Genomic DNA, 71,773 nt, shown 5'->3' on the forward strand with positions numbered 1-71,773 from the left:
AGTAGGCCAGAGTAAGAGTTAAGACCTTAACCTGTAGGCCAGGGTAAGAGTTAAGACCTTAACCATTAGGCCAGAGTACGAGTCTAAGACCATAGCTATTAGGCCAGAGTAAGAGTTAAGACCTTAACCAGTAGGCCAGAGTACGAGCCTAAGACCTTAGCTATTAGGCCAGAGTGAGAGTTAAGACCTTAGCTATTAGGCAAGAGTAAGAGTTAAGTTAAGACCTTAACCAGTAGGCCAGAGTAAGAGTTAAGACCTTAACCATTAGGCCAGAGTACGCGTCTAAGACCTCAGCTATTAGGCCAGAGTAAGAGTTAAGACCTTAACCATTAGGCCAGAGTACGAGTCTAAGACCTTAGCTATTAGGCCAGAGTAAGAGTTAAGACCTTAGCTATTAGGCCAGAGTAGGAGTTAAGACCTTAACCATTAGGCCAGAGTACGAGTCTAAGACCTTAGCTATTAGGCCAGAGTAAGAGTTAAGACCTTAACCAGTAGGCCAGAGTAAGAGTTAAGATCTTAACCTGTAGGCCATAGTACCTGTCTAAGACCTTAGCTATTAGGCCAGAGTAAGAGTTAAGACCTTAGCTATTAGGCCAGAGTAAGAGTTAAGACCTTAACCAGTAGGCCAGAGTACGAGTCTAAGACCTTAGCTATTAGGCCAGAGTAAGAGTTAAGACCTTAACCAGTAGGCCAGAGTAAGAGTTAAGACCTTAACCATTAGGCCAGAGTAAGAGTTAAGACCTTAACCATTAGGCCAGAGTAAGAGTTAAGACCTTAACCTGTAGGCCATAGTATGAGTCTAAGACCTTAGCTATTAGGCCAGAGTTAGAGTTAAGACCTTAACCATTAGGCCAGAGTACAAGTCTAAGACCTTAGCTATTAGGCCAGAGTAAGAGTTAAGACCTTAGCTATTAGGCCAGAGTAAGAGTTAAGACCTTAACCATTAGGCCAGAGTACGAGTCTAAGACCTTAGCTATTAGGCCAGAGTAAGAGTTAAGACCTTAACCAGTAGGCCAGAGTAAGAGTTAAGACCTTAACCAGTAGGCCTGAGTAAGAGTTAAGACCATAAACTGTAGGCCATAGTATGAGTCTAAGACCTTAGCTATTAGGCCAGAGTAAGAGTTAAGACCTTAACCAGTAGGCCAGAGTAAGAGTTAAGACCATAACCTGTAGGCCATAGTTCGAGTCTAAGACATTAGCTATTAGGCCAGAGTAAGAGTTAAGACCTTAACTATTAGGCCAGAGTAAGAGTTAAGACCTTAACCAGTAGGCCAGAGTAAGAGTTAAGACATTGACCAGTAGGCCAGAGTAAGAGTTAAGACCTTAACCTGTAGGCCAGGGTAAGAGTTAAGACCTTAACCATTAGGCCAGAGTACGAGTCTAAGACCATAGCTATTAGGCCAGAGTAAGAGTTAAGACCTTAACCAGTAGGCCAGAGTACGGGCCTAAGACCTTAGCTATTAGGCCAGAGTGAGAGTTAAGACCTTAGCTATTAGGCAAGAGTAAGAGTTAAGTTAAGACCTTAACCAGTAGGCCAGAGTAAGAGTTAAGACCTTAACCATTAGGCCAGAGTACGAGTCTAAGACCTCAGCTATTAGGCCAGAGTAAGAGTTAAGACCTTAACCATTAGGCCAGAGTACGAGTCTAAGACCTTAGCTATTGGGCCAGAGTAAGAGTTAAGACCTTAGCTATTAGGCCAGAGTAGGAGTTAAGACCTTAACCATTAGGCCAGAGTACGAGTCTAAGACCTTAGCTATTAGGCCAGAGTAAGAGTTAAGACCTTAACCAGTAGGCCAGAGTAAGAGTTAAGATCTTAACCTGTAGGCCATAGTACCTGTCTAAGACCTTAGCTATTAGGCCAGAGTAAGAGTTAAGACCTTAGCTATTAGGCCAGAGTAAGAGTTAAGACCTTAACCAGTAGGCCAGAGTACGAGTCTAAGACCTTAGCTATTAGGCCAGAGTAAGAGTTAAGACCTTAACCAGTAGGCCAGAGTAAGAGTTAAGACCTTAACCATTAGGCCAGAGTAAGAGTTAAGACCTTAACCATTAGGCCAGAGTAAGAGTTAAGACCTTAACCTGTAGGCCATAGTATGAGTCTAAGACCTTAGCTATTAGGCCAGAGTTAGAGTTAAGACCTTAACCATTAGGCCAGAGTACAAGTCTAAGACCTTAGCTATTAGGCCAGAGTAAGAGTTAAGACCTTAGCTATTAGGCCAGAGTAAGAGTTAAGACCTTAACCATTAGGCCAGAGTACGAGTCTAAGACCTTAGCTATTAGGCCAGAGTAAGAGTTAAGACCTTAACCAGTAGGCCAGAGTAAGAGTTAAGACCTTAACCAGTAGGCCTGAGTAAGAGTTAAGACCATAAACTGTAGGCCATAGTATGAGTCTAAGACCTTAGCTATTAGGCCAGAGTAAGAGTTAAGACCTTAACCAGTAGGCCAGAGTAAGAGTTAAGACCATAACCTGTAGGCCATAGTTCGAGTCTAAGACATTAGCTATTAGGCCAGAGTAAGAGTTAAGACCTTAACTATTAGGCCAGAGTAAGAGTTAAGACCTTAACCAGTAGGCCAGAGTAAGAGTTAAGACATTGACCAGTAGGCCAGAGTAAGAGTTAAGACCTTAACCTGTAGGCCAGGGTAAGAGTTAAGACCTTAACCATTAAGCCAGAGTACGAGTCTAAGACCATAGCTATTAGGCCAGAGTAAGAGTTAAGACCTTAACCAGTAGGCCAGAGTACGAGCCTAAGACCTTAGCTATTAGGCCAGAGTGAGAGTTAAGACCTTAGCTATTAGGCAAGAGTAAGAGTTAAGTTAAGATCTTAACCTGTAGGCCATAGTACCTGTCTAAGACCTTAGCTATTAGGCCAGAGTAAGAGTTAAGACCTTAACCAGTAGGCCAGAGTAAGAGTTAAGACCTTAACCATTAGGCCAGAGTAAGAGTTAAGACCTTAACCATTAGGCCAGAGTAAGAGTTAAGACCTTAACCTGTAGGCCATAGTATGAGTCTAAGACCTTAGCTATTAGGCCAGAGTTAGAGTTAAGACCTTAACCATTAGGCCAGAGTACAAGTCTAAGACCTTAGCTATTAGGCCAGAGTAAGAGTTAAGACCTTAGCTATTAGGCCAGAGTAAGAGTTAAGACCTTAACCATTAGGCCAGAGTACGAGTCTAAGACCTTAGCTATTAGGCCAGAGTAAGAGTTAAGACCTTAACCAGTAGGCCAGAGTAAGAGTTAAGACCTTAACCAGTAGGCCTGAGTAAGAGTTAAGACCATAAACTGTAGGCCATAGTATGAGTCTAAGACCTTAGCTATTAGGCCAGAGTAAGAGTTAAGACCTTAACCAGTAGGCCAGAGTAAGAGTTAAGACCATAACCTGTAGGCCATAGTTCGAGTCTAAGACATTAGCTATTAGGCCAGAGTAAGAGTTAAGACCTTAACTATTAGGCCAGAGTAAGAGTTAAGACCTTAACCAGTAGGCCAGAGTAAGAGTTAAGACATTGACCAGTAGGCCAAAATAAGAGTTAAGACCTTAACCTGTAGGCCAGGGTAAGAGTTAAGACCTTAACCATTAGGCCAGAGTACGAGTCTAAGACCATAGCTATTAGGCCAGAGTAAGAGTTAAGACCTTAACCAGTAGGCCAGAGTACGGGCCTAAGACCTTAGCTATTAGGCCAGAGTGAGTGTTAAGACCTTAGCTATTAGGCAAGAGTAAGAGTTAAGTTAAGACCTTAACCAGTAGGCCAGAGTAAGAGTTAAGACCTTAACCATTAGGCCAGAGTACGAGTCTAAGACCTCAGCTATTAGGCCAGAGTAAGAGTTAAGACCTTAACCATTAGGCCAGAGTACGAGTCTAAGACCTTAGCTATTGGGCCAGAGTAAGAGTTAAGACCTTAGCTATTAGGCCAGAGTAGGAGTTAAGACCTTAACCATTAGGCCAGAGTACGAGTCTAAGACCTTAGCTATTAGGCCAGAGTAAGAGTTAAGACCTTAACCAGTAGGCCAGAGTAAGAGTTAAGATCTTAACCTGTAGGCCATAGTACCTGTCTAAGACCTTAGCTATTAGGCCAGAGTAAGAGTTAAGACCTTAGCTATTAGGCCAGAGTAAGAGTTAAGACCTTAACCAGTAGGCCAGAGTACGAGTCTAAGACCTTAGCTATTAGGCCAGAGTAAGAGTTAAGACCTTAACCAGTAGGCCAGAGTAAGAGTTAAGACCTTAACCATTAGGCCAGAGTAAGAGTTAAGACCTTAACCATTAGGCCAGAGTAAGAGTTAAGACCTTAACCTGTAGGCCATAGTATGAGTCTAAGACCTTAGCTATTAGGCCAGAGTTAGAGTTAAGACCTTAACCATTAGGCCAGAGTACAAGTCTAAGACCTTAGCTATTAGGCCAGAGTAAGAGTTAAGACCTTAGCTATTAGGCCAGAGTAAGAGTTAAGACCTTAACCATTAGGCCAGAGTACGAGTCTAAGACCTTAGCTATTAGGCCAGAGTAAGAGTTAAGACCTTAACCAGTAGGCCAGAGTAAGAGTTAAGACCTTAACCAGTAGGCCTGAGTAAGAGTTAAGACCATAAACTGTAGGCCATAGTATGAGTCTAAGACCTTAGCTATTAGGCCAGAGTAAGAGTTAAGACCTTAACCAGTAGGCCAGAGTAAGAGTTAAGACCATAACCTGTAGGCCATAGTTCGAGTCTAAGACATTAGCTATTAGGCCAGAGTAAGAGTTAAGACCTTAACTATTAGGCCAGAGTAAGAGTTAAGACCTTAACCAGTAGGCCAGAGTAAGAGTTAAGACATTGACCAGTAGGCCAGAGTAAGAGTTAAGACCTTAACCTGTAGGCCAGGGTAAGAGTTAAGACCTTAACCATTAGGCCAGAGTACGAGTCTAAGACCATAGCTATTAGGCCAGAGTAAGAGTTAAGACCTTAACCAGTAGGCCAGAGTACGAGCCTAAGACCTTAGCTATTAGGCCAGAGTGAGAGTTAAGACCTTAGCTATTAGGCAAGAGTAAGAGTTAAGTTAAGACCTTAACCAGTAGGCCAGAGTAAGAGTTAAGACCTTAACCATTAGGCCAGAGTACGAGTCTAAGACCTCAGCTATTAGGCCAGAGTAAGAGTTAAGACCTTAACCATTAGGCCAGAGTACGAGTCTAAGACCTTAGCTATTAGGCCAGAGTAAGAGTTAAGACCTTAGCTATTAGGCCAGAGTGTGAGTCTAAGACCTTAGCTATTAGGCCAGAGTACGTGTCTAAGACCTTAGCTATTATGCCAAAGTACGAGTCTAAGACCTTAGCTATTAGGCCAGAGTAGGAGATAAGACCTTAACCATTAGGCCAGAGTACGAGTCTAAGACCTTAGCTATTAGGCCAGAGTACGAGTCTAAGACCTTAGCTATTAGGCCAGAGTAAGAGTTAAGACCTTAGCTATTAGGCCAGAGTAAGATATTAAGATTTTAACCAGTAGGCCAGAGTAAGAGTTAAGACCTTAACCACTAGGCCAGAGTAAGAGTTAACACCTTAACCTGTAGGCCAGAGTAAGAGTTAAGACCTTAACCATTAGGCCAGAGTACGAGTCTAAGACATTATCTATTAGGCCAGAGTAAGAGTTAAGACCTTAGCTATTAGGCCAGAGTAAGAGTTAATACCTTAACCAGTAGGCCAGAGTAAGAGTTAAGACCTTAACCAGTAGGCCAGAGTAAGAGTTAACACCTTAACCTGTAGGCCAGAGTAAGAGTTAAGATCTTAACCAGTAGGCCAGAGTAAGAGTTAAGACCTTAACCAGTAGGCCATAGTACAAGTCTAAGACCTTAGCTATTAGGCCAGAGTAAGAGTTAAGACCTTAACCAGTAGGCCAGAGTACGAGACTAAGACCTTAGCTATTAGGCCAGAGCAAGTGTTAGGACCTTAGCTATTAGGCCAGAGTAAGAGTTAAGACCTTAACCAGTAGGCCAGAGTAAGAGTTAAGACATTGACCAGTAGGCCAGAGTAAGAGTTAAGACCTTAACCTGTAGGCCAGGGTAAGAGTTAAGACCTTAACCATTAAGCCAGAGTACGAGTCTAAGACCATAGCTATTAGGCCAGAGTAAGAGTTAAGACCTTAACCAGTAGGCCAGAGTACGAGCCTAAGACCTTAGCTATTAGGCCAGAGTGAGAGTTAAGACCTTAGCTATTAGGCAAGAGTAAGAGTTAAGTTAAGATCTTAACCTGTAGGCCATAGTACCTGTCTAAGACCTTAGCTATTAGGCCAGAGTAAGAGTTAAGACCTTAACCAGTAGGCCAGAGTAAGAGTTAAGACCTTAACCATTAGGCCAGAGTAAGAGTTAAGACCTTAACCATTAGGCCAGAGTAAGAGTTAAGACCTTAACCTGTAGGCCATAGTATGAGTCTAAGACCTTAGCTATTAGGCCAGAGTTAGAGTTAAGACCTTAACCATTAGGCCAGAGTACAAGTCTAAGACCTTAGCTATTAGGCCAGAGTAAGAGTTAAGACCTTAGCTATTAGGCCAGAGTAAGAGTTAAGACCTTAACCATTAGGCCAGAGTACGAGTCTAAGACCTTAGCTATTAGGCCAGAGTAAGAGTTAAGACCTTAACCAGTAGGCCAGAGTAAGAGTTAAGACCTTAACCAGTAGGCCTGAGTAAGAGTTAAGACCATAAACTGTAGGCCATAGTATGAGTCTAAGACCTTAGCTATTAGGCCAGAGTAAGAGTTAAGACCTTAACCAGTAGGCCAGAGTAAGAGTTAAGACCATAACCTGTAGGCCATAGTTCGAGTCTAAGACATTAGCTATTAGGCCAGAGTAAGAGTTAAGACCTTAACTATTAGGCCAGAGTAAGAGTTAAGACCTTAACCAGTAGGCCAGAGTAAGAGTTAAGACATTGACCAGTAGGCCAAAATAAGAGTTAAGACCTTAACCTGTAGGCCAGGGTAAGAGTTAAGACCTTAACCATTAGGCCAGAGTACGAGTCTAAGACCATAGCTATTAGGCCAGAGTAAGAGTTAAGACCTTAACCAGTAGGCCAGAGTACGGGCCTAAGACCTTAGCTATTAGGCCAGAGTGAGTGTTAAGACCTTAGCTATTAGGCAAGAGTAAGAGTTAAGTTAAGACCTTAACCAGTAGGCCAGAGTAAGAGTTAAGACCTTAACCATTAGGCCAGAGTACGAGTCTAAGACCTCAGCTATTAGGCCAGAGTAAGAGTTAAGACCTTAACCATTAGGCCAGAGTACGAGTCTAAGACCTTAGCTATTGGGCCAGAGTAAGAGTTAAGACCTTAGCTATTAGGCCAGAGTAGGAGTTAAGACCTTAACCATTAGGCCAGAGTACGAGTCTAAGACCTTAGCTATTAGGCCAGAGTAAGAGTTAAGACCTTAACCAGTAGGCCAGAGTAAGAGTTAAGATCTTAACCTGTAGGCCATAGTACCTGTCTAAGACCTTAGCTATTAGGCCAGAGTAAGAGTTAAGACCTTAGCTATTAGGCCAGAGTAAGAGTTAAGACCTTAACCAGTAGGCCAGAGTACGAGTCTAAGACCTTAGCTATTAGGCCAGAGTAAGAGTTAAGACCTTAACCAGTAGGCCAGAGTAAGAGTTAAGACCTTAACCATTAGGCCAGAGTAAGAGTTAAGACCTTAACCATTAGGCCAGAGTAAGAGTTAAGACCTTAACCTGTAGGCCATAGTATGAGTCTAAGACCTTAGCTATTAGGCCAGAGTTAGAGTTAAGACCTTAACCATTAGGCCAGAGTACAAGTCTAAGACCTTAGCTATTAGGCCAGAGTAAGAGTTAAGACCTTAGCTATTAGGCCAGAGTAAGAGTTAAGACCTTAACCATTAGGCCAGAGTACGAGTCTAAGACCTTAGCTATTAGGCCAGAGTAAGAGTTAAGACCTTAACCAGTAGGCCAGAGTAAGAGTTAAGACCTTAACCAGTAGGCCTGAGTAAGAGTTAAGACCATAAACTGTAGGCCATAGTATGAGTCTAAGACCTTAGCTATTAGGCCAGAGTAAGAGTTAAGACCTTAACCAGTAGGCCAGAGTAAGAGTTAAGACCATAACCTGTAGGCCATAGTTCGAGTCTAAGACATTAGCTATTAGGCCAGAGTAAGAGTTAAGACCTTAACTATTAGGCCAGAGTAAGAGTTAAGACCTTAACCAGTAGGCCAGAGTAAGAGTTAAGACATTGACCAGTAGGCCAGAGTAAGAGTTAAGACCTTAACCTGTAGGCCAGGGTAAGAGTTAAGACCTTAACCATTAGGCCAGAGTACGAGTCTAAGACCATAGCTATTAGGCCAGAGTAAGAGTTAAGACCTTAACCAGTAGGCCAGAGTACGAGCCTAAGACCTTAGCTATTAGGCCAGAGTGAGAGTTAAGACCTTAGCTATTAGGCAAGAGTAAGAGTTAAGTTAAGACCTTAACCAGTAGGCCAGAGTAAGAGTTAAGACCTTAACCATTAGGCCAGAGTACGAGTCTAAGACCTCAGCTATTAGGCCAGAGTAAGAGTTAAGACCTTAACCATTAGGCCAGAGTACGAGTCTAAGACCTTAGCTATTAGGCCAGAGTAAGAGTTAAGACCTTAGCTATTAGGCCAGAGTGTGAGTCTAAGACCTTAGCTATTAGGCCAGAGTACGTGTCTAAGACCTTAGCTATTATGCCAAAGTACGAGTCTAAGACCTTAGCTATTAGGCCAGAGTAGGAGATAAGACCTTAACCATTAGGCCAGAGTACGAGTCTAAGACCTTAGCTATTAGGCCAGAGTACGAGTCTAAGACCTTAGCTATTAGGCCAGAGTAAGAGTTAAGACCTTAGCTATTAGGCCAGAGTAAGATATTAAGATTTTAACCAGTAGGCCAGAGTAAGAGTTAAGACCTTAACCACTAGGCCAGAGTAAGAGTTAACACCTTAACCTGTAGGCCAGAGTAAGAGTTAAGACCTTAACCATTAGGCCAGAGTACGAGTCTAAGACATTATCTATTAGGCCAGAGTAAGAGTTAAGACCTTAGCTATTAGGCCAGAGTAAGAGTTAAGACCTTAACCATTAGGCCAGAGTACGAGTCTAAGACCTTAGCTATTAGGCCAGAGTAAGAGTTAAGACCTTAGCTATTAGGCCAGAGTAAGATATTAAGATTTTAACCAGTAGGCCAGAGTAAGAGTTAAGACCTTAACCACTAGGCCAGAGTAAGAGTTAACACCTTAACCTGTAGGCCAGAGTAAGAGTTAAGACCTTAACCATTAGGCCAGAGTACAAGTCTAAGACCTTAGCTATTAGGCCAGAGTAAGAGTTAAGACCTTAGCTATTAGGCCAGAGTAAGAGTTAAGACCTTAACCATTAGGCCAGAGTACGAGTCTAAGACCTTAGCTATTAGGCCAGAGTAAGAGTTAAGACCTTAACCAGTAGGCCAGAGTAAGAGTTAAGACCTTAACCAGTAGGCCTGAGTAAGAGTTAAGACCATAAACTGTAGGCCATAGTATGAGTCTAAGACCTTAGCTATTAGGCCAGAGTAAGAGTTAAGACCTTAACCAGTAGGCCAGAGTAAGAGTTAAGACCATAACCTGTAGGCCATAGTTCGAGTCTAAGACATTAGCTATTAGGCCAGAGTAAGAGTTAAGACCTTAACTATTAGGCCAGAGTAAGAGTTAAGACCTTAACCAGTAGGCCAGAGTAAGAGTTAAGACATTGACCAGTAGGCCAAAATAAGAGTTAAGACCTTAACCTGTAGGCCAGGGTAAGAGTTAAGACCTTAACCATTAGGCCAGAGTACGAGTCTAAGACCATAGCTATTAGGCCAGAGTAAGAGTTAAGACCTTAACCAGTAGGCCAGAGTACGGGCCTAAGACCTTAGCTATTAGGCCAGAGTGAGTGTTAAGACCTTAGCTATTAGGCAAGAGTAAGAGTTAAGTTAAGACCTTAACCAGTAGGCCAGAGTAAGAGTTAAGACCTTAACCATTAGGCCAGAGTACGAGTCTAAGACCTCAGCTATTAGGCCAGAGTAAGAGTTAAGACCTTAACCATTAGGCCAGAGTACGAGTCTAAGACCTTAGCTATTGGGCCAGAGTAAGAGTTAAGACCTTAGCTATTAGGCCAGAGTAGGAGTTAAGACCTTAACCATTAGGCCAGAGTACGAGTCTAAGACCTTAGCTATTAGGCCAGAGTAAGAGTTAAGACCTTAACCAGTAGGCCAGAGTAAGAGTTAAGATCTTAACCTGTAGGCCATAGTACCTGTCTAAGACCTTAGCTATTAGGCCAGAGTAAGAGTTAAGACCTTAGCTATTAGGCCAGAGTAAGAGTTAAGACCTTAACCAGTAGGCCAGAGTACGAGTCTAAGACCTTAGCTATTAGGCCAGAGTAAGAGTTAAGACCTTAACCAGTAGGCCAGAGTAAGAGTTAAGACCTTAACCATTAGGCCAGAGTAAGAGTTAAGACCTTAACCATTAGGCCAGAGTAAGAGTTAAGACCTTAACCTGTAGGCCATAGTATGAGTCTAAGACCTTAGCTATTAGGCCAGAGTTAGAGTTAAGACCTTAACCATTAGGCCAGAGTACAAGTCTAAGACCTTAGCTATTAGGCCAGAGTAAGAGTTAAGACCTTAGCTATTAGGCCAGAGTAAGAGTTAAGACCTTAACCATTAGGCCAGAGTACGAGTCTAAGACCTTAGCTATTAGGCCAGAGTAAGAGTTAAGACCTTAACCAGTAGGCCAGAGTAAGAGTTAAGACCTTAACCAGTAGGCCTGAGTAAGAGTTAAGACCATAAACTGTAGGCCATAGTATGAGTCTAAGACCTTAGCTATTAGGCCAGAGTAAGAGTTAAGACCTTAACCAGTAGGCCAGAGTAAGAGTTAAGACCATAACCTGTAGGCCATAGTTCGAGTCTAAGACATTAGCTATTAGGCCAGAGTAAGAGTTAAGACCTTAACTATTAGGCCAGAGTAAGAGTTAAGACCTTAACCAGTAGGCCAGAGTAAGAGTTAAGACATTGACCAGTAGGCCAGAGTAAGAGTTAAGACCTTAACCTGTAGGCCAGGGTAAGAGTTAAGACCTTAACCATTAGGCCAGAGTACGAGTCTAAGACCATAGCTATTAGGCCAGAGTAAGAGTTAAGACCTTAACCAGTAGGCCAGAGTACGAGCCTAAGACCTTAGCTATTAGGCCAGAGTGAGAGTTAAGACCTTAGCTATTAGGCAAGAGTAAGAGTTAAGTTAAGACCTTAACCAGTAGGCCAGAGTAAGAGTTAAGACCTTAACCATTAGGCCAGAGTACGAGTCTAAGACCTCAGCTATTAGGCCAGAGTAAGAGTTAAGACCTTAACCATTAGGCCAGAGTACGAGTCTAAGACCTTAGCTATTAGGCCAGAGTAAGAGTTAAGACCTTAGCTATTAGGCCAGAGTGTGAGTCTAAGACCTTAGCTATTAGGCCAGAGTACGTGTCTAAGACCTTAGCTATTATGCCAAAGTACGAGTCTAAGACCTTAGCTATTAGGCCAGAGTAGGAGATAAGACCTTAACCATTAGGCCAGAGTACGAGTCTAAGACCTTAGCTATTAGGCCAGAGTACGAGTCTAAGACCTTAGCTATTAGGCCAGAGTAAGAGTTAAGACCTTAGCTATTAGGCCAGAGTAAGATATTAAGATTTTAACCAGTAGGCCAGAGTAAGAGTTAAGACCTTAACCACTAGGCCAGAGTAAGAGTTAACACCTTAACCTGTAGGCCAGAGTAAGAGTTAAGACCTTAACCATTAGGCCAGAGTACGAGTCTAAGACATTATCTATTAGGCCAGAGTAAGAGTTAAGACCTTAGCTATTAGGCCAGAGTAAGAGTTAATACCTTAACCAGTAGGCCAGAGTAAGAGTTAAGACCTTAACCAGTAGGCCAGAGTAAGAGTTAACACCTTAACCTGTAGGCCAGAGTAAGAGTTAAGATCTTAACCAGTAGGCCAGAGTAAGAGTTAAGACCTTAACCAGTAGGCCATAGTACAAGTCTAAGACCTTAGCTATTAGGCCAGAGTAAGAGTTAAGACCTTAACCAGTAGGCCAGAGTACGAGACTAAGACCTTAGCTATTAGGCCAGAGCAAGTGTTAGGACCTTAGCTATTAGGCCAGAGTAAGGGTTACGACTTTAACCAGTAGGCCAGAGTAAGAGCTAAGACCTTAACCAGTAGGCCAGAGTAAGAGTTAAGACCTTAACCATTAGGCTAGAGTACGAGTCTAAGACCTTAGCTATTAAGCCAGAGTACAAGTCTAAGACCTTAGCTATTAGGCCAGAGTAAGAGTTAAGACCTTAGCTTTTAGGCCAGAGTAAGAGTTAAGACCTTAAAGAGTAGGCCAGAGTAAGAGTTAAGACCTTAACCAGTAGGTCAGAGTAAGAGTTAAGACCTTAGCTATTAGGCCAGAGTACGAGTCTTAGACCTTAGCTATTAGGCCAGAGTAAGAGTTGAGACCTTAGCTATTAGGCCAGAGTAAGATTTAAGACTTTAACCAGTAGGCCAGAGTAAGAGGTAAGACCTTATCCATTAGGCCAGAGTACGTGTCTAAGACCTTAGCTATTAGGCCAGAGTAAGAGTTAAGACCCTAGCTATTAGGCCAGAGGAAGAGTTAAGACCTTAACCAGTAGGCCAGAGTACGAGTCTAATACCTTAGCTATTAGGCCAGAGTAAGAGTTAAGACCTTAACCAGTAGGCCAGAGTAAGAGTTAAGACCTTAATCATTAGGCCAGAGTAAGAGTTAATACCTTAGCTATTAGGCCAGAGTAAGAGTTGAGACCTTAGCTATTAGGCCAGAGTAAGATTTAAGACTTTAACCAGTAGGCCAGAGTCAGAGTTAAGACCTTAACCATTAGGCCAGAGTATGAGTCTAAGACCTTAGCTATTAGGCCAGAGTAAGAGTTAAGACCTTAGCTATTAGGCCAGAGTAAGGGTTAAGACTTTAACCAGTAGGCCAGAGTAAGAGCTAAGACCTTAACCAGTAGGTCAGAGTAAGAGTTAAGACCTTAGCTATAAGGCCAGAGTACGAGTCTTAGACCTTAGCTATTAGGCCAGAGTAAGAGTTAAGACCTTAACCATTAGGCCAGAGTACGAGTCTAAGACCTTAGCTATTAGGCCAGAGTAAGAGTTAAGACCTTAAAGAGTAGGCCAGAGTAAGAGTTAAGACCTTAACCAGTAGGTCAGAGTAAGAATTAAGACCTTAGCTATAAGGCCAGAGTAAGAGTTAAGACCTTAACCATTAGGCCAGAGTAAGAGTTAAGACCTTAGCTATTAGGCCAGAGTAGGAGTTAAGACCTTAACCATTAGGCCAGAGTACGAGTCTATGACCTTAGCTATTAGGCCAGAGTAAGAGTTAAGACCTTAACCAGTAGGCCAGAGTAAGAGTTAAGATCTTAACCTGTAGGCCATAGTACCAGTCTAAGACCTTAGCTATTAGGCCAGAGTAAGAGTTAAGACCTTAGCTATTAGGCCAGAGTAAGAGTTAAGACCTTAACCAGTAGGCCAGAGTACGAGTCTAAGACCTTAGCTATTAGGCCAGAGTAAGAGTTAAGACCTTAACCAGTAGGCCAGAGTAAGAGTTAAGACCTTAACCATTAGGCCAGAGTAAGAGTTAAGACCTTAACCTGTAGGCCATAGTATGAGTCTAAGACCTTAGCTATTAGGCCAGAGTTAGAGTTAAGACCTTAACCATTTGGCCAGAGTACAAGTCTAAGACCTTAGCTATTAGGCCAGAGTAAGAGTTAAGACCTTAGCCATTAGGCCAGAGTAAGAGTTAAGACCTTAACCATTAGGCCAGAGTACGAGTCTAAGACCTTAGCTATTAGGCCAGAGTAAGAGTTAAGACCTTAACCAGTAGGCCAGAGTAAGAGTTAAGACCTTAACCAGTAGGCCTGAGTAAGAGTTAAGACCATAACCTGTGTTGTATTATAATTATTTTACCATAGGACCACACTTACCAATAGTCCATTCCCAATTACCAATTATCAATGATCAGTCAGTTGGCAGTGAAGAAGGGTCAATCATTTATTATACAAAGGAACTCTGGCCAGAGGAGCCTCTCACATCCTCACCCCTCGAGGTGCGCGGAGAAGACTGACGACTTACAGTCAAAACCAGACAGATATACTTTCAGTGAACACATGAAGTCAGCACATGGAAATCTACAAGTTGGCTCGGAGGAGAGGAAGACCCATATTTGGCGCACATAATTAGCTCAGCTCAGGCACAGGAATGTGCTTATCTCACAACTCGGCCGTGGGGCCTCAGACCGTTTACTTTCAGCTGCTCTTAGTAAATCACACTCCAAGAGGGAGGGGGATTGTGCCATGCACGGAGCTACAGAACAAATGTCTGCATCAGAGGTCTTTTCTGCCATTAACAAGCTTCTATTTCTTATAACAGAAACATACAGAAACATCCATATTATAGACTTAGCTGGAGGAAAGCAATGTAGCATAACAAGTCTCTTACTGAGAAGGCAAGAATAAGATAGAAGCTTCCATATTACAGAAACAATTCTATACACCTGAAGCTTGCACATTACAAAAGATAGCTCAGTGGGTTGCAGCACATGAATAACAAACTGCGACTTCATATTGATTAGACATATTAGATACACTGGGCTTAACTATATATTTAACTCGAAGGGAAGCATTAATGTTTTCAGTAAATGCTTAATCACATTCTGCTTTAATTTACAACAGACGACCCTTTCAGCATTTACTGAAGACATCCGGTTTCCAAGAATAATCATCGTATATGTCAATTATAAATTCAAATTGAGGCCTAAAGCCTAGGTCAACCTATATTCTTGGACGACATATATGGAATGATATGTTCTGCATTACTATATACAGGTACTCAGATACATTTTCTAATAAAGACATTTTCACATTATATACATCTAACTGAGTCAACTGAATGGGAAACATTCTGCTCAAGGGAAAGAACCAGCATACTCAGTGAGGTTGAGCCATTGGAATCCTACACTTCATTGTCATATCTGTTAAGGAAAATTCATGCTTCCCTCATTACGTTTGAACAGGCATTTAGATGCATAGCACCTTGTTACTGTTTTCTCAAGATCTATTCTCTGATGCAATACACTGTACCTCAGGACATCTTCACAACCCAATTTACTTCACTTTGGAGTGCGATAAATATTTGTATTACCATGATTAGGCCCATCTACCTATACACCTATAACAGAATTAGGGACAAAACCAGATCATTCTTTACTAGACAGAGTGTGAAGCAATCCGTGGGCCCTACAACTAATAGATACTATCATTACTCCCTCTGTGGCAGTCTTTGTGTGGGATCAAACAAGTCATAGACATACTCCAGTGAGACAGTGACATTCCTCAATACTACTTTCAGGTGAAAGAGGGGTACGTTTCATCCTAAGATGAGTTTAACGCTACTTCCACTAATCAGAGCACTATTCTAAAACAGTGCCAGCCAAGACAGTAAGAATCAGTCTCATAACACCCAATTGTTCCTGCAAATACAACTATGCCCAGAGTCCGTTCGAAGCCTCTCTGGCAGGCTTCTATTGTTCATCAAGTCTGCTCCCATCATCATATTGGGCCTCTTGATCAGGCCTTCCAAGAAAATAGTTCTTCACAGTATCCGTTGGAGTGCCCTCCTGGCAAACACTCACAGCTCACTCGAAAAAAGTCTCAATGTCTCTATCTCTAGGCAGTGCACCAACATCTTTCCTCTGTGGCAGGCACTATCATGGATACAGATCATTTTGTGCAGAAAGTTTCAAGTTCAGCTACACCCTCAGGCTCCAACACTCATCATTCAGTGTCAGAGGACATTTGGGCTGCTGCTTCATGGGTACCACAATATAGTGCCTTCTGCCACTCGTAGATTCTATGGGGCACTGCCTTTCCGTTGATACAAAGGAAAAGGGAGGTGGCCAAACTCAGGCCAAGGGGATCAGGGGACCACGCGCTGTCAGAGGTTACTAGCACATGACAGGTAGAAAGCTGAAGAAACTGAACAATGGTCCTGCCATCAACAATAGGGATCCCTCTCCCTCGCACTTTTGCACTGAAGTTCTGTGGCCAACGGGCCTCCTCCTTCTCTGATGTCCGACGTCATCCAATGAAGCAAGCACGATGCTGTAGTTGATGAAGCATTGGCAATCACGGTTCAATTTCACTACTTTCTGGGTGCTGAGACTGTAGGGCCAGGACATGTAGCCCTCATCTGTAGCTGGCACTGATGGGAAATTAAGACTCATCTTTATCACCGTTCTGCAGGGTATCATTCTCCCTTTTACTCTGGAAGATCCCGCAGAACCTAGTGATGTAGGAAATGTAACATAGTTGTTAATTTTCTTCCAAGTACAGAAAAACAGTTCCTAGTATTTAACAAGGTGACTGAAAGCAGGCAGCCTGCAATCTTTGAGGGAGTGGCCATACGCCATGAGACTACTCTTGAGCTCATACCAAATTTAGTTGCAGCTGTACTCAAAGGAGTTGCTATCTTTACAGAGAAGGTCAACAAGGTGACTCCCTTCTCGTCCCAGGCCTAGAGGAATTCACTCGATACTCCCCTTAGCAGATGTGACCTTGGGCCTTAGCCGTAAATACAATCCAACCTGTCTCTTGGCTGGTACGAGCTAAATCATGCTGATGGTGGGCAAAAGGGACCACGTGGCCTGTGGCGCGACTGGTCATGATCCAAGATGGCTTCAGTACAGTTCTTCAGCCCTTTCTATCATGTAAGGGACATAGAGAGGAATGGGCCATCCTACAAAGCATATTTCCGTGTATATAAAGTATGGATACAAATCAAGATACATCATGCTAACTTCTCATGCTGACATGATATGGGGGTCCATGGTACATGGCCTAGGAATGCGTGTTTGAACAACGTACCAAGGGCTGCACGAAGACAAAACTGCTTTTTTTCCTAATCCAAATTACTAAACATCAGCTCCTAGTAAGGATTGTGAGTGTATTCACACAGACTAGATAATGAAGAACTAGTCATTTCGCCTAAGCTTAGTAGAACAAAAACTACCCACAACTAATTCCCCTTAAAGAGAGCAACATACATATTACCTCGGCTTAATTTCTAAGGGGGCTAGCAGGGAGCTAACCTCCTAAGGGGCCAGCAGGAAGCCAACCCCCTCCTGTCTTCCCCCTGTGGAAATGTGGATTTTCCTGATCAGTTATGTCCCCTATCTTGGACCCCAACGGTTCTATATGCATGTTACAAGTACATGTATGTTCCCTCCAGTTCCAGTTTCTAAAGACGCAAACATATGTGTGTCTACCGTCGACATGTTCTCTGTCAGATCCGCCATCAATGGGCTGGATATTCGATTCCTAAGTATGAAAAGCCACCGACTTTATATGGCTAAGTTACTCCATTTTTACAGTTCAGGCAAGTAGGCCCGATTCTGTCCTCAAAGCCTTTCCCTGCTCTCTGTCTTTGACAGCTTCAGCTTGAGCTCGCATCTGTATCCATGAACTTTGTCCTACTCCCTGTGCAGCTAACGGTGACTGCCTCGGCCAGTTTTCGCCTGTCTGCCAAGAAGTTGTATTTCACCTTCGAATTATCTATTTTACTCTTCAGCCGATGCATTCCTGTCCAGTGATTTAGGTAAACATTTCCTTTAGCTCACAAGCAAAGGACTCAGCTTTCCGTCCTCCTGCAAATGATTCATAGCCCTGTTGCCATGGAAAGTTTTCTATCCCTCGCATCTCATATAGACACTTAGACGCTTGTACACGCACACAGTCAGTATAGAATAGATTCTGTCCGAGAGTTCTTCCTTGTGGATAACATAGTTCTTTAAACATAGGATGTTAGATATGATTTGGGATTAGGTTGACTTGACCCCAGACTTCTCGTCTCCACATGTAGAGCTAAATGTCAAGTCCCCTTCACCCCCTAGTTGCACGTCAATTACACGTCATGCTGCCGCGCGCGCATCTATGCCAAGTATTATCTTATAGATCCACCTATGTCTGATAATTCTAACCAATCATGTTTCTTTTATTCCTTATTACGCCTAGTTTCGATTATGTCACTGTTTTGTCACTTTTCTTATCAAATGTTACGCCTTCTACATTCGTTTCATTATAATGCACTTATTATAAAAATACATGTCTGTTAATGAATTATTGTACTTCACTTCCTGAACCCTCGTGGTGACGGAACCTGAGGACCGCGACTCGAGTCGGCCATTTTGAATGGAATAAAGCCCATTAGAAAACCTCTTATACCACGGATTCTGCCTCTTGTTATTTTGAGCTATTTACTTTAATTTAAGATTCCGCATGAAATTCAGTCCGGTAATATTTATTTTATTTACCACATAATGGCGCCCGAATAGGGACACTTTCTCATCTCACGCGCCGGCGGTGCGTTGCAGGCCCGGTCTCCTGCCACAGCTGGACGGACCATAAACGCGTACCAGCAGGATTTCCTGTAAGCTCCCTCCGGTCAAGCGGGGGCGACTGAGGCTGCGATCAACCCAGACGAGGCGGTGAGAAGTGCGAAGTATCCCGACCAGAGCCTAGCTGAGAGAGCAAGATCCGAGGTATACAGAGGCCCACCAGGTTTTCCGAAATCCCGACGTCCAGAGGGTCCGATGTCCGCAGTTATCGAGTCCTGTCCATTCTCTGAGGCCTTCCGTTTCAAGGAGCTACTCGGTGAGTACCATCGCCGGGGAGGCGTGTTGACGCGCACATAGGTTGTGCCGGTCAAGACGGATTTGGGTACACAAATCCGGTCTGCACTGTTTAGCAGTGTATATGTACTGTTTAGCAGTATATCAAGTATTCCGAAGTATTCAGTTATTGTCAAGAATTCAGCGTGGTGATTAGTTAGGCAGACTGTCATCATTGTCGACCATTGTTATAATGTTTAATGTTTAAAGTTTAAAGTATTCAGAAATGTCTTGCATATTGTGGTATGAATGACTGTTCATTGTTCACTGTTCATTATTGTGTTTCTCGTATTAAGCAAGTTCAAGAGTAAGTATCAGATCAGTTGTGAATATGCCGCTCTTCTCGAAGTTAAGACAGATTACTACCAGAAAAGGGGTGCTTGAAGAAGCAGTTCCTATTCCTCCTAGGGATACTCCAGGGCATTTCATGTACCATAAACATGGCTTAGATGCCATATTGTTTCTTGATCTATGGGTAGATTATACCAAAGGATTACCGGAAAGTCAAAGGTGGCCCATAGCGGGAACCTGGGATGCAGAGTGCATCATGAAAGTGGAGGAAGAGTTATGGAAAAGAAAGGTCAGACAGTCACAGAAAGACGCTGTTGAGTTATGGCGTAAAGAATCTCATAGACGAACAGAAAAAGCACGTAGACAAGAAGAGAGGAGTAAAGAAAGTTCAAATAAAGTTCAAGAAAATCTATTAATTGAGGAAGGTATCCGAGTGAAATCAGAACAAGTGAATAGACAAAGAAATGCTCTTATGAATGGTATGTATCCCCTTCTAGCCGAAGGACTACCTAAGGCTGCCCCAGAGATACCAAAAGACTTGCCACCCCCATTATTTCCAATTAAGGTACATCCAAAGGGGCATCCCAGAACCGCAGAAGATGTTTTTCTTTCCTCATATCTAGACGATGCAGCTCCCGAGTATGCTAACGCCACACCACATAGACCGTCTGGCGGAGGGGTCCAACGTCAGGATCAGGTATCTGTCCCCGTGCAACGGCAAGTCCCGATACAAGCTTCGGCAAGCACATCTGTTTCCGCATCTGTCTCCGCAGTCGACTCTACAGAGGTATCGACACCCATAGTTGCTGTGTCACGTTCAACGAACCCATTCACACCCGACGCCCCAGATAGGGCCACGGGAGGTGCTAGCAGTACTTTTACACCACCTAGAATAAATAAACTTGTCTTTCAAGAGTCAGCGCATTCACGTACACCTAAATTCGTAAGTGAACGTACGCTTAAAGAACTCCTTGTAAATTGTAGATATGACCCAGTGGTTGGTAAAGAGGACGAAATGGTCCTGGCATCATTACGTATCAGGCGAGCCGCAGAATATTTAGCAAGGTTACCAGGGATGACTACGCATCTAGATAACATATATCATTTTGTTCAAACAGGACGAGATCCAGGATGTATTAACAGAGCTATGGAATTCCAGAAAGTAGAGATACAGGGGGAACTGTTACGTTTCCTCATAAACTGTGTAATCAGAAATCAAGATCGTCCGGGGGTAGACCCGAATGCAATGCTTATTCTTACAAGATGGAGTCAGAATATATCAGAAGGGAGACACGATAAGCAAAATTGTATAATAGCCATGTGCCGAAAAATACGTAAAGAAATAGAGCGTATTCATGAAGAGAGATTGGGAACAGACGAGTTTGAGCAAGATGAAGTGTCCGAATCAGGGAATTCCGCAAGACAGTCAGAGACCATAGCTTATGTAGGCAGAGGAAGATCTTGTGAAAATACTAGATGTTTTTCTGATCCCATACACTCCGTATGTCCAAATAATAGCAGAACGTATCCGACGCCTGTAATAAATCTGAAGTCTCCTGAATATTTGTTTCAAGCCGCAGATAAGATACTACGAGAACGAAGAGGTTACTACCTCCTCGATTCTATGGATGAGCAAGAATTAGCCAGATCAGCCGTTCACTGGATTGACAGTCCTGAAAAATACGGTGATGAGACCGTAGCACACACGTTTCTCAACCTCAGTACAGATGACCAACGCTTAGCTGGAATCTATATGATTCAGCAACTTCTCATATTATATAAGAGCCAACATGCTGACCCTGGTCCTTTACCTGATATATTAACGGAACTACTCACAAACAGATGGAGAGGTTCTAGTAATAAGCTAATTAAAGAGATATTAGTGTCACGTAAGCAGTACGTCCTTTTTGTAAGTCCGGATTCTCTCTCGCTGCCCCACAGAGAAAGAACGCCGTACTATATGGATAGACAAAATCCTTTACGAGAAGTGCACCCAATAAAAGGCGAAGACAATGAGTTTCACCGTGTATTTGTTTACACACCCATATCAAAAATGGAATTATTAGAAATGAAGAAAGTAGTACCTAGTCATGACAAAGACCCAGCGGGTTTCCACCGAGAAATTAAAGACATGTTACTGATGGGAGAGTACACCTTTCCTGATATTATGACGATATTAAAGGTGCTTTTGCCTGCTGGCATATATGAAAAACTGAAAGAAAAAGAGTGGGAAGTGGGAGACCAAAAGATAGACTGGACAGCATTAGCAGAGGAAGAAAGGAGCCGAGCTGCAGGTTCAGGGCTCGGGGATAAAGTTAAACTGTTACCAGGTTTACTAGTACAGGTACTGCCACGTTTATTAACTACAAAAAAGGAAGATTGGGGTGCAATCACAGCCTGCAAACAAAAGCAAGATGAAGACACAAGCGATTATTATGCTCGATTTGAAAAATGTTTTGGTATAAATAGTGGTATAAAAGCAAGTAGTGACTCATATCCACATTTATTTGTGACAAAATTGGTGGAAAATGCATTGCCTCCAGTGAAGAATAGAATATTGAAATTCGAGAGTACCTGGCAAAGTAACACTCCGTCGCAAATGCTACAAATGTTACAGTATCATCACAATAGAATTAGGGATGAACAAGAACACGAGCATAGACGCATGAAGGATACAAAAATGAAAATGCTAGTTTCTCAGACAGTACCAGCAGATGGTCACAAAAAGGGTGTGACACATTCTGGTGATTCTGCAGTTCCTGTAAAAGGAACCTGCAATTACTGTAAACAACTAGGCCATTATGTACATGATTGTCAAGTCCTGAAACGTAATATAGCTACAGGTATTGCAAAAGAGAGACCACGATTAATTAGACAAGATCAGAATGAACAAGGAGCTATGCAGCATGGACAGTCCATGCCAGTTCAGCAACAGTCTATGCCAGCCTCACAGCAACCCATACAGTTTGTGCCAGCTGCACCACCGTTGCCTGCTACTACCACACAAACAACGACACGACAAATGTATCAGACTGCACAGTATGAATACCCTGAGTATCAGCGCTACGCATGAACCAGCCTAGAGAGGGAAGTCGACTTACCGCTTATCGAGATTCCTGTAGATCAAGAAGGACCTTATGTACATAGTGAATTATTAGGTCAAGATAGAAAATTCTTACTCGATACAGGGGCAAGTCGAACAACCATAAAACGTAGTGAAGTTCCAGGGGCACCCCTCTCAGGCTCTCAAAATGTTTCCCTTGGTTTTTCAGGAAAACCTATTGTTAATGAAGTATCACAGCCTCTACCACTTACGTTAGGACCTTTGACACGAACTACAGATTTATTGCTTACTAAATCATGCCCAGAAAATCTGTTAGGAATTAAGACTCTGAAAGCACTAGGAGCCATAATATGTTGTTCTCCGGAAGGAGTAAGGTTGTTTTTACGTGATTTTAAAGGTCACTATGTGTCTAGAGACATGGATCCCCGACTACAGACTTTACCAGTACATCTATGGGCACAAGGCCCTACGGATGTTGGCTGCATGAACATTACACCCTATCGAGTTACATTGAAAGCAGGAGTGGTACTACCACGAATGCGACAATACAAGTTACCGCATGATGCTGTAGTGGCTTTGTTGAAAATCATTGATGAGCTAATTGCCCAGGGAGTAGTTGTAGAAACAGACTCCAATGTATGTAATTCACCGATAATTCCGATTCTTAAACGAACTGATCCTACTGCTCCGCCAGTATACCGATTGGTTATTGATTTGCGTGAACTAAACAAGTGTATTGTACCACAATTCCCTGTGGTCCCTGATATATCATCATTGTTGACAGCAATTGATTCCGAAGCAACATTCTTTACTGTAATCGATCTCAAGAATGCCTTTTTCAGCGTCCCAATAGATCCGGAAAGCCAATACTTGTTCGGATTCAGTTTAAATGGGCGCAGTTTTAAATTCTCACGCGCTCCCCAAGGATTTACAGAAAGCCCCAGCATCTACAGCCAAGCACTGAAAAGAGAACTTGACAGTATCCACATGCCAGTCAATACTGCACTGCTTCAATATGTCGATGATCTGCTGATCACCGCAAGAAGCGAGTCAGAATGTGAAAAAGCTTCTCTGACAGTTTTACATTTCCTGGCCGACAAGGGGCACAAGGTGTCCCCTTCTAAGCTGCAATTCTGTGTTCAGCGAGTTATTTATCTTGGTCACTCGCTGTCCAAGGAGGGAAGGCAGCTTACACCAGATCGCATTCAGTTAATTGCTAACATGTCAATACCCCAGACACAAAAGGAGGTGCGAGCTTTCATAGGCCTCACTTCATATTGTAGGCAGTGGATCCCTCAGTACGCATTTCTAGCAAAACCACTTATTCAGTTAACCACACAGGAGGCAGCCACATCGACTGTTCTCCCTTGGACTCAGGAACATACACAAGCTTTTGAAAGCCTAAAGGAAGCTTTATGTCAAGCACCTGTTTTAGCAACGCCATGTTATAGCAAACATTTTACACTCTTTGTTACAGAACGCGAAGGTACTGCCTTGTCAGTACTCACTCAGGATCAAGCAGGATCATGCAAGCCATGTGCTTATTTTTCCAGTACATTAGATCCCGTAGCTCAGGCTTTGCCTGCATGCCTGAAATCAGTGGCAGCGACAGCTTTAGCAATCAGACAAAGCGATGCCATAGTATTAGGACACCCATTGACAGTTCAAGTACCACATGCAGTAGAGGTTCTTGTGAACCGAACACAAACACAACACTTGACCATAGCAAGACTTACCGGTTATGAACTGACATTGTTTCAACCACACGTAGAGATCCGACGGTGTAATACATTGAATCCTGCTACACTATTACCTGTAATTGGAACAGACCCACTAGCTCATGATTGTGTTGAAATCATTGAAATAAAGACGAAACCTAGACAAGACTTGACAGACGTTCCATTGTTAGATCCAGACCTGACGTTGTATGTAGACGGATCATGCATGAGAGCAAGTACAGGAGATTTAGTGGCCGCGTATGCAGTCACAACAGACACTGAAGTTATTGAAACAAATTGTATAGATACTTTGTCAGCCCAAGCAGCAGAACTCATTGCTCTAACGCAAGCCTGTATTCAAGCCACAAATAAGAAAGTTAATGTATACACTGACTCACGTTATGCATTCGGAGTTGTACACGACTTCGGCGTGCTGTGGCGAGAGAGAGGTTATTTAACGTCCCATGGTGCCCACATTCAGCACGGACCCCTCATTCATGCTTTGTTAGACGCAATACATCTACCCACTGCTATATCGATTATGAAATGTAAAGCACACACGAAGGTTACTGATACCATTTCTCAAGGAAATGATTTAGCTGACAGAACAGCTAAACAGACTGCTCAGAATCGCACATTAGACATGACAAAGCCAATAGTTCAGACACCAACACAGTGTATGACAATTAAGGATCCCGCACTTGATGTAATTGACATACAGACACATGCCACAGCAGAAGAAATAAAGAAGTGGACTGAACTAGGAGGGATCCAGACAGATCAAGGGTGGATGACAAAGGAGAAATCTGTATGGTTTCTCCCTGATTCCATGGTTCAAGCCATTATAGCTACAGTTCACAGCCCAGCACATTTAGGAGAGAAGGCTATGCTAGACAGCATTCAGCACATTTGGTTCAACAAACATTTACGAGCAGCAGCTAAACAAAAAGTTCGTACCTGTATGATATGTTGTCAGTTTAATCCAGGAAAGAGTGTTCCCGTAGAGCAGGGTGGATTTCAGCCTCCTGACCATCCTTTTGAAGTCCTCCAGATGGATTATATTCAGATGGAACGTTGTCGAGGATTCAAATATGTCCTCGTAGTTGTCTGCGCTCTCTCCCGTTGGACAGAGGCGTATCCCGTATCAGATTACACTGCCCCGACTACTGCCAAGCAGCTAGTTCGAGAATTCTTCCCACGGTACGGTTTACCACGTGTTGTATATTCAGATAACGGTCAGCCTTTCTCATCCGAATTAATGAAACATGTCTCACTCTTGTTGGGATATCAGTGGAAATTCCACTGTGTCCGACACCCCGAGGCAGCAGGTCTCGTAGAAAGACATAACCAGACACTGAAAATCAGACTGTCCAAAATATGTAGAGAGAAAGGTGTCGACTGGATAGTAGCATTACCAGTTGCACTCTTTTATATGAGAATGGTAGCACACTCTAGAACAGGGCTATCCCCGTATGAGGTGATCTTTGGTAGACCATCGAATATGTGGGGGACGCCTATACCACGCAAAATAACTGACATTGACTGTAACATGCTGACAGATTACTTGGCTTCCTTGATGTCTGCACTACAATCTTCTCGTTCACAGGTAGCTGCAGCCTTTCCCGACAACACTGAGGCGAAACCCCATGACATTGTTCCGGGTAATCTTGTCTTTGTGAGAAATTTCGACAGGAAAAGTCAATTGGAGCCCAGGTGGAAAGCACCGAAGTTGGTCCTGTTGACCACAAGAACAGCCGTGAAGATCGAGGGACGTAAAGGGTGGATTCATTCAAGTCACGTCAAAAAATTCCATGGACTACCTTCAGATATAGACACTGTGCCCTGCACTCCCTCACAGACTGATTCAAAACTTCCTTTTGTTGAAAAGAATGACTCTCAGTGCTATAAATTAAAGCTTAGGCCCAAACAGTCGAGCAATTTGATTGTTTAAGTCCTCTCCAAGGTGAAGCGGTTGAATTGTCTCCGACATGTATCCCTTGGACCTGAGTAGAGAAAATACCCAAGAAATGTTGAAACGACAGGCGTATTGTAAATCACTGCGTAGCCACTGTATTGTGACTTTATTAATTTTGTTTTTCTTGAGTTTTTTAATAGTTACTGCAAGTATATTGTTGCATATGTATTATCCTGATTCTAAACGTGTTTTCAATATAACTGATGAACACTCTTTTAGTGACCTACCGCCACATGAGTTGTCCTATAGACTTGCGCTGCGTAATAACACATTCATTAGTATGTTACATCATTCCCATCAGACTAGTAATGCCACCAATTGTTGGGTGTGTGGCCGACTCCCTCCCTATCAGAATAACAAAGGAGTTCTGCCTTTCTTTCCACATCCATTCACACACAATGGCTCCTGTGGAGCATGGTTTAGTTTATTAAATTCCATAGACCCAGACACAGCAGTTTATCAACAACACTGGATATGGGGAAATCTGAATCTAGTTTTATTCAAAGTCTGTCACCCTAATAAGGAGGGTTACCCCAGTAGAACAGGAACTGATTTAGAAAATGAAGTGTATCAATTAGGTAATTTTACGCCTAATCTTATGATTTTGAATGTCAAATCCGAAGTTGAACTAATTCTGCCCACTATGTCAGTATTTCCAGTTAAGGGTGAATTATGTGTACGAAAAGTTGGTTCCATACACATGGGCCATAGCCAATGCGTTACTACAGTAGAATATAGTGATCAAGGTAAATCTTCATTTAGAGCTTCTCGCCATTCTTACTTTATATGTGGTCAGACGGCATATATGCGTCTGCCTCTAGATTGGGATGGTACTTGTTACATAGCATTCCTTTTGCCACCTGTTTTCCTAGCTCCCCCTGATTATTATCGAAATGTTCATTTAGTACACAATAGAGAGCAAAGAGATCTCCCAGTTGTCGATTATACTGAAACAGCATGGGACAAGTATGTAGATTTCAATAAAGGTATCTTTCCCTATATAGGTACAATATCAAATAGTAAGCTGATACGCAGACTCACCAAGACTCTTGAAGCTGTAGTAAACGAGACTATAGCCGCCCTAGGCAATCTGACAGAGGAACAATCAGTGATGAGAATTGTTGTTCTCCAGAATCGTCTTGTCCTTGACGTCATCCTGGCCGATAGGGGCGGAGCTTGCAGGGTCATCGGATCCAGCTGCTGCATATTCATACCAGAAAATTCGCCATCTGTATATAAAGCTATAACACGCCTTCATAAGATTGTAAGCCAGATACACGAGAATCCAGGCACTTGGACGTGGTCCGGGTGGTTTTGGAGTGTGATATCAGCCTGGGGATGGAGAGTTCTATCCTTCCTAGGTATTGGCCTTCTTATGCTCTTCAGTTGTTGTTTATGCCTACAATGTGGTCCAGCGATTTGTGGTCTGTGTGCCACATCATGCATTCCACATCACAGGTCCCGTTCAAAATACCGGAAGAAGAAGGAAGAAGAAATGATGCTCCATGAGCAGATCAATGGAATGATGAAGATTGATGTCTCGTGAAGGGCAAGAAGGGGACAAGGAGGGAATGTGGAAATGTGGATTTTCCTGATCAGTTATGTCCCCTATCTTGGACCCCAACGGTTCTATATGCATGTTACAAGTACATGTATGTTCCCTCCAGTTCCAGTTTCTAAAGACGCAAACATATGTGTGTCTACCGTCGACATGTTCTCTGTCAGATCCGCCATCAATGGGCTGGATATTCGATTCCTAAGTATGAAAAGCCACCGACTTTATATGGCTAAGTTACTCCATTTTTACAGTTCAGGCAAGTAGGCCCGATTCTGTCCTCAAAGCCTTTCCCTGCTCTCTGTCTTTGACAGCTTCAGCTTGAGCTCGCATCTGTATCCATGAACTTTGTCCTACTCCCTGTGCAGCTAACGGTGACTGCCTCGGCCAGTTTTCGCCTGTCTGCCAAGAAGTTGTATTTCACCTTCGAATTATCTATTTTACTCTTCAGCCGATGCATTCCTGTCCAGTGATTTAGGTAAACATTTCCTTTAGCTCACAAGCAAAGGACTCAGCTTTCCGTCCTCCTGCAAATGATTCATAGCCCTGTTGCCATGGAAAGTTTTCTATCCCTCGCATCTCATATAGACACTTAGACGCTTGTACACGCACACAGTCAGTATAGAATAGATTCTGTCCGAGAGTTCTTCCTTGTGGATAACATAGTTCTTTAAACATAGGATGTTAGATATGATTTGGGATTAGGTTGACTTGACCCCAGACTTCTCGTCTCCACATGTAGAGCTAAATGTCAAGTCCCCTTCACCCCCTAGTTGCACGTCAATTACACGTCATGCTGCCGCGCGCGCATCTATGCCAAGTATTATCTTATAGATCCACCTATGTCTGATAATTCTAACCAATCATGTTTCTTTTATTCCTTATTACGCCTAGTTTCGATTATGTCACTGTTTTGTCACTTTTCTTATCAAATGTTACGCCTTCTACATTCGTTTCATTATAATGCACTTATTATAAAAATACATGTCTGTTAATGAATTATTGTACTTCACTTCCTGAACCCTCGTGGTGACGGAACCTGAGGACCGCGACTCGAGTCGGCCATTTTGAATGGAATAAAGCCCATTAGAAAACCTCTTATACCACGGATTCTGCCTCTTGTTATTTTGAGCTATTTACTTTAATTTAAGATTCCGCATGAAATTCAGTCCGGTAATATTTATTTTATTTACCACACCCCTGTTTGACAGGAGGAAATCTGAAACAGATTTCAATGCTGTCAAACACTATCAAACCCTGTGTCTATCAACACTATCAATCCCAGTGTGTAGCAACTGGGCATAAGCAAAATTATAGGAGGTACATAGCACTTTTGAAATGGCGATAAATCCTTCTAGCAAATGTACAGATCTCATTGTCTTAGCTTATAGGCTGGCCAAATGACATCTCATATACAAATGTCCCTATTAGGTGATACTACACGAACCTGAAGTCAATCTTAATGCTAGGAGGCCATAATATGTTTTGCTATAATTTCCACCTATAAACAAGCTGCATCCCTCGCCTTTCATATTCAAACATCTCCCTTCAGAAGCCCAAGCCCAATAGCCTAATTGAAAAACATGACAACTTTTTTTTTCCCCACCATTTACAAGAATGAGCTTATCAAAGTAAACTTTGAAAAGGAAATCCTGTCAGATATTTTCTCATGAGCCTCATTTGTGGAAACCCGTTTACAGCCTTCTAAAATGCAGAGTTGTCACTCTGAGGGAGTCTTAGCTAAATAAACCTTCCTGTTCCATTTGTGGCAACAGCAACAGCTGTTTTGCCCATCAGCAATAAAGGCGCTTCTGGTGGCAGTCCTATTTAAAACAGGCATTTCAAGTGTTAGGATGCAAGTGTACAGATCAAAATGGTTCCATAATGTCCAATCTGGAAACATATGACCGAGGCTGCCTGTCTAAAAGAGAAAGGCAGTCATATGACACATATTTTAGTCTTGCATGACTTTTGTTTTTTGTTTTATTCATTTCCAATGCCAATTAGACATACACTGATAACGTGTTGTCTACTATTTTGACAGCATGATAATGATAATATCATGTCTGTGAAATTTAGTAATTATGAACAAGTTCCAGCCAAGCGCTGCGCAGAGATTGACATCTCTGTACCGCACAGGTGAACTTGTATTAATGCTAAACAGACTGGTTAATACAACACAAAAACAAAACATATATAGAATGCATATGCCAAGCCATCAGTATACCAAGCACAGAAAGCATAAACAAATTACAAGAACATATATAAATGAGCAGTGATGCGCAATTACTGTACCTACAGTTCAGAGGCGAACATTCTAGCCTGCTTAATTTGTCAGGCTTATAATCAATAACTGATTCTCCTGCCTCTCTCACGATTTTCCTGCCTTACTCACCCCACCTGACAGCGGGTTATCTTAATGATGACCAGCTGAACTGACTGTGTTGTTTCTGACACACAGGACCAGCAAGAATAATCAAAACTGAAAAACACACGAACATTTCTTTTGGAAAGGTATTATGCATCTATTTCAACACAATGTACCCTGATTTCCTATTTGAAGGCGCATATCTCATGTTTCTTCTCATAGTTATAATTTTTTGATCACTTTGCCAATCCAACTCACGTGTCTTGTCAGCCTTAAAACCACCCAGAACAATCCATGAATAATCTGTGGACGGAAGAGAGAAATACAGCACACACAAAAGAGAAACATGTCCCACAATAGACAAAATAACACTTATAACTTTCAATCAAAAGACAAAACGGAATGCACAAAAAGGAAATTCCATTACTTAACTGTTATCATCTCGCCAGTCAGCTGGTGGTGACAGCTTTGGGCCACAATTTCCACTGTGAATTGTCTGAATTAGAAAAATCGTTTTTATATAGGCATATAGCCCTCAAAATTTCAAGCAAGAGCATCATTTTACTTTTTTGTCTAGAATCAATGCAAGAAATAAAGACAGCAGTCTTCCATAGACATTTCCTTGGGCACTGGTCTTGCACAGAATAGAACAAAGGGAGGCTGCTGGAGTTTCGTTTCTCAGCTGCCCTGTCTTATCAGAGAAGCTAAAAATAGCCCCTCAGTGCTGGTTTGAGCCTGGGCTGCTAGCCATCTGTTCTCTATCTACTCCCGACCCCCCTCCTTCCAAGGCTCCCCGGCTGCGGGCATTACACAGATTCTATGTCAGAGAAGCTTTCTGAGCAGTGATTTCACCTCCCGGCATTCTGCGCTCTTTAGCCCCCACCTTCTCCTCACTCTGAAGCTGTCAAAGACAAAAAGTCTTCCCAATTCCATATAAACTGCAATAATTCGCCCTATTGAAAAATCCTTTTTATATACAATTTGTTTTCAGGGGGGTCATAATCTTATTTTTCCAATCTCAGTTTAGAAAAAACGCTCACTATGAATAATGTACAGCACATAACTTACTAGTACAGAGCAGATAGTCTCTGCATGTTCAGCGTGAATCAGGACCTACAACCGTCTGGACCCAGCACATTGACTCACTGAACCACCAAGAACACAAACCTGTATTCATGAACAATTTGCAAATTCGAAATACCCACAATTTTTCTCAAGCTAAACTTTTCACTAATTATTTTACATTAATACTTTGTACATTAGGGGTGTCATCAAATCACAGGGGTTGCTCTTTCTCTAGCTACACCCCTCTCAATTTCCTTTTGCGACGCATTGACGGTGATGAGACCAAAATTAAACTTACTCCTCAACAATCTCACTTCTCAGAATTCTTTTCACATATTCACAGTCATTCAATCACATGCTTTTTCCAGCGCTAGCAACCTCCAAAACACAATTGAGCATACCACAACATTCTTATTCACTAATAGCGTACTTACATTCAACTGAGCAATCTTACCAACATACAATCTCGCATTTACATGGCCATGTTTTTTTTTGCAGGCATATATTCGCCACTCACACACATTTTCAAAAAAAAAAAATAGCCGGCGCTTTAACCAAAAATGCAAAATAGGTGTACACAACGTTTTCTGCAGTTCAACCTATCCAAACTTGATGCATCCAAACAAACGAACAGAGCCCGTCGACTCCCGTTCGTGGAGAATTATTCAAAAGGACCGACAAAATCACAACAAGCAGTCTTCCAACAGACTGGCAAGAGGCTGTCAGACAGGGGTAACCACGAACTGGACTACGGACCATCCCATTGCCTCCCTGGTTCACCACTGAGACTGTTCTGATGTGGTCCAAGCCGCACCTCAGATATGTCTCATGGCTACCCAGATACAGCCACAGGCTTTTCCGAGTGCAATCCGGCCATGTGTTACACACAGGTAACAACTAGACGTCTGATCAGTGTCTCCAAATCACAAAAGATCCGCGGAGTCCCTACACTCAGTCCCTAATGGACCATCCTGCAGGACCTCCGTAATTCTCCTAGGGTCCTCATGACCCCTCAAATCAAATGCAGTTAACTGTTCCAAATGCACCGCTCAACAGCGCGTGTTTCAAACAAAATGCACCTAGTGCTTCAAAACGCACTGTTCACAACAAGTGCTTCAAATCAAACAAAACGCACACCGCTCTCCGGCGCGTGCCTCAAAGTCAATGCACCGCTCTCCAGCGCGTGCTTCAAACAAATGCACTGCTCTACAGCGCATGCTTCAAACAAACAAATTACTCACCGGTTGCACCCAGGTCTGATTGCATATTCTCCACTGCCAGCTCCTGACAAAGTGCTCTGAAGACCAACACGGTCAGCTCCTGGGTTACTCCTTATAGGATTCCGGCGATGGGTCATCTTGCAGCTGGGGAGACTTCTGGGCGCAAGAGTGGAATCTCACCAAAAACTGGCTCTGCAATTAGGATCCTTATTTTCATATCCACCCTTTTGACCAGAACTCCCCCCTATCCCTCTTCTCCTGTTTACAGGAGGGGGTGACCCTAAACGCGGAATCCCGGACGAGCCCCCAACTGTTGTATTATAATTATTTTACCATAGGACCACACTTACCAATAGTCCATTCCCAATTACCAATTATCAATGATCAGTCAGTTGGCAGTGAAGAAGGGTCAATCATTTATTATACAAAGGAACTCTGGCCAGAGGAGCCTCTCACATCCTCACCCCTCGAGGTGCGCGGAGAAGACTGACGACTTACAGTCAAAACCAGACAGATATACTTTCAGTGAACACATGAAGTCAGCACATGGAAATCTACAAGTTGGCTCGGAGGAGAGGAAGACCCATATTTGGCGCACATAATTAGCTCAGCTCAGGCACAGGAATGTGCTTATCTCACAACTCGGCCGTGGGGCCTCAGACCGTTTACTTTCAGCTGCTCTTAGTAAATCACACTCCAAGAGGGAGGGGGATTGTGCCATGCACGGAGCTACAGAACAAATGTCTGCATCAGAGGTCTTTTCTGCCATTAACAAGCTTCTATTTCTTATAACAGAAACATACAGAAACATCCATATTATAGACTTAGCTGGAGGAAAGCAATGTAGCATAACAAGTCTCTTACTGAGAAGGCAAGAATAAGATAGAAGCTTCCATATTACAGAAACAATTCTATACACCTGAAGCTTGCACATTACAAAAGATAGCTCAGTGGGTTGCAGCACATGAATAACAAACTGCGACTTCATATTGATTAGACATATTAGATACACTGGGCTTAACTATATATTTAACTCGAAGGGAAGCATTAATGTTTTCAGTAAATGCTTAATCACATTCTGCTTTAATTTACAACACCTGTAGGCCATAGTATGAGTCTAAGACCTTAGCTATTAGGCCAGAGTAAGAGTTAAGACCTTAACCAGTAGGCCAGAGTAAGAGTTAAGACCATAACCTGTAGGCCATAGTTCGAGTCTAAGACATTAGCTATTAGGCCAGAGTAAGAGTTAAGACCTTAACTATTAGGCCAGAGTAAGAGTTAAGACCTTAACCAGTAGGCCAGAGTAAGAGTTAAGACATTGACCAGTAGGCCAGAGTAAGAGTTAAGACCTTAACCTGTAGGCCAGGGTAAGAGTTAAGACCTTAACCATTAGGCCAGTGTACGAGTCTAAGACCATAGCTATTAGGCCAGAGTAAGAGTTAAGACCTTAACCAGTAGGCCAGAGTACGAGCCTAAGACCTTAGCTATTAGGCCAGAGTGAGAGTTAAGACCTTAGCTATTAGGCAAGAGTAAGAGTTAAGTTAAGACCTTAACCAGTAGGCCAGAGTAAGAGTTAAGACCTTAACCATTAGGCCAGAGTACGAGTCTAAGACCTTAGCTATTAGGCCAGAGTAAGAGTTAAGACCTTAACCATTAGGCCAGAGTACGAGTCTAAGACCTTAGCTATTAGGCCAGAGTAAGAGTTAAGACCTTAGCTATTAGGCCAGAGTGTGAGTCTAAGACCTTAGCTATTAGGCCAGAGTACGTGTCTAAGACCTTAGCTATTATGCCAAAGTACGAGTCTAAGACCTTAGCTATTAGGCCAGAGTAGGTGATAAGACCTTAACCATTAGGCCAGAGTACCAGTCTAAGACCTTAGCTATTAGGCCAGAGTACGAGTCTAAGACCTTAGCTATTAGGCCAGAGTAAGAGTTAAGACCTTAGCTATTAGGCCAGAGTAAGATATTAAGATTTTAACCAGTAGGCCAGAGTAAGAGTTAAGACCTTAAACAGTAGGCCAGAGTAAGAGTTAACACCTTAACCTGTAGGCCAGAGTAAGAGTTAAGACCTTAACCATTAGGCCAGAGTACGAGTCTAAGACATTATCTATTAGGCCAGAGTAATGATGAATACAGGCCCCAGCTAGGCCCGCCAGGACACAAGGGTTCGCTCTCCTGTAATGGAATCTATAAGGAAGTTGGCACGGAAACTGCAAAGTACAAAGACAGCATTTATTAACCCTTAAGGGTGGTCCTACAATCCACACAACACTCTTCAGTATTGCATAGAGTAGCACAAAGAACTTGCGTACACAGTCCCCTTTTATACACAACAGAGGGGCTCATAAGTGGGTGGATACAACATGAGGCTGAAGAACATTACCATTTATGGTCATTTTCGATACTGAATCAATATGTGGGCGGAGCTAACACACTCCTTGAGCCCGCGAAAACATGGTCAAGCAGGGCTAACTGATAACAGATGTGGTCAAGTCTGGGCATGTGCCAGATGGACAAAGGAGCTATTTATAGACTGTTACTAGGCAGATTACAAGAGCAACTAACACAGAGGTTGGACTCTTCTCGTGGGGAACACGTGGAAGCATGACAATACAAAATGGAGTCCGAACTTCGGTCAACATAACAGAGAAAACATGATCTATAAGAGGGGAATTAATGTCTTTAGTAAATGCTTAATCACATCGTTGTTTCACTTTACAACAGACGACCCTTTCAGCATTTACTGAAGACATCCGGCTTGTTAGAATAATCATCATATATATCAATTATCATCATCTCTTCTACTTCCTTAGCTAAACGTTTCTGATAAGTGACATTGGCAATAGCTTTCTTATCGGGGATACAAAATGATACACATAATGAGCAGAGTAAAGGACCACACTGAACGCTTATACAGCATGAAAACAGAACCGCTACAATAATGCAGAGACCAGTTAGAACCTTCCATCCCCAGGCAGTAATTAACGCCCAAAACCATCCAGAAAAGGACCAAGTGCCGTTTTCCGTATGGATCTCAGCTGCAATCTTATGCAGTTTATTGATGGCATTATAAACTGATGGCGTATGATCAGGAATAAACACACAACAGCTACTTCCAATAATTTTACATGCTCCTCCTCTGTCAGCTAGCATAACATCTAATACCATACGATTCTGCAATGCAACAATTCTAGTGATCTGTAATTCCTCCGTAAGATTCCCAAGAGCAGCAGCAGTCTGATTTGTCACAGCTTCTACCACTCTTGTTAATCTTCGGATCTTCCTACTGTTCAGGGCAGCTCCAACAAAGAAAAACAGTCCCAAGTTAAAATCAATATACTGTTGCAGACTGGTGTCAGTCTGATCTACATCATCAATTGATAATGTACGTTTATACCTATTTACAGTCACATTATTTAATAATTTCAAATCCTTATGATAAGATGCGGGAGCTAAGAATACTGGAGGTAATAGAAATGATACATAGCATACCCCAGACCACCCAGCCGGCAGACGGTAATAACCTTTATTTCCACACACAAAGTACGTATTATGGGAGGCTAAGAAGGTACTATTGTTCAACCCATCAATATTCAAAACAGTAATGCAATCACTAACACCAACAGGAATAAAACCCACACTCTGGACACACAGGTCCGCTTGAGCTTGTGCTACTTGAATTACAAACTTGTCCTTTCCCACAGTGTCTCTTGTGTTCGTAAAGATGTAGGGAATGGATTCATTGTCTGGTCGGTACTCTTCCCACTCCCAAATTGTCCCATTTGCTTGTGGATACCCATTTTTGTCTTGATGGCATTCTTTATTGAGTCTGAAGAGCGATCGTCCCACTGTTGGTTTCCGAGTAGCAAAAAGCAAGGTATACCATGCTCTACAAGAGCCATTATGAGAGAAAGGAAGTGGTATAAATGGCGTTCCTCCTTTCTTCTGATGAGCTGGCATCATCCCACATATCCAACAGTTTGTAGCATTCGTAGCAACGTGGGTATGATGCAGCATCTGGATGAAAGTGTTATTCAAGTAAGATTGTCGATGCTTCAATTCTTGATACGGTAATGTATAAAAGTAGTGCTCCTCAGGCACCGGAGTTGTTAACACAAGAATCTTCCGAGCGGGAGTTACATCCTCCACGAACCATGTGGTTATCCCAACAATGGCTACTGTCAACATGAACCCTAATGCGCAAAGTATTTTCTTTTTCTCCATATCAAAGCAAAAATAAAACCCAATATCTTCCTGAAACTAGAAGTCTGTCAGAACTCTTCCCCTTGGGCAGCGGTTGATTTCTTCACCAGCGGGCCAAGACGGGTGTCACTACACTAATGCAGGGCTGATCCCCCCCCCTTGCCTCATCGGCTCTCCGTTTCACTAACCCAAGGGCCATTCTGACAGTATGTCCCGGTACTGGGAAACTCACTTCTTTGGTCGAAGATGATATCGCCTTCCTCCAGGAGTCGCGTGGTCCGGAAAGAGCTCCTCAGTGGCGTTGGGCTCCGCAGCACGGCCTGTCTCTGCAGCCAAAATTTCTCGTTGATCGGTCAGCACGGCAGGTTCCACCAATCCGGGCGGCACCTTCCTACAGTGCAGAGAGTGGATCCAATTCTTTCGGTTGGAGACTCGCACAGCCGTCCTCGTCGCGAGGAGGACCTGCTCAGGGCCCACCCATCTCGGTTCCAAGCTGTTCGTCCTGTCGAAAACTTTCACCATGACATGGTCACCAGGCCGGAGACCATGTCCTTCACCGGTAGACCGATCAGGGAGCGCCTCTCGGACCTGTTGATGAATAGAAACCAAGTTATCCGTTAACTGTGCCAGATAATCGTTCATCATTACACAAGGTACATCATACACAGCCTTAGGTTTTGGTGGACCCCAAATATTCATTGGGCGTCCAAAAACAATTTCGTAAGGTTTAAGGCCAGTTCGAGAGTGTGGTACCGATCTAATTGACAATAACGCCAGTGGCAGAGCGTCTGGCCAAGTCAAAGACGTCGAAGCTTGAATTTTGGCGATCTTAAGCTTCAGTGTACCATTATACTTCTCAACTAGGCCTGCAGACTGAGGGTGAAACACGGCGTGGAACTTCTGGGTGATGCCTAGACCCTTCAAGACATACTTTATAACGTCCGCTACAAAGTGAGGGCCATTATCGCTCCACAGAAGTCTACAAACACCATATCGGGGGAAAAACTCCTTCAGCAGCAGCTTCGCAGTAGTCATCGCAGTATTGTCTTTCGTAGGGTACGCTTCAACCCATTTGCTGAAAGCGCAGACCACTACTAGAACATACTTCAGATTATTACAGCGCTCAAGCTGGATGTAATCCATCTGCAGAACCTCAAAGGGTGCAGTGGGTGTCACAAATCCTCCTGCTGGAGTTCGAGTACCCTTTCCTGGGTTGTACCTCAGGCAGATCATACAGGTCTGCACCACCCTCTTCGCTGTGCTAGCAATCTCTGGATGCTCCCAGACTTGGGTAAGCAATTTCACAATTGCGGAAGCTCCAACATGTGCTAGCCCATGTGCCATCTGAACCATAGGCTGTACAAAAGCCGTAGGTAATTTCCATCTATCCATCTGCTTATTTCTCCAGCAACCCTCATCATCCAATTCTCCCTCAGTAGCCCATTGTTCCCGCTCTTTGTCAGAAGCGGTCCTTTGCATTTCTCGCACTTCCTCCTTCGCATCATGCCATCTTTCCACCTGTGACTTCACTACATACACGGCAGTAGTACCGGGCTGTATCGCAGTTTCCCGTGCTACTCGATCTGCCAACGCATTCCCTTCTCCAACTTTGTCAACTACTTTCCTATGGGCGCTACACTTAACGATAGCAATTTTCTTTGGGTATGTCAATGCGGTTAAAAGATTGTGAACTAACTCTCCATGCATTATCTGTACTCCATGTGACGTTAAAAACCCTCTCTCCTTCCAGAGTAGGCCGAAGTCATGCGCTACTCCGAAGGCATAGCGGCTATCTGTATAAACATTCACACATAGTCCTGTACTGAGCTCACATGCTCGTGTTAATGCTATCAGTTCCGCTGCTTGGGCTGATTTCTGTGGTATGCGTGCTGTCTCCACTATCGTTTGTAATGTGGTAATTGCATATGCTGCTGAAGCCGTACCATCTGGTAGCTTCAGACAGGATCCATCCACCCACAGTTCCCCATCTACATCTGGAAAGGGCGTATCCTGGAGATCAATACGACCCTTTGTTTGTTCCTCAGTCACGAGAATACAATCATGCGCTTTCCGCGCCTCAGGCTGGGTTTCGGGGTATGGCAACAATGTTGCCGGGTTTAACGTTACGCACCTTTTTAACGTAATATGAGGAGCCAAAAGTGTCAACTCATATCCTGTTAAACGGGCGCTGGTCAAATGCTGCGTCTTCGTTTGATTGAGTAGGGCATCGACAGCATGGGGGACTAATACCAACAACTTATGAGATAACACAATTCCCTCACTTTGGCGTATTGACACAGCTGTCGCCGCAACCGAGCGAAAACACCCCGGTAATGCTCGGGCAACAGGATCAAGTACAGCCGAAAAATATGCACATGGGCGCTGCTTATCGCCGTGCATCTGCACTAAAACTGACAATGCACATCCATCTTTCTCATGCACATACAACGAAAAGGGTTTTGCATAATCAGGGGTTCCTAACACTGGTGCTGAACAAAGGGCCTGTCGTAGTTGCTGAAAAGCAGTATCACACTCATCTGACCAAGGGATTGGGATAGGCGTGTCCTTTGTCAAAAGGGCTAACAATGGCTTAGCTATGTGCGAAAACCCCAATATCCACTGTCTGCAAAAAGAAACAAGGCCCAAAAATGCACGCACATCCTTCTGTGTGGACGGTCTCGGTGTATCCAAAATTACTTGGATACGATCCGGTGTGAGTGCACGTCCCTCCTTAGACAAAAGGTGACCCAAATAAGTCACCTTTGGTCTACAGAATTGCAATTTCTTCCGAGATACCTTATGATTGTGGGACGCTAAAAAGGAAAGTAAGGATAACGTACTTGTTTCACACAACTTCAGGGTGTCAGCCGCCAGCAAGATGTCATCGACATATTGAATGAGGGCGACCCCCTCGAGCAGAGCAAAAGAATCCAATTGTCGTTTCAAAGCCTGACTGTAAATGCTAGGGCTTTCTGTATAGCCCTGGGGAATCCTACAGAAACGATAAGATCTATTATTCAATGTAAACCCAAAAAGATATCGGCTATCAGGGTGAATGGGAATGGAAAAGAAGGCATTCTTCAAATCAATCACTGAGAACATAGTCGCCGTAGGTGGTACCAAAGTAAGCAACGTCGTGATATCGGAAACCACTGGGTACTGAGGTATCACGATCTTGTTCACTTCTCTCAAATCAATTATGAACCGATAAACTCTGGCATCCGTATCCTTTTTCAGTATAGGAAGAATCGGACTGTTACAAATGTTGTAGGGGACTTCCTCGACTACCCCAACCGTTATCAAATCCTGCACTATCTGTATGAGAGCCTCCTCGCCCTCCTGGGAAATACGGTACTGTGGGAGGCGAGGTAACACCGCCCCCTCCTGGACGCTGATGTGGACCGGTGGAATCACCATGTGTCCTACATCACAGTATCCGAAGTTGCCCACAAAGCACGAGGGAGGGTAGCTAACAGCGCATCCTCTGACATCGTACACATTCGTTCTGATCGGGGGTAATTGCCATTCAATATTACCCGTACACCAGCAGGGGAGCAACGGATCGTAGCCCTAAAATGCTTTAACATATCAAGACCCATAATGTTGTCCGGTGTGTACGGGGCAAGCAGAAACGGACAGGGTGCAGAAAAAGAATCAACCTTAAACATGAGGGGCTGTGAAAGAGGGCTTCGGGAGAGTGTACCATCGAACCCTACCGATGTGACCATTAAGCCGGATGGGGGAGCCCCCGGAACCAATTGCTTAGATAGCGCACTACGTGTCGCTCCTGTATCCACTAGGAACTGATCAGTAGAGCCCAAAACCTCAGCCGATACATAAGGGCCCTTCTGATCGACCGGCACCTCAACTGATTCTAACCCCCATCCAACGCAATCCTATGCATGCTGAGAGTCATGGTACCCCGACCGGTCAATTCCTGATGCTTGATACTGATGCTGGCGATCGAAAACATTTGATCTATCTCGGTGCTGCCCAGCAGAGTCAAAACGAGCCTGTTCGTTAGAATTCCCTCGAAAGTTCGAGAAACTCCCTCTACCTCGCGGGCCACCAGAGGTATGCCCCTGACGCGATGCATGCAACACCGGGCAGTCCCTAGCCCAATGACCCGATTGCTTACAATACGCACATTGGTTCCTATTTAAATCAGATCGGCCCAAGGGAGGACCATAAGATCCTCCCCTACCTCTATTACTACCCCGTCGGGGCGGGCCATAGACTTGTGCCAACATCACCTTTGTTTTCAAATCTTTCGATTTCTTTTCCTCCTGGCCCTTTGCTTCTTGCTCCTGACGCTCATCATACTGGGCGATAGTCAGGAGAGCCGTCGGTGTAGCGGAGGACCAAGAACTCTCGCTCGCTTTTAGACGGGCCGCAACTGCCGGCAGCAGATTAGCCACATATTTATCCGCAAAAAGGTGGCGACCCGTATCGTCAGTAAGCGACTGGCCACTAAAATCATGAAACGTCTCCTCAAAGCGCGTAAAAAAGTCCGCAACTGACTCGTCAACTTTCTGTTTACATGCAGCTAACATATTCCAGTCAATCTTTTTAGGGGGGATAATTGTCTTCAACTTAGTCACAATAGCAGCAGGGAGATCTAAAATACTCTGGGGCGGTTTCTGCGCAGGCTTCCGCTCCCTATCCTCATCTTCCAATTCAGACCATCGAGCCTTAAAAGTGGCAACATCATCTACCTTCCGCACAGATCGCCACATGTCTGGTGGTAGAATAAGCCCAAAGAACAAATCTATGTCTGCTAAAGTCATGACGCAAGAATTCAAGGCCCCCTCGACTTCTTCATAGAAGGCCGCTGGATTCTTGCGGGGGTCGGGCAGCGCATTCTTCAATGCCATAACATCAGCCCTATGCCATGGAGTGTAAACCCAATTATACACAAAATATCCCTTAGCATCGGCGGAGGTAATGTCCGAGCTAGTCCCCGCTCCTTTAGGAGGAACATACAAAGGCGCCGCCTCTCGCATTGGTTTAACATGCACTAGATCTATCTTATCTGATTGAGAGGTGGATGAGTGGCCCTCTGTTGTGCACGAATCCGATTGCTTCTCCTCCCCTGCTCGCTGGCGCGCTTTCTCTTTAAAGACCAGCACCTCGTCCCGCAAGGCGAACAGCCGCCGAGCCATATCTGGAGCCTTAGAAAAAGAAAAAACACCATTACGCAATGCTTTAGCATCCGATGACACTTCGTCGGGCTCAAAAACACCAGAACGTTTCCGGAAAGCATCAATCACTTCCTCCGCAAAATGACCCAGAAAATACAATTTATCTCTCTCCTGCCACGGCCCCCAAGTATGGAATAATTCCTCTATGGATATCTTGCCGTTAAGTGCACGGAAGGAAATTTGCCGAAGCTGAGCCATTTGCTCGGCTGATAACATGGACCGCGTATCTACCTTACCCGTACCCGGGACAGAATCTTGTGGCCTCGGAGCAGATGCGCCAACATAAGGGGGCGGAGAGCGATCTAGTAAATAAAAATCATCATCAAGATTATTAAGGACAGGATAAAGTGGCTGCCGAACAGCGTATTGACCCGAAACTTGTAGCCTACGCTCCTTCTCTTGCCTGTCCGTCTGCTCTCTGTCCTCCCGACGCTTCGCTTCCTGTGCTCGCACATGATCATTCTTCCGTTGTTCTTTATCAAACAGCGCTTTCTCACGCTTCTCTCGCTCACGCACCTCCTTCACCCACAACCGCACGCACTCAAACATATCCTGGCGAGCACGCCGCTTACACATACACTGTTCCACATACTCAATCTTACGTATATCAAACGATCCATACAAAGGCCATCGTAACTCAGGATCTTTTTTTGTATATTTCCTCCATACTGTGCTGTACATTATGGAAGAAAGACCATGCTTCACATACATATCCCTATTAGGAGTCCCCTCTGGGGGAGCTGGAGCAGATTCCTCGAGGTTCAACCGGTTTCCGAAACAGCAGCACCACTTACGGAGTGCGCTGAAAGCAGGCATGCTCAGAAATAATGCAAAATATGCAATATTATAGAAAAATGGCACTTAATCGTTGCGCCGTTCAAAGTTACACAGCTCCGGAGAAATCTCTCCACATTACCTGCCTATATGTGTTGCAACGCATATATATTCACAAAGACAAATTCAAAATATGACTAGTCATCACAAATCAAACTCAAATAGCCAGATCAGGCTTCAAAAACTCGGAGCAAGTACCGTACACCGGTTCTTACCAATCAAGAGTCCAGATTCCAACTGCCAAGCTCCACAATCGCCCAAACGGCTTTCACGGCAAGACCGACAGAAGAGGTCTCAGTCGAGGACCGGCGCCACCCAGACGGTCAGCTCGGAAGGGAAGGAAGAAAAACCTCGGGATGCCAGGGCTAAGACGCCCCGGGCAGTGATCACGTCCCCGGTCAAATTCCTCACCTTCGTCGCGACCAGTCCTTCGGGCATCCGAGTCGCCGATGAGCCCCACGTGACGGGCGCCAATTGATGAATACAGGCCCCAGCTAGGCCCGCAGGACACAAGGGTTCGCTCTCCTGTAATGGAATCTATAAGGAAGTTGGCACGGAAACTGCAAAGTACAAAGACAGCATTTATTAACCCTTAAGGGTGGTCCTACAATCCACACAACACTCTTCAGTATTGCATAGAGTAGCACAAAGAACTTGCGTACACAGTCCCCTTTTATACACAACAGAGGGGCTCATAAGTGGGTGGATACAACATGAGGCTGAAGAACATTACCATTTATGGTCATTTTCGATACTGAATCAATATGTGGGCGGAGCTAACACACTCCTTGAGCCCGCGAAAACATGGTCAAGCAGGGCTAACTGATAACAGATGTGGTCAAGTCTGGGCATGTGCCAGATGGACAAAGGAGCTATTTATAGACTGTTACTAGGCAGATTACAAGAGCAACTAACACAGAGGTTGGACTCTTCTCGTGGGGAACACGTGGAAGCATGACAATACAAAATGGAGTCCGAACTTCGGTCAACATAACAGAGAAAACATGATCTATAAGAGGGGAATTAATGTCTTTAGTAAATGCTTAATCACATCGTTGTTTCACTTTACAACAGTAAGAGTTAAGACCTTACCTATTAGGCCAGAGTAAGAGTTAATACCTTAACCAGTAGGCCAGAGTAAGAGTTAAGACCTTAACCAGTAGGCCAGAGTAAGAGTTAACACCTTAACCTGTAGGCCAGAGTAAGAGTTAAGACCTTAACCAGTAGGCCAGAGTAAGAGTTAAGACCTTAACCAGTAGGCCATAGTACAAGTCTAAGACCTTAGCTATTAGGCCAGAGTAAGAGTTAAGACCTTAACTAGTAGGCCAGAGTAAGAGTTAAGACCTTAACCAGTAGGCCAGAGTACGAGACTAAGACCTTAGCTATTAGGCCAGAGCAAGAGTTAGGACCTTAGCTATTAGGCCAGAGTAAGGGTTACGACTTTAACCAGTAGGCCAGAGTAAGAGCTAAGACCTTAACCAGTAGGCCAGAGTAAGAGTTAAGACCTTAACCATTAGGCTAGAGTACGAGTCTAAGACCTTAGCTATTAGGCCAGAGTAAGAGTTAAGACCTTAGCTTTTAGGCCAGAGTAAGAGTTAAGACCTTAAAGAGTAGGCCAGAGTAAGAGTTAAGACCTTAACCAGTAGGTCAGAGTAAGAGTTAAGACCTTAGCTATTAGGCCAGAGTACGAGTCTTAGACCTTAGCTATTAGGCCAGAGTAAGAGTTAAGACCTTAGCTATTAGGCCAGAGTAAGAGTTAAGACCTTAACCAGTAGGCCAGAGTACGAGTCTAAGACCTTAGCTATTAGGCCAGAGTAAGAGTTAAGACCTTAACCAGTAGGCCAGAGTAAGAGTTAAGACCTTAACCATTAGGCCAGAGTAAGAGTTAAGACCTTAACCATTAGGCCAGAGTAAGAGTTAAGACCTTAACCTGTAGGCCATAGTATGAGTCTAAGACCTTAGCTATTAGGCCAGAGTTAGAGTTAAGACCTTAACCATTAGGCCAGAGTACAAGTCTAAGACCTTAGCTATTAGGCCAGAGTAAGAGTTAAGACCTTAGCTATTAGGCCAGAGTAAGAGTTAAGACCTTAACCATTAGGCCAGAGTACGAGTCTAAGACCTTAGCTATTAGGCCAGAGTAAGAGTTAAGACCTTAACCATTAGGCCAGAGTACGAGTCTAAGACCTTAGCTATTAGGCCAGAGTAAGAGTTAAGACCTTAACCAGTAGGCCAGAGTAAGAGTTAAGACCTTAACCAGTAGGCCTGAGTAAGAGTTAAGACCATAACCTGTAGGCCATAGTATGAGTCTAAGACCTTAGCTATTAGGCCAGAGTAAGAGTTAAGACCTTAACCAGTAGGCCAGAGTAAGAGTTAAGACCATAACCTGTAGGCCATAGTTCGAGTCTAAGACATTAGCTATTAGGCCAGAGTAAGAGTTAAGACCTTAACTATTAGGCCAGAGTAAGAGTTAAGACCTTAACCAGTAGGCCAGAGTAAGAGTTAAGACATTGACCAGTAGGCCAGAGTAAGAGTTAAGACCTTAACCTGTAGGCCAGGGTAAGAGTTAAGACCTTAACCATTAGGCCAGAGTACGAGTCTAAGACCATAGCTATTAGGCCAGAGTAAGAGTTAAGACCTTAACCAGTAGGCCAGAGTACGAGCCTAAGACCTTAGCTATTAGGCCAGAGTGAGAGTTAAGACCTTAGCTATTAGGCAAGAGTAAGAGTTAAGTTAAGACCTTAACAAGTAGGCCAGAGTAAGAGTTAAGACCTTAACCATTAGGCCAGAGTACGAGTCTAAGACCTTAGCTATTAGGCCAGAGTAAGAGTTAAGACCTTAACCATTAGGCCAGAGTACGAGTCTAAGACCTTAGCTATTAGGCCAGAGTAAGAGTTAAGACCTTAGCTATTAGGCCAGAGTGTGAGTCTAAGACCTTAGCTATTAGGCCAGAGTACGTGTCTAAGACCTTAGCTATTATGCCAAAGTACGAGTCTAAGACCTTAGCTATTAGGCCAGAGTAGGTGATAAGACCTTAACCATTAGGCCAGAGTACGAGTCTAAGACCTTAGCTATTAGGCCAGAGTACGAGTCTAAGACCTTAGCTATTAGGCCAGAGTAAGAGTTAAGACCTTAGCTATTAGGCCAGAGTAAGATATTAAGATTTTAACCAGTAGGCCAGAGTAAGAGTTAAGACCTTAACCAGTAGGCCAGAGTAAGAGTTAACACCTTAACCTGTAGGCCAGAGTAAGAGTTAAGACCTTAACCATTAGGCCAGAGTACGAGTCTAAGACATTATCTATTAGGCCAGAGTAAGAGTTAAGACCTTACCTATTAGGCCAGAGTAAGAGTTAATACCTTAACCAGTAGGCCAGAGTAAGAGTTAAGACCTTAACCAGTAGGCCAGAGTAAGAGTTAACACCTTAACCTGTAGGCCAGAGTAAGAGTTAAGACCTTAACCAGTAGGCCAGAGTAAGAGTTAAGACCTTAACCAGTAGGCCATAGTACAAGTCTAAGACCTTAGCTATTAGGCCAGAGTAAGAGTTAAGACCTTAACCAGTAGGCCAGAGTAAGAGTTAAGACCTTAACCAGTAGGCCAGAGTACGAGACTAAGACCTTAGCTATTAGGCCAGAGCAAGAGTTAGGACCTTAGCTATTAGGCCAGAGTAAGGGTTACGACTTTAACCAGTAGGCCAGAGTAAGAGCTAAGACCTTAACCAGTAGGCCAGAGTAAGAGTTAAGACCTTAACCATTAGGCTAGAGTACGAGTCTAAGACCTTAGCTATTAGGCCAGAGTAAGAGTTAAGACCTTAGCTTTTAGGCCAGAGTAAGAGTTAAGACCTTAAAGAGTAGGCCAGAGTAAGAGTTAAGACCTTAACCAGTAGGACAGAGTAAGAGTTAAGACCTTAGCTATTAGGCCAGAGTAGGAGTCTTAGACCTTAGCTATTAGGCCAGAGTAAGAGTTAAGACCTTAGCTATTAGGCCAGAGTAAGAGTTAAGACCTTAACCAGTAGGCCAGAGTACGAGTCTAAGACCTTAGCTATTAGGCCAGAGTAGGAGTTAAGACCTTAACCAGTAGGCCAGAGTAAGAGTTAAGACCTTAACCATCAGGCCAGAGTAAGAGTTAAGACCTTAACCATTAGGCCAGAGTAAGAGTTAAGACCCTAAACTGTAGGCCATAGTATGAGTCTAAGACCTTAGCTATTAGGCCAGAGTTAGAGTTAAGACCTTAACCATTAGGCCAGAGTACAAGTCTAAGACCTTAGCTATTAGGCCAGAGTAAGAGTTAAGACCTTAGCTATTAGGCCAGAGTAAGAGTTAAGACCTTAACCATTAGGCCAGAGTATGAGTCTAAGACCTTAGCTATTAGGCCAGAGTAAGAGTTAAGACCTTAACCAGTAGGCCAGAGTAAGAGTTAAGACCTTAACCAGTAGGCCTGAGTAAGAGTTAAGACCATAACCTGTAGGCCATAGTATGAGTCTAAGACCTTAGCTATTAGGCCAGAGTAAGAGTTAAGACCTTAACCAGTTGGCCATAGTACGAGTCTAAGACCTTAGCTATTAGGCCAGAGTAAGAGTTAAGACCTTAAGCAGTAGGCCAGAGTAAGAGTTAAGACCTTAACCATTAAGCCAGAGTACGATTCTAAGTCCTTAGCTATTAGGCCAGAGTAAGAGTTAAGACCTTAGCTATTAGGCCAGAGTAAGAGTTAAGACCTTAACCAGTAGGCCAGAGTAAGAGTTAAGACCTTCACCAGTAGGCCAGAGTAAGAGTTAGACCTTAACCATTGGGCCAGAGTACGAGTCAAAGACCTTAGCTATTAAGCCAGAGTACGAGTCTAAGACCTTAGCTATTAGGCTAGAGTAAGAGTTAAGACTTTAGATATTAAGCCAGAGTCAGATTTAAGACCTTAAAGAGTAGGCCAGAGTAAGAGTTAAGACCTCAACCAGTAGGCCATAGTACGAGTCTAAGAGCTTAGCTATTAGGCCAGAGTAAGAGTTAAGACCTTAACCAGTAGGCGAGAGTAAGAGTTAAGACCTTAGCTATTAGGCCAGAGTACGAGTCTAAGACCTTAGCTATTAGTCCAGAGTAAGAGTTAAGACCTTAACCATTAGGCCAGAGTAAGAGTTAAGATCTTAGCTAATAGGCCAGAGTAAGAGTTAAGACCTTAACCATTAGGCCAGAGTACGAGTCTAAGAGCTTAGCTATTAGGCCAGAGTAAGAGTTAAGACCTTAACCAGTAGGCCAGAGTAAGAGTTAAGATCTTAACCTGTAGGCCAGAGTACGAGTCTAAGACCTTAGCTATTAGGCCAGAGTAAGAGTTAAGACCTTAGCTATTAGGCCAGAGTAAGAGTTAAGACCTTAACCAGTAGTCCAGAATACGAGTCTAAGTCCTTAGCTATTAGGCCAGAGTAAGAGTTAAGACCTTAACCAGTAGGCCAGATTAAGAGTTAAGACCTTAACCATTAGGCCAGAGTAAGAGTTAAGACCTTAGCTATTAGGCCAGAGTAAGAGTTAAGACTTTAACAAGTAGGCCAGAGTAAGAGTTAAGACCTTAACCTGTAGGCCAGAGTACGAGTCTAAGACCTTAGCTATTAGGCCAGAGTAAGAGTTAAGACCTTAACCAGTAGGCCATAGTACAAGTCTAAGACCTTAGCTATTAGGCCAGAGTAAGAGTTAAGACCTTAACCAGTAGGCCAGAGTGAGAGTTAAGACCTTAACCAGTAGGCCAGAGTAAGAGTTAAGACCTTAACCATCAGGCCAGAGTACGAGTCTAAGACCTTAGCTATTAGGCCAGAGTAAGAGTTAAGACCTTAGCTATTAGGCCAGAGTAAGAGTTAAGACCTTAACCAGTAGGCCAGTGTAAGATTTAAGACCTTAACCAGTAGGCCAGAGTAAGAGTTAAGACCTGAACCATTGGGCCAGAGTACGAGTCTAAGACCTTAGCTATTAAGCCAGAATACGAGTCTAAGACCTTAGCTATTAGGCCAGAGTAAGAGTTAAGACCTTAGCTATTAGGCCAAAGTAAGAGTAAAGACCTTAAAGAGTAGGCCGGAGTAAAAGTTAAGACCTCAACCAGTAGGCCATAGTACGAGTCTAAGACCTTAGCTATTAGGCCAGAGTAAGAGTTAAGACCTTAACCAGTAGGCCAGAGTAAGAGTTAAGACCTTAGCTATTAGGCCAGAGTAGGAGTCTAAGACCTTAACCAGTAGGCCAGAGTAAGAGTTAAGATATTAAGCTGTAGGCCAGAGTACGAGTCTAAGACCTTAGCTATCAGGGCAGAGTAAGAGTTAAGACTTTAGCTATTAGGCCAGAGTACGAGTCTAAGACCTTAGCTATTAGGCCAGAGAAAGAGTTAAGACCTTAACCAGTAGGCCAGAGTAAGATTTAAGACCATAGCTATTAGGCCAGAGTAAGAGTTAAGACCTTAACCAGTAGGCCAGAGTAAGAGTTAAGACGTTAACCTGTAGGCCAGAGTACGAGCTCAGACCTTAGCAATTAGGCCAGAGTAAGAGTTAAGACCTTAGCTATTAGGCCAGACTAAGAATTAAGACCTTAACCATTAGGCCAGAGTATGAGTCTAAGACCTTAGCTATTAGTCCAGAGTAAGAGTTAAGTCCTTAACCAGTAGGCCAGAGTAAGAGTTAAGACCTTAACCTGTAGGCCATAGTACTAGTCTAAGACCTTAGCTATTAGGCCAGAGTAAGAGTTAAGACCTTAACCATTAGGCCAGAGTACGAGTCTAAGACCTTAGCTATTAGGCCAGAGTAAGAGTTAAGATATTAGCTATTAGGCCAGAGTAAGAGTTAAGACCTTAGCTATTAGGCCAGAGTATGAGTTAAGACCTTAGCTATTAGGCCAGAGTAAGAGTTAAGACCTTAACCAGTAGGCCAGAGTAAGAGTTAAGACCCTAACCCAGAGGCCAGAGTAAGAGTTAAGACCATAACCATTAGGCCAGAGTACGAGTCTAAGACCTTAGCTATTAGGCCAGAGTAAGAGTTAAGACCTTAGCTATTAGGCCAGAGTAAGAGTTAAGTCCTTAACCAGTAGGCCAGAGTAAGAGTTAAGACCTTAAACTGTAGGCCAGAGTAAGAGTTAAGACCTTAGCTATTAGGCCAGAGTAAGAGTTAAGACCTTAGCTATTAGGCCAGAGTATGAGTCTAAGACCTTAGCTTTTAGGCCAGAGTAAGAGCTAAGACCTTAACCAGTAGGCCAGAGTAAGAGTTAAGACCTTAACCATTAGGCCAGAGTACGAGTCTAAGACCTTAGCTATTAGGCCAGAGTAATAGGTAAGACCTTAGCTATTAGGCCAGAGTAAGAGTTAAGACCTTAACCAGTAGTCCAGAGTAAGAGTTAAGACCTTAACCAGTAGGCCAGAGTAAGAGTTAAGACCTTAGCTATTAGGCCAGAGTACGAGTCTAGGACCTTAGCTATTAGGCCAGAGTAAGAGTTAAGACCTTAACCAGTAGGCCATAGTACGAGTCTAAGACCTTAGCTATTAGGCCAGAGTAAGAGTTAAGACCTTAAGCAGTAGGCCAGAGTAAGAGTTAAGACCTTAACCATTAGGCCAGAGTACGATTCTAAGTCCTTAGCTATTAGGCCAGAGTAAGAGTTAAGACCTTAGCTATTAGGCCAGAGTAAGAGTTAAGACCTTAACCAGTAGGCCAGAGTAAGAGTTAAGACCGTCACCAGTAGGCCAGAGTAAGAGTTAGACCTTAACCATTGGGCCAGAGTACGAGTCTAAGACCTTAGCTATTAGGCCAGAGTACGAGTCTAAGACCTTAGCTATTAGGCCAGAGTAAGAGTTAAGACCTTAGCTATTAGGCTAGAGTAAGAGTTAAGACCTTAGCTATTAGGCCAGAGTCAGAGTTAAGACCTTAAAGAGTAGGCCAGAGTAAGAGTTAAGACCTCAACCAGTAGGCCATAGTACGAGTCTAAGAGCTTAGCTATTAGGCCAGAGTAAGAGTTAAGACCTTAACCAGTAGGCGAGAGTAAGAGTTAAGACCTTAGCTATTAGGCCAGAGTACGAGTCTAAGTCCTTAGCTATTAGTCCAGAGTAAGAGTTAAGACCTTAACCATTAGGCCAGAGTAAGAGTTAAGACCTTAGCTAATAGGCCAGAGTAAGAGTTAAGACCTTAACCATTAGGCCAGAGTACGAGTCTAAGAGCTTAGCTATTAGGCCAGAGTAAGAGTTAAGACCTTAACCAGTAGGCCAGAGTAAGAGTTAAGATCTTAACCTGTAGGCCAGAGTACGAGTCTAAGACCTTAGCTATTAGGCCAGAGTAAGAGTTAAGACCTTAGCTATTAGGCCAGAGTAAGAGTTAAGACCTTAGCTATTAGGCCAAAGTAAGAGTAAAGACCTTAAAGAGTAGGCCGGAGTAAAAGTTAAGACCTCAACCAGTAGGCCATAGTACGAGTCTAAGACCTTAGCTATTAGGCCAGAGTAAGAGTTAAGACCTTAACCAGTAGGCCAGAGTAAGAGTTAAGACCTTAGCTATTAGGCCAGAGTACGAGTCTAAGACCTTAACCAGTAGGCCAGAGTAAGAGTTAAGATGTTAAGCTGTAGGCCAGAGTACGAGTCTAAGACCTTAGCTATTAGTGCAGAGTAAGAGTTAAGACTTTAGCTATTAGGCCAGAGTACGAGTCTAAGACCTTAGCTATTAGGCCAGAGAAAGAGTTAAGACCTTAACCAGTAGGCCAGAGTAAGAGTTAAGATCTTAAGCTGTAGGCCAGAGTACGAGTCTAAGACCTTAGCTATTAGGCCAGAGTAAGAGTTAAGACCTTAGCTATTAGGCCAGAGTAAGAGTTAAGACCTTAACCAGTAGGCCAGAGTACGAGTCTAATACCTTAGCTATTAGGCCAGAGTAAGAGTTAAGACCTTAACCAGTAGGCCAGAGTAAGAGTTAAGACCTTAATCATTAGGCCAGAGTAAGAGTTAAGACCTTAGCTATTAGGCCAGAGTAAGAGTTGAGACCTTAGCTATTAGGCCAGAGTAAGATTTAAGACTTTAACCAGTAGGCCAGAGTAAGAGTTAAGACCTTAACCATTAGGCCAGAGTACGAGTCTAAGACCTTAGCTATTAGGCCAGAGTAAGAGTTAAGACCTTAGCTATTAGGCCAGAGTAAGGGTTTAGACTTTAACCAGTAGGCCAGAGTAAGAGCTAAGACCTTAACCAGTAGGTCAGAGTAAGAGTTAAGACCTTAACCATTAGGCCAGAGTAAGAGTTAAGATCTTAAGCTGTAGGCCAGAGTACGAGTCTAAGACCTTAGCTATTAGGCCAGAGTACGAGTTTAATACCTTAGCTATTAGGCCAGAGTAAGAGTTAAGACCTTAACCAGTAGGCCAGAGTAAGAGTTAAGACCTTTATCATTAGGCCAGAGTAAGAGTTAAGACCTTAGCTATTAGGCCAGAGTAAGAGTTGAGACCTTAGCTATTAGGCCAGAGTAAGATTTAAGACTTTAACCAGTAGGCCAGAGTAAGAGTTAAGACCTTAACCATTAGGCCAGAGTACGAGTCTAAGACCTTAGCCATTAGGCCAGAGTAAGAGTTAAGACCTTAGCTATTAGGCCAGAGTAAGAGTTAAGACCTTAACCAGTAGGCCAGAGTACGAGTCTAATACCTTAGCTATTAGGCCAGAGTAAGAGTTAAGACCTTAACCAGTAGGCCAGAGTAAGAGTTAAGACCTTAATCATTAGGCCAGAGTAAAAGTTAAGACCTTAGCTATTAGGCCAGAGTAAGAGTTGAGACCTTAGCTATTAGGCCAGAGTAAGATTTAAGACTTTAACCAGTAGGCCAGAGTAAGAGTTAAGACCTTAACCATTAGGCCAGAGTACGAGTCTAAGACCTTAGCTATTAGGCCAGAGTAAGAGTTAAGACCTTAGCTATTAGGCCAGAGTAAGGGTTAAGACTTTAACCAGTAGGCCAGAGTAAGAGCTAAGACCTTAACCAGTAGGTCAGAGTAAGAGTTAAGACCTTAGCTATAAGGCCAGAGTACGAGTCTTAGACCTTAGCTATTAGGCCAGAGTAAGAGTTAAGACCTTAACCATTAGGCCAGAGTACGAGTCTAAGACCTTAGCTATTAGGCCAAAGTAAGAGTTAAGACCTTAGCTATTAGGCCAGAGTAAGAGTTAAGACCTTAACCAGTAGGCCAGAGTAAGAGTTAAGACCTTAACGAGTAGGCCAGAGTAAGAGTTAGACCTTAACCATTGGGCCAGAGTACGAGTCTAATACCTTAGCTATTAAGCCAGAGTACGAGTCTAAGACCTTAGCTATTAGGCCAGAGTAGAGTTAAGACCTTAGCTATTAGGCTAGAGTAAGAGTTAAGACCTTAGCTATTAGGCCAGAGTAAGAGTTAAGACCTTAAAGAGTAGGCCAGAGTAAGAGTTAAGACCTTAACCAGTAGGTCAGAGTAAGAGTTAAGACCTTAGCTATTAGGCCAGAGTAAGATTTAAGACTTTAACCAGTAGGCCAGAGTAAGAGTTAAGACCTTAACCTGTAGGCCAGAGTACGAGTCTAAGACCTTAGCTATTAGGCCAGAGTAAGAGTTAAGACCTTAGCTATTAGGCCAGAGTAAGGGTTAAGACTTTAACCAGTAGGCCAGAGTAAGAGCTAAGACCTTAACCAGTAGGTCAGAGTAAGAGTTAAGACCTTAGCTATAACGCCAGAGTACGAGTCTTAGACCTTAGCTATTAGGCCAGAGTAAGAGTTAAGACCTTAACCATTAGGCCAGAGTACGAGTCTAAGACCTTAGCTAATAGGCCAAAGTAAGAGTTAAGACCTTAGCTATTAGGCCAGAGTAAGAGTTAAGACCTTAACCAGTAGGCCAGAGTAAGAGTTAAGACCTTAACGAGTAGGCCAGAGTAAGAGTTAGACCTTAACCATTGGGCCAGAGTACGAGTCTAATACCTTAGCTATTAAGCCAGAGTACGAGTCTAAGACCTTAGCTATTAGGCCAGAGTAGAGTTAAGACCTTAGCTATTAGGCTAGAGTAAGAGTTAAGACCTTAGCTATTAGGCCAGAGTAAGAGTTAAGACCTTAAAGAGTAGGCCAGAGTAAGAGTTAAGACCTTAACCAGTAGGTCAGAGTAAGAGTTAAGACCTTAGCTATTAGGCCAGAGTAAGATTTAAGACTTTAACCAGTAGGCCAGAGTAAGAGTTACGACCTTAACCTGTAGGCCAGAGTACGAGTCTAAGACCTTAGCTATTAGGCCAGAGTAAGAGTTAAGACCTTAACCAGTAGGCCAGAGTAAGAGTTAAGACCATAACCTGTAGGCCATAGTTCGAGTCTAAGACATTAGCTATTAGGCCAGAGTAAGAGTTAAGACCTTATCTATTAGGCCAGAGTAAGAGTTAAGACCTTAACCAGTAGGCCAGAGTAAGAGTTAAGACCTTAGCTATTAGGCCAGAGTAAGAGTTAAGACCTTAACCAGTAGGCCAGAGTAAGAGTTAAGACCTTAACCATTAGGCCAGAGTAAGAGTTAAGACCTTAACCATTAGGCCAGAGTAAGAGTTAAGACCTTAACCTGTAGGCCATAGTATGAGTCTAAGACCTTAGCTATTAGGCCAGAGTTAGAGTTAAGACCTTAACCATTAGGCCAGAGTACAAGTCTAAGACCTTAGCTATTAGGCCAGAGTAAGAGTTAAGACCTTAGCTATTAGGCCAGAGTAAGAGTTAAGACCTTAAAAATTAGGCCAGAGTACGAGTCTAAGACCTTAGCTATTAGGCCAGAGTAAGAGTTAAGACCTTAACCAGTAGGCCAGAGTAAGAGTTAAGACCTTAACCAGTAGGCCTGAGTAAGAGTTAAGACCATAACCTGTAGGCCATAGTATGAGTCTAAGACCTTAGGTATTAGGCCAGAGTAAGAGTTAAGACCTTAACCAGTAGGCCAGAGTAAGAGTTAAGACCATAACCTGTAGGCCATAGTTCGAGTCTAAGACATTAGCTATTAGGCCAGAGTAAGAGTTAAGACCTTAACCAGTAGGCCAGAGTAAGAGTTAAGACATTGACCAGTAGGCCAGAGTAAGAGTTAAGACCTTAACCTGTAGGCCAGGGTAAGAGTTAAGACCTTAACCATTAGGCCAGAGTACGAGTCTAAGACCATAGCTATTAGGCCAGAGTAAGAGTTAAGACCTTAACCAGTAGGCCAGAGTACGAGCCTAAGACCTTAGCTATTAGGCCAGAGTGAGAGTTAAGACCTTAGCTATTAGGCAAGAGTAAGAGTTAAGTTAAGACCTTAACCATTAGGCCAGAGTACGAGTCTAAGACCTTAGCTATTAGGCCAGAGTAAGAGTTAAGACCTTAACCATTAGGCCAGAGTACGAGTCTAAGACCTTAGCTATTAGGCCAGAGTAAGAGTTAAGACCTTAGCTATTAGGCCAGAGTGTGAGTCTAAGACCTTAGCTATTAGGCCAGAGTAGAGTTAAGACCTTAGCTATTAGGCTAGAGTAAGAGTTAAGACCTTAGCTATTAGGCCAGAGTAAGAGTTAAGACCTTAAAGAGTAGGCCAGAGTAAGAGTTAAGACCTTAACCAGTAGGTCAGAGTAAGAGTTAAGACCTTAGCTATTAGGCCAGAGTAAGATTTAAGACTTTAACCAGTAGGCCAGAGTAAGAGTTAAGACCTTAACCTGTAGGTCTAAGACCTTAGCTATTAGGCCAGAGTAAGAGTTAAGACCTTAGCTATTAGGCCAGAGTAAGGGTTAAGACTTTAACCAGTAGGCCAGAGTAAGAGCTAAGACCTTAACCAGTAGGTCAGAGTAAGAGTTAAGACCTTAGCTATAAGGCCAGAGTACGAGTCTTAGACCTTAGCTATTAGGCCAGAGTAAGAGTTAAGACCTTAACCATTAGGCCAGAGTACGAGTCTAAGACCTTAGCTATTAGGCCAAAGTAAGAGTTAAGACCTTAGCTATTAGGCCAGAGTAAGAGTTAAGACCTTAACCAGTAGGCCAGAGTAAGAGTTAAGACCTTAACGAGTAGGCCAGAGTAAGAGTTAGACCTTAACCATTGGGCCAGAGTACGAGTCTAATACCTTAGCTATTAAGCCAGAGTACGAGTCTAAGACCTTAGCTATTAGGCCAGAGTAGAGTTAAGACCTTAGCTATTAGGCTAGAGTAAGAGTTAAGACCTTAGCTATTAGGCCAGAGTAAGAGTTAAGACCTTAAAGAGTAGGCCAGAGTAAGAGTTAAGACCTTAACCAGTAGGTCAGAGTAAGAGTTAAGACCTTAGCTATTAGGCCAGAGTAAGATTTAAGACTTTAACCAGTAGGCCAGAGTAAGAGTTAAGACCTTAACCTGTAGGCCAGAGTACGAGTCTAAGACCTTAGCTATTAGGCCAGAGTAAGAGTTAAGACCTTAACCAGTAGGCCAGAGTAAGAGTTAAGACCATAACCTGTAGGCCATAGTTCGAGTCTAAGACATTAGCTATTAGGCCAGAGTAAGAGTTAAGACCTTATCTATTAGGCCAGAGTAAGAGTTAAGACCTTAACCAGTAGGCCAGAGTAAGAGTTAAGACCTTAGCTATTAGGCCAGAGTAAGAGTTAAGACCTTAACCAGTAGGCCAGAGTAAGAGTTAAGACCTTAACCATTAGGCCAGAGTAAGAGTTAAGACCTTAACCATTAGGCCAGAGTAAGAGTTAAGACCTTAACCTGTAGGCCATAGTATGAGTCTAAGACCTTAGCTATTAGGCCAGAGTTAGAGTTAAGACCTTAACCATTAGGCCAGAGTACAAGTCTAAGACCTTAGCTATTAGGCCAGAGTAAGAGTTAAGACCTTAAAAATTAGGCCAGAGTACGAGTCTAAGACCTTAGCTATTAGGCCAGAGTAAGAGTTAAGACCTTAACCAGTAGGCCAGAGTAAGAGTTAAGACCTTAACCAGTAGAACTGAGTAAGAGTTAAGACCATAACCTGTAGGCCATAGTATGAGTCTAAGACCTTAGCTATTAGGCCAGAGTAAGAGTTAAGACCTTAACCAGTAGGCCAGAGTAAGAGTTAAGACCATAACCTGTAGGCCATAGTTCGAGTCTAAGACATTAGCTATTAGGCCAGAGTAAGAGTTAAGACCTTAACCAGTAGGCCAGAGTAAGAGTTAAGACATTGACCAGTAGGCCAGAGTAAGAGTTAAGACCTTAACCTGTAGGCCAGGGTAAGAGTTAAGACCTTAACCATTAGGCCAGAGTACGAGTCTAAGACCATAGCTATTAGGCCAGAGTAAGAGTTAAGACCTTAACCAGTAGGCCAGAGTACGAGCCTAAGACCTTAGCTATTAGGCCAGAGTGAGAGTTAAGACCTTAGCTATTTGGCAAGAGTAAGAGTTAAGTTAAGACCTTAACCATTAGGCCAGAGTACAAGTCTAAGACCTTAGCTATTAGGCCAGAGTAAGAGTTAAGACCTTAACCATTAGGCCAGAGTACGAGTCTAAGACCTTAGCTATTAGGCCAGAGTAAGAGTTAAGACCTTAGCTATTAGGCCAGAGTGTGAGTCTAAGACCTTAGCTATTAGGCCAGAGTACGTGTCTAAGACCTCAGCTATTATGCCAAAGTACGAGTCTAAGACCTTAGCTATTAGGCCAGAGTAGGAGATAAGACCTTAACCATTAGGCCAGAGTACGAGTCTAAGACCTTAGCTATTAGGCCAGAGTACGAGTCTAAGACCTTAGCTATTAGGCCAGAGTAAGAGTTGAGACCTTAGCTATTAGGCCAGAGTAAGATTTAAGACTTTAACCAGTAGGCCAGAGTAAGAGTTAAGACCTTAACCATTAGGCCAGAGTACGAGTCTAAGACCTTAGCTATTAGGCCAGAGTAAGAGTTAAGACCTTAGCTATTAGGCCAGAGTAAGGGTTAAGACTTTAACCAGTAGGCCAGAGTAAGAGCTAAGACCTTAACCAGTAGGTCAGAGTAAGAGTTAAGACCTTAACCATTAGGCCAGAGTAAGAGTTAAGATCTTAAGCTGTAGGCCAGAGTACGAGTCTAAGACCTTAGCTATTAGGCCAGAGTACGAGTCTAATACCTTAGCTATTAGGCCAGAGTAAGAGTTAAGACCTTAACCAGTAGGCCAGAGTAAGAGTTAAGACCTTTATCATTAGGCCAGAGTAAGAGTTAAGACCATAGCTATTAGGCGAGAGTAAGAGTTGAGACCTTAGCTATTAGGCCAGAGTAAGATTTAAGACTTTAACCAGTAGGCCAGAGTAAGAGTTAAGACCTTAACCATTAGGCCAGAGTACGAGTCTAAGACCTTAGCCATTAGGCCAGAGTAAGAGTTAAGACCTTAGCTATTAGGCCAGAGTAAGTGTTAAGACCTTAACCAGTAGGCCAGAGTACGAGTCTAATACCTTAGCTATTAGGCCAGAGTAAGAGTTAAGACCTTAACCAGTAGGCCAGAGTAAGAGTTAAGACCTTAATCATTAGGCCAGAGTAAGAGTTAAGACCTTAGCTATTAGGCCAGAGTAAGAGTTGAGACCTTAGCTATTAGGCCAGAGTAAGATTTAAGACTTTAACCAGTAGGCCAGAGTAAGAGTTAAGACCTTAACCATTAGGCCAGAGTACGAGTCTAAGACCTTAGCTATTAGGCCAGAGTAAGAGTTAAGACCTTAGCTATTAGGCCAGAGTAAGGGTTAAGACTTTAACCAGTAGGCCAGAGTAAGAGCTAAGACCTTAACCAGTAGGTCAGAGTAAGAGTTAAGACCTTAGCTATAACGCCAGAGTACGAGTCTTAGACCTTAGCTATTAGGCCAGAGTAAGAGTTAAGACCTTAACCATTAGGCCAGAGTACGAGTCTAAGACCTTAGCTAATAGGCCAAAGTAAGAGTTAAGACCTTAGCTATTAGGCCAGAGTAAGAGTTAAGACCTTAACCAGTAGGCCAGAGTAAGAGTTAAGACCTTAACGAGTAGGCCAGAGTAAGAGTTAGACCTAAACCATTGGGCCAGAGTACGAGTCTAATACCTTAGCTATTAAGCCAGAGTACGAGTCTAAGACCTTAGCTATTAGGCCAGAGTAGAGTTAAGACCTTAGCTATTAGGCTAGAGTAAGAGTTAAGACCTTAGCTATTAGGCCAGAGTAAGAGTTAAGACCTTAAAGAGTAGGCCAGAGTAAGAGTTAAGACCTTAACCAGTAGGTCAGAGTAAGAGTTAAGACCTTAGCTATTAGGCCAGAGTAAGATTTAAGACTTTAACCAGTAGGCCAGAGTAAGAGTTACGACCTTAACCTGTAGGCCAGAGTACGAGTCTAAGACCTTAGCTATTAGGCCAGAGTAAGAGTTAAGACCTTAACCAGTAGGCCAGAGTAAGAGTTAAGACCATAACCTGTAGGCCAAAGTTCGAGTCTAAGACATTAGCTATTAGGCCAGAGTAAGAGTTAAGACCTTATCTATTAGGCCAGAGTAAGAGTTAAGACCTTAACCAGTAGGCCAGAGTAAGAGTTAAGACCTTAGCTATTAGGCCAGAGTAAGAGTTAAGACCTTAACCAGTAGGCCAGAGTAAGAGTTAAGACCTTAACCATTAGGCCAGAGTAAGAGTTAAGACCTTAACCATTAGGCCAGAGTAAGAGTTAAGACCTTAACCTGTAGGCCATAGTATGAGTCTAAGACCTTAGCTATTAGGCCAGAGTTAGAGTTAAGACCTTAACCATTAGGCCAGAGTACAAGTCTAAGACCTTAGCTATTAGGCCAGAGTAAGAGTTAAGACCTTAGCTATTAGGCCAGAGTAAGAGTTAAGACCTTAAAAATTAGGCCAGAGTACGAGTCTAAGACCTTAGCTATTAGGCCAGAGTAAGAGTTAAGACCTTAACCAGTAGGCCAGAGTAAGAGTTAAGACCTTAACCAGTAGGCCTGAGTAAGAGTTAAGACCATAACCTGTAGGCCATAGTATGAGTCTAAGACCTTAGGTATTAGGCCAGAGTAAGAGTTAAGACCTTAACCAGTAGGCCAGAGTAAGAGTTAAGACCATAACCTGTAGGCCATAGTTCGAGTCTAAGACATTAGCTATTAGGCCAGAGTAAGAGTTAAGACCTTAACCAGTAGGCCAGAGTAAGAGTTAAGACATTGACCAGTAGGCCAGAGTAAGAGTTAAGACCTTAACCTGTAGGCCAGGGTAAGAGTTAAGACCTTAACCATTAGGCCAGAGTACGAGTCTAAGACCATAGCTATTAGGCCAGAGTAAGAGTTAAGACCTTAACCAGTAGGCCAGAGTACGAGCCTAAGACCTTAGCTATTAGGCCAGAGTGAGAGTTAAGACCTTAGCTATTAGGCAAGAGTAAGAGTTAAGTTAAGACCTTAACCATTAGGCCAGAGTACGAGTCTAAGACCTTAGCTATTAGGCCAGAGTAAGAGTTAAGACCTTAACCATTAGGCCAGAGTACGAGTCTAAGACCTTAGCTATTAGGCCAGAGTAAGAGTTAAGACCTTAGCTATTAGGCCAGAGTGTGAGTCTAAGACCTTAGCTATTAGGCCAGAGTACGTGTCTAAGACCTCAGCTATTATGCCAAAGTACGAGTCTAAGACCTTAGCTATTAGGCCAGAGTAGGAGATAAGACCTTAACCATTAGGCCAGAGTACGAGTCTAAGACCTTAGCTATTAGGCCAGAGTACGAGTCTAAGACCTTAGCTATTAGGCCAGAGTAAGAGTTAAGACCTTAGCTATTAGGCCAGAGTTAGATATTAAGATTTTAACCAGTAGGCCAGAGTAAGAGTTAAGACCTTAACCAGTAGGCCAGAGTAAGAGTTAACACCTTAACCTGTAGGCCAGAGTAAGAGTTAAGACCTTAACCATTAGGCCAGAGTACGAGTCTAAGACATTATCTATTAGGCCAGAGTAAGAGTTAAGACCTTAGCTATTAGGCCAGAGTAAGAGTTAATACCTTAACCAGTAGGCCAGAGTAAGAGTTAAGACCTTAACCAGTAGGCCAGAGTAAGAGTTAACACCTTAACCTGTAGGCCAGAGTAAGAGTTAAGACCTTAACCAGTAGGCCAGAGTAAGAGTTAAGACCTTAACCAGTAGGCCATAGTACAAGTCTAAGACCTTAGCTATTAGGCCAGAGTAAGAGTTAAGACCTTAACCAGTAGGCCAGAGTAAGAGTTAAGACCTTAAACAGTAGGCCAGAGTACGAGACTAAGACCTTAGCTATTAGGCCAGAGCAAGAGTTAGGACCTTAGCTATTAGGCCAGAGTAAGGGTTACGACTTTAACCAGTAGGCCAGAGTAAGAGCTAAGACCTTAACCAGTAGGCCAGAGTAAGAGTTAAGACCTTAACCATTAGGCTAGAGTACGAGTCTAAGACCTTAGCTATTAAGCCAGAGTACAAGTCTAAGACCTTAGCTATTAGGCCAGAGTAAGAGTTAAGACCTTAGCTTTTAGGCCAGAGTAAGAGTTAAGACCTTAAAGAGTAGGCCAGAGTAAGAGTTAAGACCTTAACCAGTAGGTCAGAGTAAGAGTTAAGACCTTAGCTATTAGGGCAGAGTACGAGTCTTAGACCTTAGCTATTAGGCCAGAGTAAGAGTTAAGACCTTAGCTATTAGGCCAGAGTAAGAGTTAAGACCTTAACCATTAGGCCAGAGTAAGTGTTAAGACCTTAGCTATTAGGCCAGAGTAGGAGTTAAGACCTTAACCATTAGGCCAGAGTACGAGTCTAAGACCTTAGCTATTAGGCAAGAGTAAGAGTTGAGACCTTAAAGAGTAGGCCAGAGTAAGAGTTAAGACCTTAACCAGTAGGCCAGAGTACGAGTCTAAGACCTTAGCTATTAGGCCAGAGTAAGAGTTAAGACCTTAACCAGTAGGCCAGAGTAAGAGTTAAGACCTTAACCATTAGGCCAGAGTAAGAGTTAGGACCTTAACCTGTAGGCCATAGTACGAGTCTAAGACCTTAGCTATTAGGCCAGAGTTAGAGTTAAGACCTTAACCATTAGGCCAGAGTACAAGTCTAAGACCTTAGCTATTAGGCCAGAGTAAGAGTTAAGACCTTAGCTATTAGGCCAGAGTAAGAGTTAAGACCTTAACCATTAGGCCAGAGTACGAGTCTAAGACCTTAGCTATTAGGCCAGAGTAAGAGTTAAGACCTTAACCAGTAGGCCAGAGTAAGATTTAAGACATTAACCAGTAGGACTGAGTAAGAGTTAAGACCATAACCTGTAGGCCATAGTACGAGTCTAAGACCTTAGCTATTAGGCCAGAGTAAGAGTTAAGACCTTAAGCAGTAGGCCAGAGTAAGAGTTAAGACCATAACTTGTAGGCCATAGTTCGAGTCTAAGACATTAGCTATTAGGCCAGAGTAACAGTTAAGACCTTATCTATTAGGCCAGAGTAAGAGTTAAGACCTTAACCAGTAGGCCAGAGTTAGAGTTAAGACCTTAACCTGTAGGCCAGGGTAAGAAGTCTAAGACCTTAGCTATTAGGCCAGAGTAAGAGTTAAGACCTTAACCAGTAGGCCAGAGTAAGAGTTAAGACCTTAACCAGTAGGCCAGAGTAAGAGTTAAGACCTTAACCATTAGGCCAGAGTACGAGTCTAAGACCTTAGCTATTTGGCCAGAGTAAGAGTTAAGACCTTAACCAGTAGGCCAGAGTAAGAGTTAAGACCTTAACCAGTAGGCCAGAGTAAGAGTTAGACCTTAACCATTGGGCCAGAGTACGAGTCTAAGACCTTAGCTATTAAGCCAGAGTACGAGTCTAAGACCTTAGCTATTAGGCCAGAGTAAGGATTAAGACTTTAGCTATTAGGCTAGAGTAAGAGTTAAGACCTTAGCTATTAGGCCAGAGTAAGAGTTAAGACCTTAAAGAGTAGGCCAGAGTAAGAGTTAAGACCTCAACCAGTAGGCCATAGTACGAGTCTAAGACCTTAGCTATTAGGCCAGAGTAAGAGTTAAGACCTTAACCAGTAGGCCAGAGTAAGAGTTAAGACCTTAGCTATTAGGCCAGAGTACGAGTCTAAGACCTTAGCTATTAGGCCAGAGTAAGAGTTAAGACCTTAACCATTAGGCCAGAGTAAGAGTTAAGATCTTAGTTAATAGGCCAGATTAAGAGTTAAGACCTTAACCATTAGGCCAGAGTACGAGTCTAAGACCTTAGCTATTAGGCCAGAGTAAGAGTTAAGACCTTAACCTGTAGGCCAGAGTAAGAGTTAAGATCTTAACCTGTAGGCCAGAGTAGGAGTCTAAGACCTTAGCTATTAGGCCAGAGTAAGAGTTAAGACCTTAGCTATTAGGCCAGAGTAATAGTAAAGACCTTAACCAGTAGTCCAGAATATGAGTCTAAGACCTTAGCTATTAGGCCAGAATAAGAGTTAAGACCTTAACCAGTAGGCCAGAGTAAGAGTTAAGATCTTAACCATTAGGCCAGAGTAAGAGTTAAGACCTTAGCTATTAGGCCAGAGTAAGAGTTAAGACCTTAGCTATTAGGCCAGAGTGAGAGTTAAGACTTTAACCAGTAGGCCAGAGTAAGAGTTAACACTTTAACCAGTAGGCCAGAGTAAGAGTTAAGACCTTAACCTGTAGGCCAGAGTACGAGTCTAAGACCTTAGCTATTAGGCCAGAGTAAGAGTTAAGACCTTAACCAGTAGGCCATAGTACGAGTCTAAGACCTTAGCTATTAGGCCAGAGTAAGAGTTAAGACCTTAACCAGTATGCCAGAGTGAGAGTTAAGACCTTAACCAGTAGGCCAGAGTAAGAGTTAAGACCTTAACCATTAGGCCAGAGTACGAGTCTAAGACCTTAGCTTTTAGGCCAGAGTAAGAGTTAAGACCTTAGCTATTAGGCCAGAGTAAGAGTTCAGACCTTAACCACTAGGCCAGTGTAAGAGTTAAGACCTTAACCAGTAGGCCAGAGTAAGAGTTAAGACCTTAACCATAGGGCCAGAGTACGAGTCTAAGACCTTAGCTATTAAGCCAGAGTACGAGTCTAAGACCTTAGCTATTAGGCCAGAGTAAGAGTTAAGACCTTAGCTATTAGGCCAAAGTAAGAGTTAAGACCTTAGCTATTAGGCCAAAGTAAGAGTAAAGACCCTAAAGAGTAGGCCAGAGTAAAAGTTAAGACCTCAACCAGTAGGCCATAGTACGAGTCTAATACCTTAGCTATTAGGCCAGAGTAAGAGTTAAGACCTTAACCAGTAGGCCAGAGTAAGAGTTAAGACCTTAGCTATTAGGCCAGAGTACGAGTCTACGACCTTAGCTATTAGGCCAGAGTAAGAGTTAAGACCTTAACCAGTAGGCCAGAGTAAGAGTTAAGACCTTAACCAGTAGGCCTGAGTAAGAGTTAAGACCATAACCTGTAGGCCATAGTATGAGTCTAAGACCTTAGCTATTAGGCCAGAGTAAGAGTTAAGACCTTAACCAGTAGGCCAGAGTAAGAGTTAAGACCATAACCTGTAGGCCATAGTTCGAGTCTAAGACATTAGCTATTAGGCCAGAGTAAGAGTTATGACCTTAACTATTAGGCCAGAGTAAGAGTTAAGACCTTAACCAGTAGGCCAGAGTAAGAGTTAAGACATTGACCAGTAGGCCAGAGTAAGAGTTAAGACCTTAACCTGTAGGCCAGGGTAAGAGTTAAGACCTTAAGCATTATTCCAGAGTACGAGTCTAAGACCATAGCTATTAGGCCAGAGTAAGAGTTAAGACCTTAACCAGTAGGCCAGAGTACGAGCCTAAGACCTTAGCTATTAGGCCAGAGTGAGAGTTAAGACCTTAGCTATTAGGCAAGAGTAAGAGTTAAGTTAAGACCTTAACCAGTAGGCCAGAGTAAGAGTTAAGACCTTAACCATTAGGCCAGAGTACGAGTCTAAGACCTTAGCTATTAGGCCAGAGTAAGAGTTAAGACCTTAGCTATTAGGCCAGAGTGGGAGTCTAAGACCTTAGCTATTAGGCCAGAGTACGTGTCTAAGACCTTAGCTATTATGCCAAAGTACGAGTCTAAGACCTTAGCTATTAGGCCAGAGTAGGTGATAAGACCTTAACCATTAGGCCAGAGTACGAGTCTAAGACCTTAGCTATTAGGCCAGAGTACGAGTCTACGACCTTAGCTATTAGGCCAGAGTAAGAGTTAAGACCTTAGCTATTAGGCCAGAGTAAGATATTAAGATTTTAACCAGTAGGCCAGAGTAAGAGTTAAGACCTTAACCAGTAGGCCAGAGTAAGAGTTAACACCTTAACCTGTAGGCCAGAGTAAGAGTTAAGACCTTAACCATTAGGCCAGAGTACGAGTCTAAGACATTATCTATTAGGCCAGAGTAAGAGTTAAGACCTTACCTATTAGGCCAGAGTAAGAGTTAATACCTTAACCAGTAGGCCAGAGTAAGAGTTAAGATCTTAACCATTAGGCCAGAGTAAGAGTTAAGACCTTAGCTATTAGGCCAGAGTAAGAGTTAAGACCTTAGCTATTAGGCCAGAGTGAGAGTTAAGACTTTAACCAGTAGGCCAGAGTAAGAGTTAACACTTTAACCAGTAGGCCAGAGTAAGAGTTAAGACCTTAACCTGTAGGCCAGAGTACGAGTCTAAGACCTTAGCTATTAGGCCAGAGTAAGAGTTAAGACCTTAACCAGTAGGCCAGAGTACGAGTCTAAGACCTTAGCTATTAGGCCAGAGTACGAGTCTACGACCTTAGCTATTAGGCCAGAGTAAGAGTTAAGACCTTAGCTATTAGGCCAGAGTAAGATATTAAGATTTTAACCAGTAGGCCAGAGTAAGAGTTAAGACATTAACCAGTAGGCCAGAGTAAGAGTTAACACCTTAACCTGTAGGCCAGAGTAAGAGTTAAGACCTTAACCAGTAGGCCAGAGTAAGAGTTAAGACCTTAACCAGTAGGCCATAGTACAAGTCTAAGACCTTAGCTATTAGGCCAGAGTAAGAGTTAAGACCTTAACCAGTAGGCCAGAGTAAGATTTAAGACCTTAACCAGTAGGCCAGAGTACGAGACTAAGACCTTAGCTATTAGGCCAGAGCAAGAGTTAGGACCTTAGCTATTAGGCCAGAGTAAGGGTTACGACTTTAACCAGTAGGCCAGAGTAAGAGCTAAGACCTTAACCAGTAGGCCAGAGTAAGAGTTAAGACCTTAACCATTAGGCTAGAGTACGAGTCTAAGACCTTAGCTATTAGGCCAGAGTAAGAGTTAAGACCTTAGCTTTTAGGCCAGAGTAAGAGTTAAGACCTTAAAGAGTAGGCCAGAGTAAGAGTTAAGACCTTAACCAGTAGGTCAGAGTAAGAGTTAAGACCTTAGCTATTAGGCCAGAGTACGAGTCTTAGACCTTAGCTATTAGGCCAGAGTAAGAGTTAAGACCTTAGCTATTAGGCCAGAGTAAGAGTTAAGACCTTAACCAGTAGGCCAGAGTACGAGTCTAAGACCTTAGCTATTAGGCCAGAGTAAGAGTTAAGACCTTAACCAGTAGGCCAGAGTAAGAGTTAAGACCTTAACCATTAGGCCAGAGTAAGAGTTAAGACCTTAACCATTAGGCCAGAGTAAGAGTTAAGACCTTAACCTGTAGGCCATAGTATGAGTCTAAGACATTATCTATTAGGCCAGAGTAAGAGTTAAGACCTTAGCTATTAGGCCAGAGTAAGAGTTAATACCTTATCCAGTAGGCCAGAGTAAGAGTTAAGACCTTAACCAGTAGGCCAGAGTAAGAGTTAACACCTTAACCTGTAGGCCAGAGTAAGAGTTAAGACCTTAACCAGTAGGCCAGAGTAAGAGTTAAGACCTTAACCAGTAGGCCATAGTACAAGTCTAAGACCTTAGCTATTAGGCCAGAGTAAGAGTTAAGACCTTAACCAGTAGGCCAGAGTAAGAGTTAAGACCTTAAACAGTAGGCCAGAGTACGAGACTAAGACCTTAGCTATTAGGCCAGAGCAAGAGTTAGGACCTTAGCTATTAGGCCAGAGTAAGGGTTACGACTTTAACCAGTAGGCCAGAGTAAGAGCTAAGACCTTAACCAGTAGGCCAGAGTAAGAGTTAAGACCTTAACCATTAGGCTAGAGTACGAGTCTAAGACCTTAGCTATTAAGCCAGAGTACAAGTCTAAGACCTTAGCTATTAGGCCAGAGTAAGAGTTAAGACCTTAGCTTTTAGGCCAGAGTAAGAGTTAAGACCTTAAAGAGTAGGCCAGAGTAAGAGTTAAGACCTTAACCAGTAGGTCAGAGTAAGAGTTAAGACCTTAGCTATTAGGCCAGAGTACGAGTCTTAGACCTTAGCTATTAGGCCAGAGTAAGAGTTAAGACCTTAGCTATTAGGCCGGAGTAAGAGTTAAGACCTTAACCATTAGGCCAGAGTAAGTGTTAAGACCTTAGCTATTAGGCCAGAGTAGGAGTTAAGACCTTAACCATTAGGCCAGAGTACGAGTCTAAGACCTTAGCTATTAGGCAAGAGTAAGAGTTGAGACCTTAAAGAGTAGGCCAGAGTAAGAGTTAAGACCTTAACCAGTAGGCCAGAGTACGAGTCTAAGACCTTAGCTATTAGGCCAGAGTAAGAGTTAAGACCTTAACCAGTAGGCCAGAGTAAGAGTTAAGACCTTAACCATTAGGCCAGAGTAAGAGTTAGGACCTTAACCTGTAGGCCATAGTACGAGTCTAAGACCTTAGCTATTAGGCCAGAGTTAGAGTTAAGACCTTAACCATTAGGCCAGAGTACAAGTCTAAGACCTTAGCTATTAGGCCAGAGTAAGAGTTAAGACCTTAGCTATTAGGCCAGAGTAAGAGTTAAGACCTTAACCATTAGGCCAGAGTACGAGTCTAAGACCTTAGCTATTAGGCCAGAGTAAGAGTTAAGACCTTAACCAGTAGGCCAGAGTAAGAGTTAAGACATTAACCAGTAGGACTGAGTAAGAGTTAAGACCATAACCTGTAGGCCATAGTACGAGTCTAAGACCTTAGCTATTAGGCCAGAGTAAGAGTTAAGACCTTAACCAGTAGGCCAGAGTAAGAGTTAAGACCATAACTTGTAGGCCATAGTTCGAGTCTAAGACATTAGCTATTAGGCCAGAGTAACAGTTAAGACCTTATCTATTAGGCCAGAGTAAGAGTTAAGACCTTAACCAGTAGGCCAGAGTTAGAGTTAAGACCTTAACCTGTAGTCCAGGGTAAGAAGTCTAAGACCTTAGCTATTAGGCCAGAGTAAGAGTTAAGACCTTAACCAGTAGGCCAGAGTAAGAGTTAAGACCTTAACCAGTAGGCCAGAGTAAGAGTTAAGACCTTAACCATTAGGCCAGAGTACGAGTCTAAGACCTTAGCTATTTGGCCAGAGTAAGAGTTAAGACCTTAACCAGTAGGCCAGAGTAAGAGTTAAGACCTTAACCAGTAGGCCAGAGTAAGAGTTAGACCTTAACCATTGGGCCAGAGTACGAGTCTAAGACCTTAGCTATTAAGCCAGAGTACGAGTCTAAGACCTTAGCTATTAGGCCAGAGTAAGGATTAAGACTTTAGCTATTAGGCTAGAGTAAGAGTTAAGACCTTAGCTATTAGGCCAGAGTAAGAGTTAAGACCTTAAAGAGTAGGCCAGAGTAAGAGTTAAGACCTCAACCAGTAGGCCATAGTACGAGTCTAAGACCTTAGCTATTAGGCCAGAGTAAGAGTTAAGACCTTAACCAGTAGGCCAGAGTAAGAGTTAAGACCTTAGCTATTAGGCCAGAGTACGAGTCTAAGACCTTAGCTATTAGGCCAGAGTAAGAGTTAAGACCTTAACCATTAGGCCAGAGTAAGAGTTAAGATCTTAGTTAATAGGCCAGATTAGGAGTTAAGACCTTAACCATTAGGCCAGAGTACGAGTCTAAGACCTTAGCTATTAGGCCAGAGTAAGAGTTAAGACCTTAACCAGTAGGCCAGAGTAAGAGTTAAGATCTTAACCTGTAGGCCAGAGTACGAGTCTAAGACCTTAGCTATTAGGCCAGAGTAAGAGTTAAGACCTTAGCTATTAGGCCAGAGTAATAGTAAAGACCGTAACCAGTAGTCCAGAATATGAGTCTAAGACCTTAGCTATTAGGCCAGAATAAGAGTTAAGACCTTAACCAGTAGGCCAGAGTAAGAGTTAAGACCTTAACCATTAGGCCAGAGTAAGAGTTAAGACCTTAGCTATTAGGCCAGAGTAAGAGTTAAGACCTTAGCTATTAGGCCAGAGTGAGAGTTAAGACTTTAACCAGTAGGCCAGAGTAAGAGTTAACACTTTAACCAGTAGGCCAGAGTAAGAGTTAAGACCTTAACCTATAGGCCAGAGTACGAGTCTAAGACCTTAGCTATTAGGCCAGAGTAAGAGTTAAGACCTTAACCAGTAGGCCATAGTACGAGTCTAAGACCTTAGCTATTAGGCCAGAGTAAGAGTTAAGACCTTAACCAGTATGCCAGAGTGAGAGTTAAGACCTTAACCAGTAGGCCAGAGTAAGAGTTAAGACCTTAACCATTAGGCCAGAGTACGAGTCTAAGACCTTAGCTTTTAGGCCAGAGTAAGTGTTAAGACCTTAGCTATTAGGCCAGAGTAAGAGTTCAGACCTTAACCACTAGGCCAGTGTAAGAGTTAAGACCTTAACCAGTAGGCCAGAGTAAGAGTTAAGACCTTAACCATTGGGCCAGAGTACGAGTCTAAGACCTTAGCTATTAAGCCAGAGTACGAGTCTAAGACCTTAGCTATTAGGCCAGAGTAAGAGTTAAGACCTTAGCTATTAGGCCAGAGTAAGAGTTAAGACCTTAGCTATTAGGCCAAAGTAAGAGTAAAGACCTTAAAGAGTAGGCCAGAGTAAAAGTTAAGACCTCAACCAGTAGGCCATAGTACGAGTCTAATACCTTAGCTATTAGGCCAGAGTAAGAGTTAAGACCTTAACCAGTAGGCCAGAGTAAGAGTTAAGACCTTAGCTATTAGGCCAGAGTACGAGTCTACGACCTTAGCTATTAGGCCAGAGTAAGAGTTAAGACCTTAAGCAGTAGGCCAGAGTAAGAGTTAAGACCTTAACCAGTAGGCCTGAGTAAGAGTTAAGACCATAACCTGTAGGCCATAGTATGAGTCTAAGACCTTAGCTATTAGGCCAGAGTAAGAGTTAAGACCTTAACCAGTAGGCCAGAGTAAGAGTTAAGACCATAACCTGTAGGCCATAGTTCGAGTCTATTACATTAGCTATTAGGCCAGAGTAAGAGTTAAGACCTTAACCAGTATGCCAGAGTGAGAGTTAAGACCTTAACCAGTAGGCCAGAGTAAGAGTTAAGACCTTAACCATTAGGCCAGAGTACGAGTCTAAGACCTTAGCTTTTAGGCCAGAGTAAGTGTTAAGACCTTAGCTATTAGGCCAGAGTAAGAGTTCAGACCTTAACCACTAGGCCAGTGTAAGAGTTAAGACCTTAACCAGTAGGCCAGAGTAAGAGTTAAGACCTTAACCATTAGGCCAGAGTACGAGTCTAAGACCTTAGCTATTAGGCCAGAGTAAGAGTTAAGACCTTAGCTATTAGGCCAGAGTGTGAGTCTAAGACCTTAGCTATTAGGCCAGAGTACGTGTCTAAGACCTTAGCTATTATGCCAAAGTACGAGTCTAAGACCTTAGCTATTAGGCCAGAGTAGGTGATAAGACCTTAGCCATTAGGCCAGAGTACGAGTCTAAGACCTTCGCTATTAGGCCAGAGTACGAGTCTAAGACCTTAGCTATTAGGCCAGAGAAAGAGTTAAGACCTTAGCTATTAGGCCAGAGTAAGATATTAAGATTTTAACCAGTAGGCCAGAGTAAGAGTTAAGACCTTAACCAGTAGGCCATAGTATGAGTCTAAGACCTTAGCTATTAGGCCAGAGTTAGAGTTAAGACCTTAACCATTAGGCCAGAGTACAAGTCTAAGACCTTAGCTATTAGGCCAGAGTAAGAGTTAAGACCTTAAAAATTAGGCCAGAGTACGAGTCTAAGACCTTAGCTATTAGGCCAGAGTAAGAGTTAAGACCTTAACCAGTAGGCCAGAGTAAGAGTTAAGACCTTAACCAGTAGGCCTGAGTAAGAGTTAAGACCATAACCTGTAGGCCATAGTATGAGTCTAAGACCTTAGCTATTAGGCCAGAGTAAGAGTTAAGACCTTAACCAGTAGGCCAGAGTAAGAGTTAAGACCATAACCTGTAGGCCATAGTTCGAGTCTAAGACATTAGCTATTAGGCCAGAGTAAGAGTTAAGACCTTAACCAGTAGGCCAGAGTAAGAGTTAAGACATTGACCAGTAGGCCAGAGTAAGAGTTAAGACCTTAACCTGTAGGCCAGGGTAAGAGTTAAGACCTTAACCATTAGGCCAGAGTACGAGTCTAAGACCATAGCTATTAGGCCAGAGTAAGAGTTAAGACCTTAACCAGTAGGCCAGAGTACGAGCCTAAGACCTTAGCTATTAGGCCAGAGTGAGAGTTAAGACCTTAGCTATTAGGCAAGAGTAAGAGTTAAGTTAAGACCTTAACCATTAGGCCAGAGTACAAGTCTAAGACCTTAGCTATTAGGCCAGAGTAAGAGTTAAGACCTTAACCATTAGGCCAGAGTACGAGTCTAAGACCTTAGCTATTAGGCCAGAGTAAGAGTTAAGACCTTAGCTATTAGGCCAGAGTGTGAGTCTAAGACCTTAGCTATTAGGCCAGAGTACGTGTCTAAGACCTCAGCTATTATGCCAAAGTACGAGTCTAAGACCTTAGCTATTAGGCCAGAGTAGGAGATAAGACCTTAACCATTAGGCCAGAGTACGAGTCTAAGACCTTAGCTATTAGGCCAGAGTACGAGTCTAAGACCTTAGCTATTAGGCCAGAGTAAGAGTTGAGACCTTAGCTATTAGGCCAGAGTAAGATTTAAGACTTTAACCAGTAGGCCAGAGTAAGAGTTAAGACCTTAACCATTAGGCCAGAGTACGAGTCTAAGACCTTAGCTATTAGGCCAGAGTAAGAGTTAAGACCTTAGCTATTAGGCCAGAGTAAGGGTTAAGACTTTAACCAGTAGGCCAGAGTAAGAGCTAAGACCTTAACCAGTAGGTCAGAGTAAGAGTTAAGACCTTAACCATTAGGCCAGAGTAAGAGTTAAGATCTTAATCTGTAGGCCAGAGTACGAGTCTAAGACCTTAGCTATTAGGCCAGAGTACGAGTCTAATACCTTAGCTATTAGGCCAGAGTAAGAGTTAAGACCTTAACCAGTAGGCCAGAGTAAGAGTTAAGACCTTTATCATTAGGCCAGAGTAAGAGTTAAGACCATAGCTATTAGGCCAGAGTAAGAGTTGAGACCTTAGCTATTAGGCCAGAGTAAGATTTAAGACTTTAACCAGTAGGCCAGAGTAAGAGTTAAGACCTTAACCATTAGGCCAGAGTACGAGTCTAAGACCTTAGCCATTAGGCCAGAGTAAGAGTTAAGACCTTAGCTATTAGGCCAGAGTAAGAGTTAAGACCTTAACCAGTAGGCCAGAGTACGAGTCTAATACCTTAGCTATTAGGCCAGAGTAAGAGTTAAGACCTTAACCAGTAGGCCAGAGTAAGAGTTAAGACCTTAATCATTAGGCCAGAGTAAGAGTTAAGACCTTAGCTATTAGGCCAGAGTAAGAGTTGAGACCTTAGCTATTAGGCCAGAGTAAGATTTAAGACTTTAACCAGTAGGCCAGAGTAAGAGTTAAGACCTTAACCATTAGGCCAGAGTACGAGTCTAAGACCTTAGCTATTAGGCCAGAGTAAGAGTTAAGACCTTAGCTATTAGGCCAG

General features: G+C 43.1%; 1 long non-coding RNA gene across 1 annotated transcript; it reads right to left on the reverse strand.

Moving 5' to 3' along the window:
• Nucleotides 1-13,974: 13,974 nt before the first annotated feature.
• LOC146798265 (uncharacterized) lies at nucleotides 13,975-32,403 on the reverse strand. Its single transcript, XR_014968653.1, has 2 exons — nucleotides 28,461-32,403; nucleotides 13,975-17,125 (listed from the first exon to the last, which is right to left on the reverse strand). It is a non-coding gene; the product is annotated as an uncharacterized LOC146798265 (long non-coding RNA).
• Nucleotides 32,404-71,773: the final 39,370 nt, after the last annotated feature.

This window comes from Triturus cristatus, chromosome 9, assembly GCF_964204655.1.
Source record: "Triturus cristatus chromosome 9, aTriCri1.1, whole genome shotgun sequence".
Taxonomy (NCBI): domain Eukaryota; kingdom Metazoa; phylum Chordata; class Amphibia; order Caudata; family Salamandridae; genus Triturus; species Triturus cristatus.